Genomic DNA, 72,089 nt, shown 5'->3' with positions numbered 1-72,089 from the left:
ATATCTGCAACAGTCACTGTATGTCACTCAGTTTAAAACTAATCCAGTCAAATATAATATTTTATGCATTTGATGGTGTTCATGTCTTAACATAACATTGATAGTACAAATAGAAATGAGTTCTTAATTAAGACCACCTAAACCTATATATTTCCATGGCAACCATCTACTCCCCTAACCCTCGTTTGTTATCATGTGCATGGAGAACATTGGGTAAGTAATAATCACACTTTCACAGACATGATTGTTTAAAAATGCATCTTTTTCCTAGGTGACGAAGCCTGACTCTATTGTCAGGTATTTTTCATTCCTGTACCTTTACAAAATTTAAAGTATAATTTATTTTCTTGTTATTGTAATTTAGGATATGGCACTTGAAGTTTCAAAAATTCGTCACACACCTCAACCTCACTATATACCTGGGTGAGTACTTTTTCTGCCAGTAGTCATTTGTTATTTTAATCTTGATAACCAAATTTGAACGAAATTGGAAAAGCAACATTTACTTCTTTTATCATTTTACATTTTTCAACACAATTAAAAAATAATTGTTTTCTTTCATTCCTCGCAAATTCCTACCTTGCCTCTTTAATAAATTATGATGCGCATACGAGGTGTGGCTAGGAAAAAACCGGACTGCTGCTACAAAATCTTTTATTGGTTATTTTGTACAATACGAACATTATCCCCTTCAACATACTCCCCTGCACTATCGATACACCGGTCCATACAAATCTTCCATTGCTGGAAATAATTTTCTGAAACCATGCTCATGACCTCCCGTCGCTTTTGTTTTCACAGATTCTATGGTTGTAAATCTGGTTCCTTTCAGTGCTGATTTGACCTTTGGGAATAAAAAAAGTCGCATGGAGCAAGATCCGGCGAATAGGATGATATTCTAACACTGGGATTCTACACTTGGCCAAAAAAGCCTTGACTGACAATGCCGTGTGGACAGGAGCATTGTCCTGATGAAGAATCCATGACTTGCTTTTCCACAAATCAGGTCATCATCTTCTAACTCACTCACGAAGGCTCGTCAGCACAGTAACAATGTTGGTTGACAGTTTGACCTTCGGGTACCCAATTCGAGTCAATTCACCAACATTTGCAATGTTGGATTCCGTTTTTGACGTGCAAGGCCGTCTAGAACACAAGTCGCCCGCGATCACTTCTCGTCCACCTTTAAACCTTTGAAACCACTGAAACACTTGTATGCATGATAAACACTCATCTTCGTACACTTCCTTCAACAAACCATAAGTCTCTGTGGCGGATTTTCCAAGTTTCATAAGAAACTTCACATTGATATGCTGTTCCACTTTCACACTTAACTTTTTTCCGACGGAGCACAGATGTACGGTTTACTTCATCCACAAGCTACAGCGGAACTGAGCACCGTGCACCTTGGGCAATCACACAGTTGATAGGCAGGATATCACGTTATACAGTCATGCACCGCTTGACCTTGATGTGCTTGCCATTTGTCGAGAGCAACATCAATCCAGTTTCTTTCTAGTCACACCTCGTATTTTGAAATCCGATAATTCAAGTATAACTCACCATAGTTTTCGTGGTGTGCTTGTGTGCCTTGTTTTGGATGTTTGTGTGGGGTAAACTGCATCCCTGTAAGCCCTTAGAAGAATTAGATTGCAACAAAGAAAAATGCTGAATTTGATGTTCAGAGTCTGCAAGTCAGTTCTCCCCTTCAGGTTGTATTCACAGTGGGAATTTTATGTTTCCTGTTGATATGCTATTCTAAGGAAAGGACATTTGGCACATAAAAGTGCAGAACAATACTGCAAAATATAGTGTAATAATTAGGGCTGAGCCGATACTGATGTATCGGTATCAGCATCGGTGAGTATCGGTTGATTTTCTTTTACCGATACCATTGGATACCAAAGATTTTCAGTAGCTAGAAGAGCGGGCAAAGGCAACAGCTCGTCTCAACAATTGTCCTTTTCAAAAGTTCGTTCACCCTTCCTTGTGACAGATTGGGAGACCAGCACAGGAAGTTCCATAGATTTTCCTAGAAACACTGGATAAAACCCCACCCTCCTGGAAAGCAGATGTCAAGATCAAAGCCATGGGTAAGTGAAAGCTGAACCCAAATGTGACTATGAAGGCATGTAACTGCTTAGTTAATGCTGTGGGAATAAACCATTCATTGCCAATTCTTGCTTGAAGCTCGTGGTCGTAAGATAGGTGGATGTTTTTAACCCCCCGCCACACTAATGCCAGGTCAGGTAGTTGTGGAGTTCTTGAAAAAGAGGAATGAAGGTCACTGTGAAATTAGCTTTGTTTTATCTACGTTGAGAAGGAGAATCAGCAATTTATATTTCTTCTCTTCACTTCTGTCTTTCGTGTGACTGCCGGTATCAGCCAATGATGGCTATTTATTTCCACCGAAAGCCGGCTCCCGTAGCGGAGTTGTTAGCATATTGTTTTACTACGCCAGGGTTCGAATTCCGGCCTGGGCATGAATATTTGTGAGTGTCCATTCATCAATTTCATCACATCATCACTCATCCCCATCTTCGTAAATTAGCCGAAAGTGGCACAAAAAGCAAAGTAAAATAAAGCAAATCAATCCATCAATAATTTCCACGGAGATTAGATTGAGAACATATGGCTTTGAATGACAGTACTAAGAAGGATAAGCTAATCGGGACTGGACGTACATTTTAAAGTGAGACCCGAACCACTATGTGCCTCCACTGAGTATCGAACCCACGATCTATTGATTAAAAGGCGACGGCGACACCATCGGAGGGGGCCCGTGTACATAAAATATTTATCAGGAACTTCACTTTTCATCAAATGGACGTACCATCATTCTTTTTGTTATTCAACAAATATTCAATTTTTGAACTTCTTTGACATAAATTTCCTTGCCATGACTGTTGTTTTTACACAAATTTTAGCGGTCTTAACTACACATAAGCTAGATGATGAATATTTGCTGTTTTATCTCTGATAGTATAGCATCTCTTTACTATTTATATAATAACAATATTTTTTAGTCAAGATAGAAAGAACAAAATAAGTATTAACGTTGTCTTTCCTCCATTTCTTAATCTGTGGTTACATACAACACTACTCCATATGCATTGGAGAAATTAAGTACTAATTAATTAATTTTCATATTATTACAAATAATTATATTAACGTATCAAATAGAAACAATTTTATTATTATATTGCTGGGACACTTGGCTCGGATTGGTTCCCCAAATTATATATTTCTGAATACGTGCCTAGTGATGTGACGAGTTAGTATGTCTCAGTAACTAGCCTTTGTTATTTTGATTGATTGATTGATTTGGTGTTTTAATTCCACTTTATGCACAGTAAGGCTAATTGGGACTGAACCTACAGTTTAAAGTGGGATCTGAACCACTTGTGCCTCCACCGGTTATCAAACCTAGAACCCCTTGATTACAAGACGACGACGCTACTACTGCGCCATTGGGGAGGCACCTTTGTTATTTTGTACTGGAATTATACAAGTATCGGTATCGGTGGGTATCGGCAAATGGTGGTATCGGCTCAGCTCTAGTAATAATATAGCACTTCATAGTCAAATATAATTTAATGAAGTTTCATAACTATCTACACAAATGCAATTCAATTTATGTTCTAAATTATGTGAATATTAGATTTTGTATGAATAATAATTTGATGTATTTCATACATTTAAAGTACTTTTCAAAATCTCTGTACAGTGCTTTTAATGTATGTGTGTGTTTGTAAGTTACCACAAGATCTATTGTGTTGTGAAGTATGATTGCAAGTATACTATTAAATCACATTGCAACACTAAAAGCTAGCAACCATCAATTGATAGAAATGATGAAAATACTGTAACCTCTATTGTTTTAAAGTTCTCAAGTTAGTAAAGTTACAAAATATGAGGGTGAATCAAATGAAAACTGAACAGTGGATGTATTGGTTTATATTTATGTAAGTGTGGTGACAACCCTGTGTAGAGGTAGAACGGGAGCTAAGGAAGGAAACCCTTACTGCATAATGGACTCGCCCTAGATAGTCACACGTGAGCACGTGATATGTGTAGGTGGTCGGGCAGCCACCACTTCCAACTCGAAAGCCAACAGTGGAGACATCCGAGCTCTCCATCACCGAAGAAGTCCAAGATTGTGCAGAGTAGTGGCAAGGTGATGCTGACATGTTTTTCGACCAGGAAGGACACCTTTTCCTTGAGTTCCTGGACCATGGTCAAACAATGAACGCTGCTTCTTACTGCAGTACCCTCCACCGTTTGTGCGTAGCAATCAAGGCCAAAAGGCCTGGTCTGTTGTCCTCTGGAGTGCTTTTGCTGCATGACAACACATGGCCACATACGTCAGCTGTTACAAAGAACATGTTGGCGATGTTTGGGTGGACAGTGTTGGAACACCCACCATATATTCCTGATCTATCACCATGCAACTTCCATATCTTTGGTTCATTGAAAAAGGCATTGAAGGATCGGAGCTTCCACTCGGACAATGAAGTCACGGACAATGATCGCAACTGGTTCCGATCTCAGCCAAAGGAGTTCTAAGAACAGGGTATTCACTGCTTGGTGAAACAGTGGGACAAGTGCTTGTGTAACTTTGGAGATTGCGTTTGAAATAAACCTCCATCAATTTATGTATACAACAGCACTTATCGGATATGAAAAATCCAAACCCACTACCAGACTAGCAAAGCACCTCAAGTTTAACAAGCACAGGATTCAAAATGTTTCAGTTATTCATACAGCGCACGCAATGATTGACACAAAGATCGAAGAGACACACGCAATCGTGCACTTTCTGCACGAGCTGAATATCGACGACATCATGTTTGACTCCAGCTTTTGCAACAACTGAAACCTATCACAGGCAGCAGATGAACTGGTCACACAGCGCCCCTAGCGGTAAGTGAGGAAACAACAGGAACCGGAATTCAACCCAACAGTGAAGCATTGAGTTTCCCAAGTGGATGATGGTAGAGATCACTGAAATTAATCGAACATTTACAAGTAAGTTTCGCAGAAATCATTTTAGTACTCACGCACGCATTCTAATTGACATTGTGTTTATATTATGTTTATACTAATGAAATGTACAGAAAAGTAACTGAGTAATACATTACTTGCAAGCACTGAGGAACATGTATTAAAAGTTGAGTATTAAGTAAGATATTTTTGTCTTTATAAAGCTTTAATCTAAACCCAGTATTGTATTTCAGGTACACTGGCTTTGTTCCTGATATACAATTTAGATGTGGAGACACATATGGAAATGCAACACATAAAATTCTTGTGGATCCGAGCGTAAACCTTGGGAAATCAGTATTATCAAATTCTCACCACAAGAGGGTAAGAATCAAACAGTGAACCATTGAGATTGTTAAGTTAAAAAGTAACAACTATGTTCCTTTTATAGCTTAACTTTGAAACTAGTTTTCAAGTCCCTACACACATTTTTTTGCTTTTGATGAAAGTTCATGTTTGTTGAACTGAAATGGCTATATGCAAAATAATCTAACACAGTTATTTTTAGTGTTTTTTATTTGATTTTATCTGTGATGTTTTGTTCTGGTTTCCCAGAACTTTTTCAAGCTACAGCTAGATACACATACAACAACACAACCTCACATGGCTAGTCATTCTACACTTCTAAGGAATGAATAACTTGTGTCCTTATTTTCTCCTAGGTAAACTGGTTTTTCCACCTTGCAGGTGTCATAGCTGGCTGTTTGTCCCCTCCCCTCCATCCTGTAACCCCACTCTTCTTGGCTTCCCTCCCCTCCTGCTTCTGGTCGCACTGACCTTCCCTTTCTCCTTTAACTCATCTGGCAAGTTGAAATCTTCCATTTCTTTGCAGAAAATTGAAGGTGGCTCAGGAAACTTAACCAACTTACTTTCCACATGCTTTTTTATCAGTTCCACCCATTTCATTCCAATTTCCTCTTCGTTTTTGTTCATTTTCTTTTTCCTGTTTATACATATGTGCTTTGTTTATGCCACTTTTCTCTCTATTTCATTTTCCTCTTCTCCTTCATCTGTACTTTCTTAATATTGTGTCCATATGTCAACATATGCTCACTCAATGCTGTTCTTGGATCCTTCTCTTTAATGTCTCTCCTATGTTCTTTAATTTTCTCGTTGATGCTTCTCCCTGTCTCTCCTATGTATTTGTTTCTACATCCACCACAGTCTACTTCATATACCCCTGCTGTTGCCAATTAATCACTCTCCTTCTCTCCTTTGTATTCATTAAACCATTTCTTGATGTTCTTTGGTGGTCTGAAGGCTGCTCTTAGTCCATACATTGCATAGATGTTTCTTATCTTTTTCTTCGTCTTTCTTCTGAATGGCACATTCACATACTTCTTCTCTTCCTGTGCATTCTTATTTTCTTCTTCTTTTTCCTTATTGTTTCTCTCTTTTTCATTTTCTTTTCTGTTCTTCTTATGATGTGAATTATATCCACTTCTTTGTATCCATTTTCTTGTGCGGTCTCTATTATCCACTTCATTTCTCTGTCATAGGTTTCTGTCGTCCTAGTTGGTAAAATGCTAATAATGTGTGTGAATGTGTGGTTAGAAGCCGTCACTGATTGAATTTTGTAAACACCGAGTGCTTTACTCCTTGCACGTTCCGAGGCGTGCTCTTTGTTTACAAAACAGAACATTTCCGAGAGGTGGTGTTGTAATCAAACAGGATGTATACAATCAGTACACAGTCTAATCATACTGTGGGAGTCACATCAGTTGTGCTGTACTGCGTAGTGAAAATGGAACTTTACAGCAATGAAGCGTATGCGGATATGCATTTAATTTCATTGGCTAACGGCAATGCATGGGAGGCTGCACGCTTGTACCAATTATTGTCACAATTATCTTGAAAACTGCTCGTTTGCAGATCCATGTTTACTAAGACTTTTTTTGCTTCTATTATCGTGTACTTTCAACTGTATCAGTTTGCGCTATTACTTATGATACACCCTGTATATTAAGATATGTACAAATATACATGAAAAGAAAAGTACAATGGAACCAGAACATCAGAAATGATGAAAATAGAAAACACCAGACAAAATGAAAATGTTGATGTTTTGTGTCACATTATTCAGTGGCAGCCATCATGACTCCCATTCCTTAACAACACTCTTCATCTGACTACACTGCAGTCTGACAATACTTATACAGGGTGCTTCATAATGTTCTTTGAGATTACAAAGATGCATTACACATGGACTGCAGGGTTTAATTTATGACACAAGTGTAGGACACAAGAAGAGCTCATAAAGTGTATTAGTTTCATGACTATCAATGGTAAATTTGTGACATGGCACACATTCATGTGATTTTCTAATTCTAAAACTGATTTTATGGCAAAGAAATGTGATTTTTACGATTCTTCTCGAATTTTGCACACTTGTAGCAACAATTTTCACAGGAAGTATTCTAACATAACCTAACAGCATATCTGTGAATCACAGTTGAATGAAATGTACGTACAGGAAAGTGTTTTATTTCTTCTGCCATCCTGCATTTGTATCAACAAGTTAAGTCTAGTAGCCCATATGTAATATAACTTTGTATCCTGGAAGAACATTGTGAAACACCCTATATATTAGTTGGCATTGTCAGACTACAGTGTACTCAGATGAAGAGTGTTGTTAGGGAACAGGGATTACGTGACTTTGCTGTCAAGCAATTGCAAAATTTGCTAGGATGTACTCACACCTTTTGAATACTCAAAAAATACATTACAGTGTGTAAAGTATGATTTGAAGCTTTCCTGGCAGTGAATGAAGAAGGTGTTTTTTTCCCTAGATAGCATTAGTTTAACTTGTTAAGAGAGTACCTACAGTATCTGATATTTTAGATCAGACATTCAATGAGTTCTATCCTTATTTTCCAGACACAAAGTTGTTTCTTCCATGAAGACCCAAAGAAGGAATCGAATATGGAAAAAGATAGTAGACCACATACAGCAGGTAATGTATAAGTTTAAAGTTTTAAAAAGAATAAAACACTATGATAAGTTAGTATTTTTTAAAACAAATTTCACACAAGCCACATTGTTGATTCAGCAATATTTGAGCATCTATAAAATACATTTTTTTTTTACAATAGAAGTTCAATGTTTTGTTTATGAACGCTATCAGTATCCATGCATTTTTTAATGTTGTAATGATTTGAGAAAAGGTAGTTCCAAATTTGCCCACCTCAATACTAGTAATCTTGCCACAGTTCCTGACAACAACAAAGTGCTACTGTTTACTATGAACTTTATTATTCTTTATTTTTATCACTTTCAAGCAGTGTGGTTTCTTTAGGAGGGGGGCTGACAGAGTCCTTCTCAGCTGTATCCTACAATAGAGGTCCCTCCTTCCCTCATCTATCCCCTGCAGTGAATAAAACAGCACCTGTTTCTTTTCATTCTGGTTTCAGCCATCTTCAAGATTTCACCAGTGGCAAAGACTGCTGTTGCTTGTGTGAAGTTAGTAGAGCAAGACAGAGCCTTCAGAATTACATTTCCATTGGTTAAATCTTGTTGATTAGAGTTTCAACAACAATAATATTGATATTTATTGATTGAGAGTAAAGATTATCAATTGACAGTAATTAGGACTAGTGATTACAAATTGAAAGTAATGGGAAGGTAGGGTTTAACTGACCGTATAAATGAACCATTCAAAAGCACCACATACACGCTGTGACCTGATGACAAAACGAAGAAAAACATTGCTAATCTCCCATGCTCAAAAGTGTCTGCGCCCATAGAATTTTTTTCTCAAGGGAGCAGAGTAAGATTTCATATCTTGCCCCTCAGTCATAATTATATTTTAATTTTTGTTATAATTATTTATTATTATTATTATTTTACAAATCATAAAATTGAAATTAGGTGATAAAACTTTGGCACTGATGACTGTTTATATTTATTTATTTATTTAACAAGTATTCCAAATATAGCGTTAACCATTTTACATTGGAATATATAACAGTAGAAAAAGAGCAATAAAAATAACAACAAAAATAATAACATAAACAAAAATTACATCATATAAAGCCCGTTACACGTTTTTGTACAACAGCCTTTTGGAACGTGCCTGATTATCAAAAATGTCTATTTGACCTGTTAACATGTGAAATCGACTGGGCATTCTGTTGAGCAAGGAACGCTGGATGAGGATTAACCTTGGCTTCTGAGAAGCGAAAAGTTGAGTGCTTCTTGTTTTGTGAAATGGCACTCGAAAGTTAATTTCCTGAAGAAGGCAGTCTCTTCTGATGGTTCCATTAACGATTTTACGAAGGAATACATGGTCTGCCAATTTATGTCTCTCATGAGGTGGTTGGATATTTAAAATTTTCAGAAGAATAGACTTTTGTAGGCGTTTAGTGGATGGAATTCAGTAACGAACAATGACCAGGAAGAAATTTAAAACAGAATTTCGTCTATCTAAATTTGAAGGGCATGCCATAGACAAGACCGGAGAACAGTATTCAATTTTAGGTGAAACGAAAGATTTGTAAAAAGTGCTGAGAGCAGACAGGTTATTCATTTCGGTAAAATGATAGAGTAGACCAAGCATGCGCATGGACTTTGTGACTGCGGAGATGTGTTCAGAAAAGGATAGTTTCTCATCAAATATGACTCCCAGGTCCTTCTGTGTTACAACTCTTTGTACACAATTATTATGTATGAAGTATTTTGTGTTTAATGAAACTGGAAATGCCTTGCTACCTTTCCATAACACTTTGGTGGTGAACAATTCTTTAGCTGTTTGTACTTTTTTACGATGCATAGATTTCAGAGACCACTTAATCAACGTCATGGCATCTATGATCCATGTTTTTATGCGTCAAATGCTACTGTATATAAAAAAAAGTAATTCAAAACGACAGCACGTGAATTATTGTACTCGAATGCGGACTGGGGAAAATGATTTCCAACTTTTCAGGATTCCGAGCAGATGAGAAATCCCAAAGGATCATATTGGGAAGTGGTTAATTATTGGTATTTTTTGTGCTAAAAGGCTCAAGAGTTTTTTTTAATTAATTGATTCCAGAAGTGCAAAAAATTAAGTGGGGAGAGAATGGTGTGTAGAATTCTAGATTTTCACAGTGTCCGTAAATTTATAAAGTTTGCATCCCAAAACTGGTCCGAAAATAACGATTTTTTTTCAGTCCCGAAATGATGCGATTAAAAAATGTATTTTCCCAATCCCATCCCGACCAAAAACTTTCATCGTACACACTCCTGGTGAAACTCTTCTTTCCTTATTTTGTTCAAAATAGCAGTAAATGCTATAACTCACAGTCTGTGTTTCACAGAAAACAGTATTCTTTATAATAAAATATCACCACTTCAGATATCTCAGGGGCCCCACTTGCCCCCCCCCCCCCCCCGCCTTTTCAGGTGCCCATGAAATGGTGATTGATGCTGACATGATTTACATAAATGATAGAAAAGTCACAGGAACACCTCACACACTTTTCAAACCCAACGATTGGTTGGAATGATTTGAGTATATATTTTATATATTTTTAAAGTATTGCAATGCGAGGAAAAACATCTTAACGTAGGATATGGGGTCATTCATTCCATGTGAAATCAACCAATCAAGAGACACTTTTCAACCTTACATTTTTTGATTCACTTGAAATTTGGCATACTGAGGTAGGAAAATACGCAAAATTGTAGATCCATATCTTTTGTATTTCCGAAATTAAAGGTGTGCAAAATGTGCGATTTTGAAACTTTTTCTCATTTGTTAACTTTAAGTTGCAACATTTCGGCAATTAGAAGGTCTTGAAGGGCTCTTTCACATGAGATATTGCACGCCTATGTTCAGGTAAAAAAACAATTGAAGGTGGTATAAAGAAAACTTTGGTAGCCATTTTCTCGCATCTTTTAATTTTTTTTTCAAAAAAATATATGTCATACATATACACCATTACTCAATAACTGAATAAAATTAATAATTTAACTACCTACCTCTACATTACTTACACTACCATCTCTCTCCTTTCAATTACTGATTGCTATTTCCTCATAACTTTCAATTACTAATCCCTATTCTCTCGCTATTTTCAATTACTGACCATACCTCCCCATTATTTATCTTTACTAATCCTCAATTTCCCATAACTTTCAGTTACTAATCCCTACCTCTTGATTACTTTCAATGGATGGTATTCAGTGAACAACTTTCCCCAAAATTCATTGCGCTATATTTTGGGCAAACAGTTCAATCAGATCCTGCGTTGAAAACATGCCAGGCAAGCATTGTGCATATAGTCTTCGCTGAAGTGATTCAAGGTATGATTATTGTGATCATATGAGGAATATGTTCTTTTTTTTTTTTCCTTTTCCGAAGTCCTACAGACACTGTGTAAATTGAAATGCAAATTTTCTTGCTGTAATAAGGCTTCTCAATATGCTTTCCTTAACACACGCAAATCTATTTGCCTGATTTCTTCCCAGAGTACAATGTGTGATGACGTCAAGTTGAGTATCATCCATTACTAATCACTATCTATGAGCCATGGTCGTCTAGTCAGTAGGGCATCTGAGTGCCATGCTGGAGACTGGGTTCACTTTCTGGGGGTGGGTGATCTATCTAAGGTCCAAATTTTTCCAGCCTTGTCCCTGCATAGAGTGCTCTGGGGCTCATCCAGCCTCAAATCAGGAACCTTGGGGGGTAAAGGTGGCTGGAGCATGATGCTGATCACATCACCTCCAAAATGACCGAGATCAAGACTGTGTGGGGTCCTACCCTCACATCCCTAAGTGTGCCTTCATGGCATTGTGCTATATGCACAGGGAACTTTACCTTTTTTATCTATATGCAAAAGTTTGCTATTGTCCCCCCTAACTTTAATTGAATCTAACCCCTTAATTACAAGGTGACAATATGCCATCAGGGAGGCCTTAATTTTACAAAATAAATGTAAATGTGCTCTTTCAAAGCAAAATCCATTTAAGTCACTTGGTTACATACATTAATTAAGGATGTTAATGAACCATTTATGTTCTTTGAAGAATATTTAAGATTCTTACATCAGATTGGTAGAATACTGAATATCAATAAATTTTATATTGGGTAGCTCAGTCATTAGGGCATCTGACTACCATGCGAGGGACCTGGGCTCAATCTCCAGCATGGGAGAACCAGGACTTTTTCCACCTGTTTAAGCGGCTCCGGGACCCACCCAGTGGGTACATACCTGGAGGAAAAACTGGAGAATGAAGCTGGCCAGGGGCATGGCTGATCATATCACTCCCACCTTTGACCGTGATCAAGAAAGTGTGGGGCCATAACTCCACACCCCCTATACGCCTCTGGCCTGGTGCAAAGCACAAGCACTTTATCAGTACCAGTAATAAAATAAAATTGGCACCCATCACAGTACACCAAATTACATACTTTAATTGAATAAGTGATTGCCCATTCAGGTTCATGGAACATTTCTAGTTTATATAAGATCAAAAGTCATATTATATTTTACATCGATGCCTTATTGGTATCAGCAAAAAATTAATAATGGCCCATCTTCCTAATGTACAATTATTCATATTTGTAAGAATGCATATTTTTTTCGTCTTCTAAATGCATGTTACTTTACAACCATATCCTGACTGATTGAATGTTGTAATGTTCTTGTGATTGTGCAGGGAAAGTGTTGAATAAGCCCTCTTATTGTTGCCGTGGAAAGCCATGTGAATGTTTGCAACAGCAGCATAACAAGCAAAGTCAAGATGGTGTTAAGGATGGTAAAAATATGTCATACATTCCCTGTGTAAGTCATTTGTAATATATTTTTATTGTATTTAAAGATATCTGATTGGCGGTTATGCAGAGATAAATAATTCATTCTAATGAGTTCACGTTTAATTTTTCCACATGCTTTTTGTTTGGGATCTATTTTGCCATCTGTCTTGTGGCTTCGTCAGGCATGTACTGGCTTTCTGTGGGTGGTATGGTTCCTCTTTCTCCTAGTTGAGCGGTGGTGCTAGTTGATCTGTGCCTTTTTCTTTTTTGCTCTTTTAGTGTGTGTGTATGGCCTAAGAAAGCACAGATCAACTAGCGCCACCATGCGTATGAACAGGAGAAAGAGGAACCATACCACCCACAGGAAGCCAGTACATGCCTGACGAAGCCACCAGACAGATGGCAAAATAGGTCCCAAACAAAAAGCACGTGGAAAAATGAAACGTGAACTCATCAGAATGAATTATCTATTTTTATGTTAAGAGAAGAACTATTGCACAAAGGCCTGTTAAAATGTAGAACTGAAACTGGCATCTCTTTCCAGAAAAAGTTTATATTTATGTAAGGGCTGTAATATGTAATGATGCAATCATTACTTGATCCTTTTTATTTTATATGTTTAATTAATTAATTTAATTGAATCGGCCGGGTTTTAGTGTCATGTATTTTGGTAATGTTGTGGATGTCTATGTATTCCTGTATCACTGCACTGCATTAGCACCTGTTCTAGCAGGGGCATTTCCAGAGATGTGACTCACCTGCGAACAAAGATAACAAATAGATCTTGACTATGAAGAACACCTGATAAATGAATCATGTTTCTGAATTGCTCCAAAGAAAAGGAAACTACAAATGTTCAGACAGGAACAGCAGAATATGCATTTGTAAGAAAAAATCGGTAAAATATGCAATATATCCTGAAGACACTGAAAATATGCATTTGCATATGCTATTTGCAAAATGCATAACTATCCGAAGCCTAGTAATCATTATGTTACTTTTGAAAATGGAATTGCGAAGTTAGATATAAAACCAACAATATGTATTTTTGGCTGATATCAATATAGTACTGATTAATCTCTTCCACTTGTAGCTTTCATTGTATAAATAATTCATGCTGTATTTCTTGATGGGAAGTTGACATACATTTATTGGCCTATAATTGAGTTCAAAATAAATTTATGTGCGTCACAATTCCCTTGTAGCCATGTGTAACAACTCAACCTCCAAATAAAATATTGTTGAGTTTGAAACACTGAAGTGAATACAATAGGAAATCTCTCTTAGTGTATGATATAGTGCATTGTGTTAACCATGGAAAGCTAACGTGTCCTGTGCCAAACGTTAAAGCTAACGATTCGTCTACTGGACTTTCAACATACATGAATAGCATGGCAGGAATGCAAAATTACATTTTTAAAAGTCTTGTGTGCACTAAAAACTACACTTTAACTGGAGTTCACCACACGTGGCTTTGAAGCAACGGCAGCAGAAGAATTTGGTCATCTTCTGCTTGCTTGAGGGTCAGAATGCACAAATTTTCCTTCCTTGTTGTTGTTGAGCATCTGCATTAGTTTTTGTTTTTTTTGTGGAAGTTTTGGTGTACGTAGACACTAACGTTTCATCTGCCAGACAATGCAAAATTAAAGACACACTGAAGGAACGCTTGTAAAAGGACACCGATACTTCCCTGTCGATCTCTCTGATCCAAATGAAGGTAGATTGGAAGACATGGAGTGGAGTTAGTGGAAGGGGTTGAAACAGAGGCCCCACATGTGTAGTTTGCCAGACAAACAATATGTTAGCTTTCTAGGGTTAATCTGGTAATTTAAACTGTTTTAACATGCACGATTGGAACAAATTTAAGTATTTTTTTAGTTAGTAAATTTTTTATGGTAATTACCTAGTGGTATCATAAATACTGACACAAAGTTTGAGGCAGTGTGTACAACCAGCTTTCAAGGTCGCGGCCAACCGTCCTGTGCAAGAGGCTGGAGTGGGCCATTGTGAGTTGAGCTGTCATGGAGGAAGTGTGTTCGTAAAAGTGTAGCTATGGAGTGGGGCGATTACGAAAATCGTGAGACAGTAATAGCGCTTCATAAAGTGGGTCAAACAGCCCCCATGATATTCAGAACACTTAAAAAGTTGAATATCAGCAAATCTTTCGTGTATCGGACCATCAAGCGATTCACAGAGACTGGGACAGTTGATGATCGCCCAAGGCAAGGCTGCCCATGCAGCGTACGAACCAAAAAGTTAGTGCAAGCAGTGGCAGCCCGTATTCGGAGAAATCCTGTACGAAAGCAGGCAGTGCTTGCTCGTGAGCTGTACATTCCCAAAATGTCAGTGTCTCGTGTGTTAACAAGTGACTTGGGGTTGAAGGCTTACCGGCGAAGTACAGGTCACTTCCTCAATGCACGTCTGAAAAAGCAGAGGGTGGTAAATGCAAAACGCCTCCTGCAGCGTTACGCCAACAATGGCCACAGGAAAATTCTTTTCACAGATGAAAAGATATTCAACATTGAGGAAACTTTCAATCGCCAAAATGACCGGGTGTATGCGTCAACATCCCACGAAGCTCGGGAGAAAGCCCCGAAGATCCAGAGGGGTCATCATCCGGCCTCAGTCATGGTTTGGTGGGGCGCGGCGTATGATGACACCACCAAGCTGCATTTTTGTGAAAAAGGGGTGAAAACATCAGCCAGAGTGTACGAAAATACTGTGTTGAACTCTGTTGTGAAGCCTTTGAGTGACACTTTGTTCAGGAACCAACATTGGACCTTCCAACAGGATTCCGCACCAGCCCATAAGGCACACACTACCCAGGAGTGGCTCAAGAGCAATGACCCGGACTTCATTGCTCCAGCTGATTGGCCTGCTAGCAGCCCTGACCTCAACCCGTTAGACTACAAATTGTGGTCAGTGCTTGAGGGCATGGTCTGTACGAGGAGGCATGCCAATATTGACAGTCTGAAACGGTCCCTGGTGAAGGCAGTGGCGACTTTCCATACGGAGACAGTGCGTAATGCTGTAGATGAGTGGCCGCAGAGACTTCAGGCCTGTGTGAAGGCCAAAGGTGGCCATTTTGAAAAATGATTGGTGTTATGTGTTCGTTAGACCTGTAAGTAACCTATACAATCAGGACATTAAAGTATCTTTAACACTTTCGTCATAATTCACTTTCAATGTTGTGTCAGTATTTATGATATGACTAGGTAGTAAATACGTTCCATTTCAGTTTTACATTATTATGCATTATTCTTGTGTAAATTAATATTTTACTAGGGTACAAGAATGTAAAGTTTGATTCTGTCAATTTTTCACTTTTTTGGCTAAAGCAAGCATGAAATAAATAATGTATTTCTCAAAATTGAATTCACTTACACATGTGACTGTGATGATGTAAAACTGTAAATGTATTAATGAAATATTCCATAATGTGTAGCTATTCACAATGAACTTTTTTTCTGTTTTTGCAGCCTTATGTAGAAAACAAATTGAAAATTCCACTGCATCCTGAGGAATGCCAAAGAAAACAGGTTGAGGGTGTGTATTTTGAAATGCAATTTCTTAACTTTAAAACTGCCAGTAAAATTGTTCTTTCGTGGATTTCATTAAAAAGCCATTGATCTTCATAATCATTACAATTAACCCACTCATCTCTTTTGACATCTCACCTGCACTATTCAGTATAACTGGAATCATATTGCATGCACATAAATCACTCCATGTGTTTGAAAGATGAAAGAGAAACAGCCCAAACATATCAGGACAACAGGTTATTCTGCAACAGGGGAACAGGATTTCTGGTTAATGGATAACATCCTAGCATTCATACAGAAATATCGAACCAATATATATACAAAGTGAATCAGAAATATGGCTACAAATTTGAAGTAAATGTAGTGTGTTACTGTACATTGTAGAGGGAAATGGTGAATGTTATATTAAACTTGAAACTTCATTTTTTCATGTTAGGTAAGAGCCATGTGCTCGAGCTTACATCATTAGCCAAGATGGCACTGAACATGCAGCATAAATTTACAGTTGCAGCGTGGGCAATTGTCGTTAGACTGGCGAGACGTGATTTTAAAGTAACATTGTTGCCGTCAACTGTGGGAAAGCGGAGAAAACGGCTGCTTTCAACGGGAAACATCCAGAAAAGCAAAGAAAATATCCAGAAAAGTCCTGGAAGAACTCATAGTAGCACCGATGCAGCAACTGTTAATGCTGGTTGGTACTGTAAAATCCTTCATGAACTTGTGGTGCTAGTGATTCAAAGTGATGAACACGAACATTGCTTATTCCAACAGGATGGTGCACCCCTTCACTGTGCTATTACGATGAGGGAAATTTTGGATCGCAAATTGCTAAACGGGTGGTTGGGAAGGAGAGGACTGACAGAATGGTCATCCAGCTCTCACGATCCCACAGCATTTGACTGTTGCCTGTGAGGTTATTTGAAGAATAAGGTTTATGCCAAGAAACCACAAGACATGCCACACTGAGAAAAGCAATTGGGGAATAAATTTGTACCTTTCCATTGGTCATGTATTGTAAAGCAATGAGTAACTTTCCAAAGCATTGTCGATTATGCTTGCATGTAAATAGCGAGCAGTTGAGGCAATAAAGTGAGTCTGGTTAGTATTGTTGTGCATCGTTCTTCAATCTGAAGAATTGATTTTCCAACTGCACTATTTCACTTCCTGTAGTCTCAATAATGTCACTACACAATGCGATCAAACATGTAGTAATATTTGTGACACCCTGTATAATACACATATATACAGAATGTATATAGGCATTTTACCCACATAAATGCTTCTGTTTTGTCTGGAGTTTATAAATTTGCAAAAGTAAGAAAAGAAGAACCATGACAGCAGCATCTTCATAATGGTTCCTTTCAACGATATTGGCAGGATTGTACTAGCTGGCAGGTTCTCTGCAGATGAAGGCACACCATGAATTACTTTGCAGACTAAACTTGACTTGTCTGAAAAGAAAACACAGCCACATTGTTCCTGTGCCCAAAGACTATGTTCCATGCTTCAGGGTAAACAGTCTCCTCTGTTGTCAGCAGCCATCGGAATGCATGTTGCAGGCTTACTGGCATACAACCTTTGCTCAAGTAATCATCTGCAGAGTTTGCCTAGAAACATTGTCCTGTGGCTGCTGCAAGAAACCCTTCCATTGTCATTTGGCAGTTAGAGCCAAAGATCAGTCTTGTGTCATTGATAACCCAAGTAACCAAAAGTGGCTGGCCCAATGTTGGCCCAACCATACTGAAAATTGTTGCCCAAACGTAAGAACATACCATTGGGCAATGGTAATTTTGGCCATGGTTAACGTTGGCCCAACGTGTGGCTCCATGGTTGGGCAAACATTGGCAACAACCGTTGGCCCAACATAAGACCAACTTGAATTTGCCAACCAATCTTTCCCACATAAAACTGCAGTTGGGCCAATGGTTGTGGTCACTTGCTAAGTGTCAACCACTGCCCTCTGTCAAACAGGACACGTGAAATGCTTGTATACTCTGGCCCAGTTAACTCTGAAGCAAGCAAATGAAAACAAGTCTCTGTGCAAGTAGTGATGCAAGACGACTCCACCAATGAACACATGAGATGGAAGTGGATTGAGTGGAGGGGGGAAGCAACTTCACAACAGTGTGTACTGCTTCACTCTGCACACTTGATTTATCTCACTTGTCTACCACTATGTGCAGCATTGCTCCAGAGATAGCCAGAAGAGTATAATACTAAGGCTTAATCATTGGCAGGTGTAGCACTTATCTCATATCAGGAATTATCCTCAATACATGTTTCCTCTAAAAAAAAAAAACATTCTGAGTGATTTTTTTTGAAATTACACTGTATGAGGATGTGATATGTGTACTTTTATCTCTCTCTCACTCACTCTCTCTTTCTCTGTCTCACACACATTCATACAAACACAGGGTGATTCATACGTGATGGTCCAAACTTTGAGGAGGTAAAAAGTAGCAGGAAAAAAGTCTTTATAAAAACCTGCTAATCTTTTACAATTTGTAAAGATTATTTCTATTATCCTTATTTTCCCCATATCTCTCTGCCTTATTTCATATTGTTTTCTTGTGATCATGTGACAAATAGAAAGCACATCATTGTAATATCATTTACCTTGATAAAATATTTGTGAATACAGCTGAAACATTGCTAAATAAACCTTTTCTGCTTGTTTAATTTCTATTGAAATGATAGTGTTAGTAATGGTTACAAGCACTGTGTGCCCCCCCCTTCCCCACACACTCAAAATAAATAAAAAGAGAGAGGGAACCGTATAAATTCAGTGGAACTGACGTCCTGGTTCATTTAAAGGTACCAGGATTTTAAGCACATACTCGAAAGTACGCAGGTTATTATTCCACGGTCCCCCTACCCCCCACAGACAGACAGATAGGGGGAGGGGCAGTAATGGTTTAACTTTGAATGTGTATTTATATTTTTTTTTTCTTGACAGACAACTCTGATGTTCACCAAAGTCCATTCCTTGAGCTGAAATTGAACATAAGGCCTGAAGTTGTGTACAGAGTTCAACCAAAGCAAAACTGTACTTCAGCTGGAAAGACTCAGAAGACTGGATCAACGCCATTCTGTGCAACTGGACCTGAAACTTCACATGCGAAAAGAGAAGAAGGCTCCGCACACATAAGTAGGTGCTCGGGGGAAAATAAAGAACTAAAAGACCATGAAGGCAAACAGAAATTAAATTGTGAACAACGCCCAAAGTCACTGACCCACAATGACAAGAATCCAAACTCAGATGTGTGTCCCAACTGTGATGCATGGAAGATGTCAAAATGTGCTGAACATATGCGACAAGTCACAGAAAGATGCAAGAATTTAGTCAAGCAGAATGAGAAAGAACAGAAGGAAGAAAATGTTAGGAAGGGATGGGAAGAAAGAACAAAGAAAGCAAACAAACCGCCTCCTGGTCAATTATTTGACAAACAATTAGGTAGGCTGAGGCGTGAATCAGTAACTAATGTTAAACGGGGTCCACAATCATTTTTTCACAATGAACAATTTGAAACACAACACCGTGGTGCGCCACTAGGAACAGCACGGCTGTACTATGAATAACTAAACATTAACACTGTTTCATGTAATAATGTCCATTATATTTTCTGTATTTAATTGTTCTTTGGCTAATAAATAATTTTAATAAAATCAATACCACTTATTTGCTTTAAATTAGGAATAGGCCAATACCAATAAAGTACCGATATAAAATTTACTGTTGTGATATAAAATTCCAAATGGTCTTTGAAGAACCTGAATAGTTCCTTGACCTCCTTAACAAATGTTTGTTTCCAGTTCACTGCAGTGCAGAAGAAGTTGCATATTTAGACATATACTTCTTAAGAAAGTAGGGCATGGAGATTATCCATAAAAATTATAGCAAAATGGCAGAATTTTGCATGGAATTGTAAGATATTTATAGATATATCAGATTGGTAACATAATCGGCAATTTTACCAATATACCTGTATCGGCTGGGGCACCGATTAATCTGTCATCACGCCCCTACCATAAATATAAAAATACAAATGTAAACTAGCATTTGGTCAGTTCACATGACATTCATATCATATGCAATCTGAAGTGGAAGGGAATAAAATTTAATTTCAATTCCCCAGGGTATCTCGGCTGCTAAGTGCTAGACTCTGCCTGTGTAATGCTAGCATATTTTGAGAGGTTGAAATTCGCACTTTTTTTTGTGAACGCTGTAAGCCCATAGCGTACGATAGCTCATTGGTGACATATTGACAACTCAATATACATGTGACTAAGGTAGGGTATGCCATTGGCTAAGCTTCTGCGCTGGTTGAGTGAGCAGTTTGGCGTGACAGATCCTTGCCGACTGGGGGAGACGTAGGACTAACTGGACACAGGCTGAGTATATTGTATTTCCGTGTATCACCCTTTTGGGCCTGGATGGGCTGGTGTAATTTGCCTAACGTTAATATAGTTATTTCGACTGCTTAAAAGTGCTAGAGAAGGATTTTTTTTTTGTTTCTTTAAAGGTAGATTGCTCCGGGTCATGTTGGCTGTGGGGGTTTTGGGCGGGGCTGCAGTTGACTCGGACTCGTATAGCCGTTACGTACTGACTTTTGACAATCTAATTGGACGGACTGTTATAATTTAATTGGGAGATAATACATAGTTATTTTTGTTGAGTTAACTAAAATGTGGTTCTTAGGTGTTTTGATTTGGTATGAATGAACCATGTGATGCATATATAAATTTGGAAAGTATATTTAATGATATGATTTGTTAATAAAGATTATGAATGAAAGAATATTAAGTTTACATTAAATAGTTTAAATACCTACTGAAAGATAATTAACTTCCACTGCGCAGATAATATAATCCTCGTCTCACTTCTTTATTATTTATAAAGGGGAAATAAGAGACGTACAGGATTATAACGCACAACTGTAAAATAATGAATCTAAAGGGAGGATAGTGGAATGAAGGGAAGTAATATTGCCTTCATGCACTATTCTACTTCACGGTTGTAATCTATTCCATTCCAGAGTAACATGGTTGATGTACGTGTGGGTATGGCACTCATACAGGGTGACACATATTATATCTACCAACTTCAAATCACAACGGAAAGACGGCAAGTGGTTGTAGTAACTTTATGTGGATATGAAATAAAAATATACACATAGGCATTTAATACACTGTATAATATGGACAATATAGACATCAGCACACTTTGAAAATAACATCCTCTAAATGACCTCATTCTGCTTTGATGCACTGTTCGAGGTGATGCCCGTCTCAACATGTCCTGTGGAACAGCACATATTTCACAGCGACTAACGGTTAACAACATTACCCGTGGGCCTCTACACTGTCTAACCCACCTCAAAATGCTGTGTGTGTCTGGAACAGTTGCATGGTGATCTTCATTGTTTCACCAGAGTGCCCGGTAACTATCTCAATGAAGCCTTCTACCACCGCAATCCGTGAATGCACCGGCCAATGCTCCTTAGTATACTAATTGCCTGACTCGTAAGTCTCCGTGGAAGTAGGTATGCTGTGCATGCGCACGTTCATTCTGACAGGATTGTCAACTCAAATTAGTAGATACAAAATGCACCACCCGGTATATCAATTTCATTCCTTTTTTTGTTATTTTTTAAAATACATTATTTAATTTACTATTTTTACAGTTTTTCAAATGATAATTCACTGCTTCATGAAATTTCCAAGACCCAAAATCTGCAATGGAACTGCACCAACTTACAAACTGAACCATTTATTAGAGGAAAGTATGAAGATGAAAGATTTGCATTCGCTCACATCTCATGAAGATGAAAAATACACGAGGGCTATCTAGAAAGTAATTTCCATTTGGTTGCTAAGAAACATCAGTACTGTCCAAGGACTTTTATGATATATAACTTAAGGCTACAAATCTGCAGCTCTGTAATTGAACACACGAGCACAAGACTTCAGATAGTACAATGTTTTGGCCATCACTTCGTGAAAATTGTGCAGGAGATCTGTGGGAACTTATCAGAAAGCTCTGAAATTGTGAATCTTCTGAAGAAGTGCATGGTTCACTACAGTTGGATGGGCACTTATTCTTTATAATGCACATCTGCCTTACCCCACCTTCACTCATTAACAGGGAATGGATTTATATGTAAATACATATTATGAAGCTGAAATCAGTTATATTTTGTATAATCTTTGTGCATCATGGCATGTAGACTTGAAAAATTCAGTTTTTATTTTCCATATTTGTACATATATTAGGTTTTGGCTCATATTTTACATATTTTCGTTATTTTTACATATTATTTCCATATTTCAGAGCATTTCTCAACATATACTCCATATTCGCGCAATAACTACATGTCCCCGTGTGACTGAAAAAATTGGGTGAATTTCTTGTGAATAACTGACAAATTTGAAATTCACTCCCATTACTTCTTGCTATATTGCACGAATTCGAACACAGACAGCAAAATTTTGTTATTTATTGCTTTGGAAACAGAAAATGAAAACGCATTTTGTGTAGTTTCACTATTAATGTCAATGTAAGTGTACTGTATTTTATGTAGCTCGTGTAGTGTCTTATATTATTAAAAATTCAATTTTTTATGAAAAACTAAGTATGCTGACCAAGGCAGTAATTTATTTTATTAAAAACATAAACTAAACGTAACGTTTCAACCTTCTAGCAAGGTCTTCATCAGACTCTGTATCAAGTACAGAAGTAACAAGATGCACAAAAAGGGCATTATATACGAGGGCCACTATTTATATTTTGAGCCTTGGCAACACTGATTGAAGTTAGGCGCAATTTGACGTTTGCACGGAATCATCTGGCATTATTAACCATAACGTACTTCAAATGTTTTGTCAATAGCTTGATTTGTGTTGTTTATGTTGCCTTGGAGATTGCGCGACAACAATAAAATGGAATTAACTCGTGAACATTTTCGTGCGATGATTTTTTACGATTTTCGACGTGGATTATCAAGACAAGAGTGCATCGATCAACTTACTTCCACATTTGGCGATGAAGCCCCCATCCTTTGCCACTGTGAAACGCTGGTATAACGAATTTAATCGTGGCCGCCATTCGCTCACCGACGAGATTCGCGAAGGTCGTCCAAAATCAGTTGTTGTTCAAGGAAACATTGATGCTGTGCAAAACCTAATACTGCAAGATCGTCATGTGACATACTGTGAGATTGAGGCAACCATAGGCATTAGTTCCACCAGCATATATAAAATATTACATGATCATTTAGCTGTGAGAAAGGTATGTTCTCGTTGGATCCCACACAATTTGACAAAAACTCAAAAAGATGCTTGCGTCAATTGGTGCAAACAAATGCTCAATAAATACAATTGTGGTGCTTCAAAAGACGTATATAAGATTGCAACAGGTGACGAATCATGGATATATGCATATCAGCTGGAACGTAAACAGCAGTCGACTGTATGGGTGTTTCAAGATGAACCCAATCCAACAAAAGTTGTTCGCGCTCGAAGCACATCGAAACAAATGGTCGCCTGTTTTTTCGGGAAAACTGGTCATGTGGTAACTGTGCCTTTAGAGGAACGTAGAACGGTCAACTCTGAATGGTACACAACAATTTGTTTGCCAGAGGTCTTCGGTCAAATATGGAAAACAAACAAACGCCGTCGGATCATTCTTCATCAAGACAATGCCAGCTGTCACACATCTCGTCTAACAACCAACTTTATGAACAGTCAAAAAATCGAATTGATGGGTCATCCGCCATACAGTTCTGATTTGGCACCCAATGACTTCTTCTTGTTCCCGAATGTCAAGAATAAATTGCGTGGACAACGATTTTCATCGGCGCAAGATGCCGTTGATGCGTTCAAAAACCATATTATGGAGGTGTGTCAAGAAGATTGAAAAAACTGCTTTGACAAATGGTTCGAACGAATGCAAAAGTGTATTGACCATAAAGGAGAATACTTCGAAGAACAATAAAGCAGTTTTCAATGCCAAATTCCTGTTTTTTCATTGTTAGGCTCAAAATATAAATAGTGACCCTCATATACACAAACATTACTCCCTCCAGACTATTAGAAAGTTGTTAGGAACTTTCTAGCAGGTGGCTTTCACTGGCCAACTGTACTTTCACCTAAAAGGCTAAACATAATTACTTTCATATAGAATGTGGTTGGACTTTTTATCTCACGCTCTTTTTCCTTCATAGGCATAGTTCATTCTACAAAACAATGTGTTCGCAACTCTGAAGGATGAAAATTAGAGGAAATCGATCTGCGCGTCATCTGTAGGCATAGGGAGAAAAATGAAGGAAAAAGAGCATGAGATAAAAAGTCCAACCACATTCTATATGAAAGTAATTATGTTTAGCCTTTTAGGTGAAAGTACAGTTGGCAAGTGAAAGCCACCTGCTAGAAAGTTCCTAACAACTTTCTAATAGTCTGGAGGGAGTAATGTTTGTGTATATATAATGCCCTTTTTGTGTATCTTGTTACTTTTGTATTTGATACAGAGTCTGATGAAGACCTTGCTAGAAGGTTGAAACGTTACGTTTAGTTTATGTTTTTAATAAAATAAATTACTGCCTTGGTCAGTATACTTAGTTTTTCATAATCATGAAAACAAGGCTTAATGGTGTTATCAATTTTTTATAATTGTAAGTCCATATTTTACTCCATATTTTGGTGAAAATAACAAAATATGTATTTAGCACATTTTCACTACATATAAATCCATTCTCTGCTCATTAGATTGTCTCCATAAACTTTGTACAGTTGGCATTGGAGTTCAACAGCTTTACGGTTGTTTCACTAAGACAAATATCACTGAGCGTATCTCACAGCTGGCAGGATTCTCCATTGCACCACATTCTTTGAACTGCATTTGTTGACTAAGGGCCGGGCCGGTTTTTCAATGTTCAGTTAAGGTTCATGTTAGCACGTAACTGGAAGTTTGTGAAAATTTCGGTTTTTCAATGTACAGTTAGCTCGTAACAGGAACTCTGGTGGCGATTATCTTTACTGCTACTCCTTCTTGTAGTTACCAGCCTAATTGGAAGTTGCAAAGCAACATGGCTGCCTCATGCAGCTATCGAAGTTCCACACTCGCAAACTTCACTGTCAGATTATACAAAATATGATTCATAAAAATGTTAAATTGGTACAGAAGAAGACTTCTTTTGTTTGGCAGAGTTTGCCAATGTCCATGCAAATATGGAATTAAGCAGCGTACTTGCTAGAATTTGCTTGGTGAGGTTGTGTTGGAGAATTTGTGACCAGGATATCTGGTCTACCAGGCAGTGGTTAGCGGCACCACCTTGGGGAGCATGTTGTGCTTTGTAATACGAGTTTGAGTCCTGGTTGCGGATCTTTTTTTTTCCTTGTTAATTATTTATTACGTGTGTTGCATTCAATTCAAGCTTTATTGTCGTAAAAATATTACAGTAAATTTTAAAATTATTTTTACTCGCACTTTCATATTTTTAGAACTTGACCTAAAAAGCATGCTTACTTGTATGAACTTGTTGTTTTTTCGCTCAAGAAACATGCACAGAGAGGTACAAAGCATGCAGTCAAATGTACAATATTTACATATTAATACTGTATCAACAGACAGGTATTATTAACGTTTCGACTTTCTAGTTCTTTATGCTTCTTCTACAAGAAAGTATCTGCACTTGCACCTCATAACAGCATTTCGCCCATGCAGTGCTGGCTTTCGTTAATTTATTTTGTAAGCAGAATGGATACGCAGCCATTGTTCCAATCGTTTCCAATGCAATAACGTGCTTTCGAGCGTGGCACGCTTGTAGTTCTATATTTAAATGCCAGGCTGCACCAGTAGATGCAGTTTGAAACTATACTAACAGATGGCATGCAGATCGATTTCCTCTAATTTTCATCCTTCAGAGTTGCCAACACACTGTTTTGGAGAACGAGCTATGGTTTGGTTAACTGGCAGTTACTATCACATTGAAAAACCTGGTGCTGGTTAAGACTGACCCAGTTAGTTAACAGAAAGATTAACAGCACATTAAAAAACCGGCCGTAAGAGTAACATGACTGGGTGCGTGCTGACTCATGCTATAGTGTTACCAAATGTGCTGCAATTACCCCACTATAGTGCAACCACAGGCAAAAGATTGATTGATTGAGTTGCTGTTTTAAGTCCACTTTATGCACAGTAAGGCTAATTGGGACTGGACCTACAGTGTAAAGTCTGTTCCAACCTCTATGTGCCTCCATTGGGTATCGAACCTGGGACCATTTGATTACAAGGTGGCAATGCTACCAGTATGCCATTGGGGAGGCTCACACATGCTAAATAGTGTGCACATGCCCGTGATTCCTGTGAATCGTACTCCGAGGTGCAGATGAGGGGCAGAGTGGAATGCTTCCTTACGGCCCAAGTTGAACCGATGGAGGGGAAGGTGCATGGAGAATTTCGGGCCGAAGGTTCTTTGGTTTGTGGTCACTCTGTACTTCATATGGCAAATAAAAATGATAGTCTTCATATGACAGCATTCCAGTACAGTACACTCTGTTCCGGAAGTCTCTGGAACAAGTGAACGAAAACAAGTCCAATGCGTAAAGTAGAGATTCAAGAGGGCTCAACTATTGAATGCATGGAGAAGAAAACGTGGCTGTAACTACCAGCCGTTTGCAGCAGCACACACACTGCCTTGCTCCCTCCACTTGTTTTCTCCCTTTCTCTACTGTTATGCATGGCTTTGCTTCACAATTTCCTGAGACAGTGTGCACTAGGCAATTTAAGCTAGGTGTAAAAATCAGTAAAATGAAGAAAATGCAGATGGAGGTATGCCATGATTTGATTGACAATCAGCAGTAAGCACAGTGTGATACTTGCACCATTCAATATGACTCTTTTCTTGATCATGTAATTACTACTGATAAAAATTAGCATTTCTATGTAACCAAAAATGTGATTTTTGGGGGGTCAATAACTTGCATATGTGAGTGCTTCTATACCCCTTCCCCTATTCCTGTCAAAAGCACAGACTCAATTGAATAAGTAGTTGTCATGTCTGTTTCTAAATACTTTTACTCAAAGTGTATGCTAATCAGGGAGAGCATATACAAATAATGTAATGAGGAAATTTTTGCACTGTTTCAGTACTCTTTAAATCCTTCAATCTTTCCTTCATTCAAGAAGAGAATAATCAGCATACATCTCGTTGGTACTGGATTAGATAATCCTAGTTATAGGGTTTTGCATTGGAATTAATGCTCTTTATTATTAATTTCTGCAAGTAACTGCAAATAGAAAATTGCTGTACATGTACACACAGCTTCTTAAAAACAGTTATAACAGACAAATTACTTTTTCTTAACAATCATGCATTTCACCACTTCTAGACACAATATTTGTTTATGCTTTAAATTATCTGAATAATTGCTACAGTTACCAGTCAGTGAGACCTCAAGATGTAAGTTTGAACATGTTGTAATATAAATATGTCAAACTGAAAAGTTACTGACCAACTAATATGCACAATATTTATCTTTTACTTACTATTAATTATATTCCATAATAATAGTTAACAATGCCAAACATGTTGCTAAGAGATCATTACTTCTGGTTCTTCATAATGCAAAATTGACATCAGCTTTGCCTTTAGGCGTTAAATTCAGGTCTTTTGCCTAAATTTTCCTAAATTTTAAGTTTGTTTTGGCATCAAAATCATCAACAACAAAAATGTCTCTGAAATCCATTACCACACCTGAACCTTTTCGGATTCCAGGGTAAGTATAAATTTAGTTAATACATGAAAATACTGTAGTGTCAACAAGACATGAGATTTATTTAGAAATTTGATTTGCAATTTTGTAACTTAGAAGTTAGAACAGAATAAAGGTGGACATGGAAGAGTTGAGGGTAGTGGAGAGTTTCAGTATCTAGGAAGTTTAATTGAAAGAAGTGGAAGAATATATGAGGAGGTAAACAGCAGTGGCGGCTGGCCAAGTGCAACAAGTGCAGATGTTTTCACCTAATTTTCAAATTAATATTGACATTTTTCATTTGCTTGTTAAATTTAACTATTTCCCAGCAGAACGCACACGATAATACTCAAATAACACGCCGCTCGGCGCTACGCACGTATTGAGTTCGTCCCAACCCAAGAGCAAACACCGCTAGGTTGCGGAAAACTTAGCCGGTTGTCATGGCAACGGTGACGTCACCTAGCGTTGGCCTTGAACGGGTGTCGCCTTCTAGATGAAGCAGTTCTCTCGTCGGAGAAAACATCGCATCCAGTGCTTGTGGCAAAATCTTCGCGTTCTCGCGAGATCTTGTTCCGCGTGTGTGTTTCGCGTTTCCTATCGTGTGTTGTGTTCATGTGTTGAGCTGTGGTTTCTACAATGAACCCAGTAAATGACTTAGTGTGTAATTTGTTGCAGACACCATTTTCCAGATGGATGGATGAAGACAAAAAAGACGTTTTAAATGGGGGGAGGGGGCACTGGCACTTACTATTTGTTTTCATTGCCTATAAATATACTTCTTCACCTGTTATTTTAGGCACGAGCTGCTACTGGTAAACAGAAGAGGACAAATGGGAGGTGGACTCTATCAAAGCATTCAAAGTTTAATATGGAACAGGGATGTACCTATGAAATGCAAGAAGGTAATATACAACACATACTATGTGCCAATAATTACGTACGGAGCAGAGACTTGGACAATGACAGAGAGAGACAAAAGAAAGATGCAGGCAGTGGAGATGAAATTATTAAGTATATTGGGGAAGACTAGAAGGGATAGAATAAGGAACGAAGAGATATGACAGACAGATGAGATGGTTCAGACATATGAAGAGAATGGCTGCAGAAAAACTACTACTAAGAGCTTACAATGAACAAGGAGTGGGAATAAGGTCAAAGGGGAGACCAGGATGTCGGTGGAAAGAGCAGATACTGGAGAATGTTTGGAAATGAGGACAAGATTGGTAAACCCTGGAAAGAGAGCAGAGGGGGAACACCAGGAAAAAATGGAGAGGCTTGACTTCTATGCTGATCCAGCCAGAGGCAGGAAACGGCGAAGGATGATGATGAAGTTATTACAGGTAAGATGAAAATAAACTCTATGGTGGAACAGCCCTCTGAGGGGCAGGCTCTGCTAAGCAGCTTTTCATTGGATGACGCTTGGCCAGTGCATGAAGTCCCATTGCTACTGTTGTCTCGCTTTCGTGACCAAAGCCTGATACTTCCTTTTCAAATAACCCCAATTGTCCCCATGATGCTGGATAAGACTGATATTTTTTGGGACCACCACCAGGAATTGAACCTGGGTCCACTTGCACCAAAGTTGAGAGCACTAACCATTTGACTATGTAGGAGATAAGTTTAAAAATTTCTGTTTTAAAATTTTATGTTAAAGGGAGAAAAAAATTAGTACATTTTCAGTTTAATGTTGTTTTTTTTCAGTTTCAGTTCAATGTAATTCTTTCCATTACTGATAAGAAACATTCCATGAAATTTCACTTACGAGATATGAAATGTAAGATATTTGACTTAATACGACGTGCCATACTCACGCATGCTAAACTATCTGCAGCACAGCTGCTTTGGGTGTGGGGAGAAAACATTCTGGACAATATTGCCACCAAGCGTGATTATTATTGGAAATGGTTTTCCAATAAGAGTGATATGATTTTTAAATGAACTGGCAACTATGCTTCAAATGTTATGACTGTCACTAGTTGTCATCTGTGTTTAGTATCCTGTGACAATTCATTATGGCTAAATACACGCTTCAAGAACGTTTGGTTATTATCAAAAAAATTTATAAAAATATTGTTCTATTGAACTTGAAATGGATCATAATTTTGGGTAAAAAATTATCTACTCAGATGAAGCTCATTTCTGGTTAAGTGTATATGTTAACAAACAAAATTATCGTTTTTGGTGTGATAACAGTCCACAAGAGATTCAGGAGAAGCCCTTTCATCCGCAAAAGGTCACTGTATGGTGTGGTTTATGGCATGGTAGCATCATCGGACCATTTTTTTCCAAAACGAGGTAGGAGATGCAGTTACAGTGACTGGTGAGTGGTACCGATTGATGTTAACAGATTTTTTTGTGGCCAAATTTAGAAGAAATTGATTTCCAATAAGACGGTGCTATATGTCACACTGCTAATGCCACTATCGATGTATTGCAAGAACAGTTTGGTGAAAGGATAATTTCAAGAAATGCAACTGTTAGTTGGCCTCCAAGAAGTTGTGATTTAAATCCTTTAGATTGTTTTTTGTGGGATTATTTGAAATCTATAGTCTATGTAAACAGACCACGAACCCTTGATGCATTAAGATTGAACATCGAACACTGCATTCATGACATTAGGCTCGAGTTATTGCACAAAGTCATCGAAAATTGGGTTCATCGAATTCACTCGTGCGCACGAAGTCAAGGTGGACACTTATATGATGTGTTATTCAAAACATAATGTAATAAACTATGCTTCAAAATAATATAAAATGTTTGGTTGTATCTGAAATAGTTTCTATTTTGTTTCATTGTAAAATCATATCGTTCTTATTGTAAAACCCTATATATATCTTTCAGTACAGGAACACGGCTCAGGAGTAACTTAATTTGTGATTTTCCCATGTATAAGCATGGGGAGCTTTACCTTACCACTTGTCTGAACCTTTATACTTATTAATTCCCTAATATTTGCAGATATACAGGGCATTGCCCTCAATTCAAGTACAGATGTGGCGACACCTATGGACACACAACACATCAGGTCTTGGTGGATCCTTCTGTTATGAAGAAGGACAAACTGATAGTCTCGGACAGAACAGCTGATGAATATACGGTAATTTTTAAATCGGCGATAATTTATTTGTATCTAAGTAAAATAAGACCATTATTCTTCTGCAGTATATAGTACTATAATTTATAACGTTTCTTATGTAATATGAGAGACTATTTCCCCTTATTTATACCTTTAAAATAAGGTTTCATGTTATGTAATACTCATTGCATTAATAAAAGTAAAATATTTTGCATAAAAGTACATTCTTGTTTGTATTTGCATTTTTATTAATTTCAAAATTCAGTTTTGAATTTCAAGTCTCGCCTTCAAGTGACAAACAGTATTTGTGGCATCTTAGACTGCCATGCAGCCATTTTTACTGTGGAAATTAATTCTAAAGTAATTCTTGGATAGTAAGCATACATAGTGTGAAATCTTTGCTGTTGGTTGCATGGATCATCTTGCAAGTAGTTTTTCTGCAGTGATTTCTGCCACATTTAATTAGGTAGAGAAGTGGCTGGCCTATCTACCTGAGGAACTAAGACTATAGTTTAGTCATGACATTATTATGGAAGTTCACATATTTAAAAAAATATATATATTATTTGATGTGTGAGCAGAATCAAATTCAAATAATTCTTCTAAACTGAAGATTATATGAAACTAACTAGGCCTTGGTATCACTCCAATGATTCATATAACATGTTGCAACATCAGACATTGGCAGGTCCATGTTGTCTGATACTCAGACTTTCTTCTTTCTATGGGGAAAGAAAGCTTCTTAGGACTGCAATCAATTTGTAACACAATTGGAGATTCAATGAAGAGACTATTGTGTAAATGCTTACGTCATAATAGCTTCAAAATTCATTTTAACAGTGTGCATTGTTATTGAATCTCATTGTAATAAGAACAGAGATTATGCTGAATGTTAAATATAAGCATTTGGCCAAAATAAAACGTCTTGGGAAAGTGCAGGAAAATTGTCACAAAAGAAATGTAGTGCTTGTTTAAGTCAGTTTGTTCTTCTGTGCTAAGAAGAGAGAGCACTTAGCAGATGATGTCAGGTAGCACCTTGATCACATCATACAGTCAAAGAACATTTCTTTCCTTGAGCAATATGTCAAACTTGGGAAAATAAAAATATTGTTGGAATGCAACTGCTATAATTATTAGTAAATTGGCAATTTGACTCTGCACCAATTTATTCATAAATACATTCAGGGAAGAAAATATAGATAGTTGAAGCAATACATAATCCCACAAAAATAATATGTATTTCAATAGGTACATTGCCAAGGAGGCACATGGGAGAATGTGGGAGGTAGGGTTTCACACCTTCACAATATTGGCCATGTGTGGAGGTGATGTGATCACCACCATGCTGACAGCCTTTACCTGCCCCCCCCCTCTTGCTGATTTGTCCCCACGTAGCCATTTATTAGAGGCTGGGTAAACTCCAGAGCTGCTCCATGCAGAGACATGGCTGGAAAAATTCCCTCTTGAAATCACTTGCTCCAAAAATCAAAGCTGGGCCACTTCCATGTCAATCAGATGTCATACAGTCAACCTCCGTGGCAGAGTTGTTATCACAGTGCACTACCAAGGGTCCAGGGTTTGAATCCCATGCTAGACATGCATGTTTTGTGAATGTCCCTTCGTCAAATTCATAACTCATCCTCATCTTTGCCATTAGCCAAAAGTAGCAGAAAAGTGAAGTAGAATAAACAAAATCAATCGGATACCATACAGACTGGATCACACTGGCTCTATGTATTTGAATAAATTTCATAAATAAAGAAGTGTCAATACTTTACAGTAACGGATCCAGAAACAAAGAGGTTGGTTATAACTACAGGGTGATCGAAAAGTCCCCGAACCCAAACTTCAAATTTTTTTTTCGCCAGTCGTTATTATGATAATGTCAAAATTTCTGTGGAAGCTGGTTTGCGAGGGTCTTGGCTGTACACGACACAAGAGATGGCGCTGGGGAGTGGCACTAGCAGTCGTGGCGAGGAAATGAACTACGAGCAATGCTGGTAACAAAATAATGAGGTAAACCAAACCAACAGTTAACCTAAACTGTGACCCCACAAGAAAAAATCGGGTGTTGTTAAATCAGGTGATCTTGCCGGCCAAAGCCCTGATGAAATCAGGCGGTCATCAAAAAATTCACGCAGAACTGCCATGGTGGCATTGGACGTATGGCATGTTGCCCCGTCTTGTTGCAACCACACATCTCGTTCATCGGCATACAAAAGCGCGATAAACTGCTGTATAATGTCCTGGTACACAATAGAATTCACTCGGTTTTCGAAAAAAAATCCTCCTCCACCGACAAAGTCATCCTTGCAACTGGCGTGATTATTGTGTTACCAGCACTGCTCGTAGTTCATTTCCTCGCCACGACTGCTAGCGCCACTCCCCAGCGCCATCTCTTGTGTCGTGTACAGCCAAGACCCTCGCAAACCAGCTTCCACAGAAATTTTGACATTATCATAATAACGACCGGCGAAAAAAATAATTGAAGTTTGGGTTCGGGGACTTTTCGATCACCCTGTATAATAGGTGGTGGTGATGGCTTACAATTGAATATCTTTATTACAATATGCCATACACCTGTATAGGCATCATAATGGAAAATAACCAAAATCAACATAAAATATATACAGGGTGATTCAAAAGTCCCAGTACACCTTTTTCCCTGAAACGAATGTGGTGGATGGCAGATCCAACTTCACCTGGGCACATTGGAGTAAGGGGCCCATGTGTGGGGTGTTTCTGGGACATGACCGCCATATTGAATCGAGGTCAATGATGCAGTTGTCCGCATGATGCAGTTGCGAAGGTCGTGTGTGTCATGAATTTTCTTAGAGTACACAAGCTGATTCAAGTAATCCCATAGAAAAAAGTCCAGGGATGTTGGGAGATCTTGGTGGCCATGCAATGGGACCATTCTGGCCAACAAACAGCACTTTCAGTGTCAATAACTTTTGTACCATTACAGCTATCACAAAACTAATTACAGCATTGCATTTCTTGGAAAATTCTAATGTGTTTTGATACTCTACATGGAGTACTTGACCTTGATCCAATATGGCAAACTTCAAGAAGGTGGCCATGTCCCAGAAGTACCCTCACACATGGGTCCCTTGCCCTGATGTTCCCAGGTGAAGTTAGATCTGCCATTACCATATTCGTTTCAGAGAAAGAAATGTCCTGGGACTTTTGAATCACCCTGTATTATTCAAACTGGAGATGCGATAGCTTTCTTGATAACTTATCTTTTTCTTACTATTCCACTACATCCTTCATCATACCTGATGATGCAAACACAATATTTATGAGATTTTTCTGTTTTTACATCTGTACAGCTATGAGCATGTGTTTCAAGTTGAATTATGTACTTTCATCAGTACAGTATAATTTATTTTTTAGGTTGTTCGCCCAGCACAAAACGACCTTGACCTCATACAGAGTCGCTACCGCTATGGTGATCCAATTTACATCCATCCTATGATACCAGGATATGAAGGTACATAGTTCTCTAAAACAAGATTTCATTTAATTAAAATGGCTTATGCCAATTGCTCAGTAGAAAAATATCTTACTGGTGGATAACGTGCAGGTAAGCACGCCATATTGAATTTTATAAAATTGTTTCATCAATATACAGCCAGTAGTGGTTCAACCTCACACTGGCCTCCATGGGTGTTCAGCATAACATGCTACAAAGCCACAGATCTGAGGTTGGTCAGTCATGTGTATATTATTGTGTTTGTCCAATCATCCATTTCGTCATTCATCCTCATCAAAACAATTAACACTGTAGTGGTCACGTGGATCACAATAGTGATCCACTCGTATATTTTTATGTGCTTTACAGTTTGGCAACACTCTTGACCTTAGCTCCCAGTCAACCTTTGTAGAAGTCCAGAAACTCTGTTCGTTCAGCTATTATTTGAAATTTATCTATTGGTGACTTTTTATGAGAGCTCATATTTCAATGGACCACAATAGTGATCCACGGCATATGTACAAAGGCTGTCGCAGAGAAGGTGAGACTAATTCCTGTATAGGAAAACAGCGACCCCCATTGGCTAGCAAATGTACTAGGGTAAAAATTTGGTTTATTAGCTGCCGATTGAGACCAAAATGAGCACAATAGGTCAAAAAGTCGTGACTACGTAGCAGTTAAAAGATAAGCATGTACATGGACCCCTCCAAGAATCATTAAAATGAAACAAAAAAAATTACAAACCACAAAATAGGCACCATTGACAGCTAAGCAAGCGTCCATATGCTCCTGCCACTTTGTGAATGTCTTTGAAAATTCGTCGCCAGGTAGCGAACTGAAGAAAACTTGTGCTGCGGTGATCACTTCTTTGTTCGTCATGAAATGACGACCACGTAAAGCAGCCTTTAAAAGTGGAAATAGCCAAAAGTCGCAGGGTGCAAGATCCGGACTGTATGCTGGATGCGGGAACATTTCTATTTTTCTCTTCGTCGGGTAATCCTGAAAAGCCTGCACGGTATGCGGGCATGCGTTATTGTGGTGCAATATGATTCGCCTGATTCGCGCCCATCTTCGAACAACTTGTGCCATCGGTACACTGTGGCTCTACTCAGTCTGTCTTGATCGGCATATGCCTGTTGAAACATTGCATATGTTTCCGCAGCACTTTTCCCTAAATGTCAACAACATTTTATGGCATGTCGCTGTTCATCTTGAATACTCATCGCGAAAAGCAATGTTATACACAAAAAACTGGAGAGGTATATGAAACATGTTTCATGTAAATCAACACAGCTGCTCACTAACGTGGTTTCGCAACATGTGACAACTTGCTACGGAAACAGAATGAGTCATCCTACATGACGCGACTAGTGCCGAAACCATAGGCAGTGTTGCCAAGCCAGGAAAAATCTGTCCCACCTTCTCTGCAACAGCCTTTGTATTTTTGTTTGGTTTCATCATATCCAAATGTAATGCACAAGATTTAGAATTTCCTCCCTACTGTTATGTGTTGAATGAAATGACATGATTTTTTTGTTAAGTGGACCAGAATACTTCAAAAAGGACATTCTCGCTATGAAACCAGAGAAGTGATGACGGGAGTTTTTTCCAAGTGACCACTGCAGTGTTAACCCACGAGGTACACTCTGTCCTGGAATTCTCTGGAGCAAGCGAACAAAAACAATTCTCTGCGCAAGTAGTCACTCGAGAGGATTCGGCCAATGAATGCGTGAGAGGAGAAAATGTGGCTGCAGCTTCCAGTTGTTTGTAGCAGCACATGCTGCTTTGCTCTGCCCACTTGCTTTCTCCCCTTCTCTACTGTTATGCGTGGCCTTGCTCTACAGATTCCTGAGGCAGTGTGTAGAAAAGTAACGCAAAATAACCAAAAGGAAAGAAACATACAATCTCATTTTATCATCTCTCCTCTTTTAATTTCTATGTAGCTATGAAGGAGTACCAAACAATAGATTAATGTCCATCTGTCCGATTGAATCAAGAACCAATATCACAATTCTATTTTGAAAAATACCTGCCAAACAAACCACAGTGATTTAGTCGGTAGGGCATCTAACTGCCATGTGGGAGACCCGGCTTCGATTCCCAGGGTGGGTGATCTAAGGTTGGATTTTTTTTTATGGCCTTGTCCCCGCATAAAGCATCTCTGGAGCTTATGTGGGGACTTTAAAGAACTTTACCTATACCAAACAGTACCTTATTACAGCAAAAATCATAGATCTGTATTCTATGAATGATTGATAAGAGTATACTGATTAGTAAGGTAAGGTTCACCGTGCTTAAATAGCACCATGCCATGAGGGCACATTTAGGGGACGTGGGGGTAGGGCCACACACATTCTCAACCTCGGTCATTTTGGAGGTGATGTGATCACCATCATTGATTTGGGACTGGGTGTTCCCACTTTATGTGGGAACAAAACCAGAAAAATTCTGACCGTTTATCACCCATGCTGGGAATCGAACCCACGTCTCCCACGTGGCAATCAGACACCCTGACTAGACCACCGTGACTCCACATAACTGATTAGTACTAGAGGTTAATCGAGCTTTGACTTATTTTTGCAGGCAGTGAGCGACAGAAATAAATATATGTAATGTTGAGAAAATGGTTAACATGTTCTTGCAATCTAACGAATATATCGGTTCCTGGAAGTAACGAGTTACACAATGCAGTAACAAGTACCAGTTACTTTTTACGAGTAATGATAATTATAATTAGTTACTTTCTGGAACAATAAATTAACTGTAATTCAGTTAGTTTTTCAATTAACAAAATTAACAGCTACTGTTTCTTAATTTTTGAACATGAATTTATGATTTGGTAGACTTCCAAGTTTGTTTATTACCAACAAATGTTTCGAGTGAGTAGAAGGGATCATGTTGAATTTTCTTACCTCTACATTTTCATATTTAAACATACTCTATGTGATCAGAAGTATCCGGACACCCACCTGAAAATAAAGTACAAGTTTGGGCAACCCTCCATTGGGAACACTGGCAGTCAATACAGTGTTGGCCCACCCTTAGCCCCGATGACAGCGTTCACTCTCACAAGCATACTTTCAATCAGGTGTCGGAAGGTTTCCTGAGGAATGGCAGCCCATTCCTCGCAGAGCGTCAAAATGAGAAGAGGTATTGATGTGGATCGGTGTGGTGTAGCACGAATTCGGCATTCCAAAACATCCCAGAGATGTTATATGGGTTTCAAATCAGGACTCTGCACAGGCCAGTCAATTAGTGGCACGTTGTTGTTGTCAAACCACTCCCCCACAAGCCCTGCAGTATGGATGGGTGCTCGGTCGTGTTGAAAGACACAATGGTCATCCCCGAACTGGTCTTCGACGGTAGGCAGCATGAAAGCTGTTAAAATGTCGACGTAAGCTTGTGCTGTGATATTGCCATGTAAAGCAACAAGGGATCCAAGCCCCCTCCAGGAGAAACATGACCACACTGTAACCCTGCCACCTCCAAATTTCACTGTAGCACTATACAGGCTGGTAGATGTTGTTCACAAGGCATTCACCACATTCACACCCTACCATCGAATCGCCACATTGTGTACTGTGATTCATCACTCCACACAATGGTTTTCCACTGTTCTATGGTCCAGTTTCAACGCTCCTTGCACCACACGAGGCGGCGTTTGGCATTTGTCTGTGTGATGTTTGACTTATGGGCAGCTGCTCGGCCATTGAAACCAAGTTGCCGCAACTTGCACCAAACAGTAATGGTGCTTGGAGTAGATCCTGATGCAGTTCGGAATTCCTGTGTGATGGTGGCTATGAATGATTGACGATAATGCTGTACGACCCTCTTCAACACTTGATGGTCTCTGGAGGTCAACATGGGAGGTTGGCCTGCATGCTTTTGGGTTGTACACATCCCTTCACTATAACATTGGAAACAGTGTACAGAGGGATGTTTAGGAGGGTGGAAATCTCACACACAGACTTCCTACACAAGTGCCACCCAACCAACTGACCACGTTGAAAGTCTGCGAGTTCCTCAGACCATCCCATACTGCTGTCTCATGCTGTCTGCAGACTACTGAGTTCGCTGACTATATGTTCCACGCGGTAGATGGCAGTACTGTGTCGCCCTCTATGATAAACACACGTTTCGCAGTGTGTCCGGATACTTTTGAACACATAGAGTATGTGAAGTTAATTATGAATTATGGAAATTAATGTTAGACAGTTGCCACAACCCACTATGAGTATATGCATGAAAACATGCTATGCCTGTAACTGGAAAAGAAACATATAATTATTTTTTAGTAACTTTAGCTGAATTACCTATCCAAATGAATAACTGTTAATGTAACTGAATCACTTTTTTGTGTGAAGTAACTGCAATAACTTAATTACTTTTTAAAAGTAACTTTCCTAATACTGGTAATTATGAGGAAATGTAATTAGGATTGTGGGTATAAAGTGATTTGCACAATTTCTGTAGTATACCTTGTAATAGTATTTCATCAATAGTTTTTACCTGGAACACTGCAACATAATCATCAAGCCAAAATGCCAAATCATTTTTCTATATATTTTTGTGCTCCAGTGTAAGCTGGTTTGCTCATTTCTGCAAATTAGAACAAACTGTGCTCACAAGAGAGGACTTACAGACTTCTTAAGCTGTTGAAATGAAGACTCGCAGATTGTTACAGAATTTCTAGAACCAATACACAATCTTTGCATTCTTTGTTGTCAGGATCTGTACCCAAAATGAACAACTACTTTGGCCAGAGGTATTCAGCATGTGCAGCTGCAGGAATTTCTGACTTTGAGAAAGAGCAAATCAGAAAACGCGAAGCACTTCATCAAATACAAGAAGAGATGTCCATTCAAGCAGGAGCACTGCCATTGGATATTATGAATCGTCAGGTAAATATTCTCTCAATTCTATCATTGTTCACACACTTGAAAAAAATGGACAACAGAAGCGAAGTGTAGTAATGGTGAGCACATTAGATAAGTAACAATTCAAAGGTCTGGGTATGTCCAATCTCTCTGCTAAAAGAAGAAGAGAGTTCTCCTAAACATGAGAGAAGGTATATTCTCTCATTGCATAGTCAGGACTGTAGTCGAGAGTATATGGCGGTATAAATCATATACCTCTCTGGTTAACCTTACTCGTTAGTGTATACCTTTGGTGTACTTTCATCTTGTTTATACAGTGTGTTCCGCTTAGGAGTATAATAAAAGAAAAATTCATAATATTGTAACAAATAGTTCGAATGATGCTTAGTTGGCAACACTGTGAAGAGTAACTGAAAAAGTTTTAAATGTAACGTGCTGTGGCAGATCGCACAAGCACAAGAGCTATAGGCTCGATCAAACTGCCGCGAAGGCATCATTCGCCACGTGGATGCCACAACAGAAGGTGTTTTGTGTTTTGGCACTTGCAGAATTTTAATCTGTAAAACGTGTGCAGCGAAATGTTTGCACTCATTATAACATTGGTGCAGCGGGTGATGTCCCAACGTACGTGTCGGTTACGAAATGGGACAAGCAGTTCAGAGAAACAGGAACTTTGTTGCCGATGACTGGGAAGCATGCGGAGTGGAAGGTTTCTGAAGAAAACAATGAAAGGATTCGAGAGACATTCACTAGAAGTCCTAGAAAATCAATCCGGCAAGCAAGTATGCAGCTTCAAATCCCACCAACTACAGTACGTAGGGTACTCCATAAAAGGTTGTGTTTGCATGCATACAAAATGCAAATTCATCAGCATCTAAAGTCAAGTGATAAGATAGCAAGAAAAGAATTCGCAGTAACAATGCTGGACAAAATTGATGGAGACTGTGTGCATTCCTGGACAAGGTGTGTTTTTCCGATGAGGTGACATTCCACATGTCTGGATGTGTAAACAGACATAAGTGTAGGATCTGGGGGTCAGAAAATCCATATGTTGTGCACGATGTAGAACGGAATAGTTCAAAATGTAATGTGTGGTGTGGAGTCATGGAGAACAAAATGATCGGTCCTTTTTTTTTTTTTTTTGCACACTAAATGCAGAAATTTACATGGACATGCTACAGCAATATGCTGTGCCTCAACTTCCAGAAGGAACAATTTTCCAGCCACTTTGCCAAAGAAGTTCGCCGTTTCTTAGATGAGCACTTTAATGCACAATGGATTTGTAGAAGATCACGGTTCATAACGTTGCCACCAAGATCACAGGACCTTACTATGTTCGACTTTTTCTTGTGTTTTTTTTTTGAAGGACCAGGTGTATGCTACAGAGGTTCTAGATTTACGAGACTTACAGGAAATAATTTGTGCTGCAATCAACAATGTGACGGCACAAATGCTAGAAAGTATGGGCTGAGGTGGAATTCTGATTAGATATTTTCCGTGCAACCAATGGTGTATTTGTTGTTGAGGTGTACTAGACTTGTAAAAAAAAAACTTTTTGAATTTATGTATGTAAAAAGTTTTGGGAGTAAATAATAATAATAATAATAATAATTAAAGAAAATATGGTATTTTCTTTTATTATACTCCTAAGAGGAACACCTGGTATTTATTTATAAGAGAAGAGCTCAATTTGGATCGATAAATCTCCACTTCTAATCCTTATTAGTAAGGTGTGTAATGGTCTGCTTGACCATCACTGGTTTGTGGTATTGTATTAATTAATTGCTGGCCAGCTACAAGGTGTAGGGTTAATTAGTATGTTTTCATTTGTGTACTTTTATATGTTATTGCTTGTAAGAATATGTGCTTGTGCTTTTTATTGGATATTAGATTCCCCTGTTCTTAGCTTCCCAGTTGGGGGAGCTGTCTTCCAAAAGACCGTTGCTGTGGAATTTTCCAGTGCTACGGGGTAAACGTTCACGGACATCCACCCCGACTATAAAAAAGGCCAGTTGGACTTAAGACAAAAACAGTTTTTTCCCATCTTCGCGATGAGGAGGAACCTTTCCTCTAGTTTAGTCCACTTATGGTGGCTAATCTGATAATAAGAATGTAGCATTTGGTGTAAGCCAACCCCTGTTGCTGTCCCAAAGGGAAACGCAAAGAAAAGAAAGGAATATCATTAAGTTGAGGGTAGGTTCGCAGAGATAGTTTTGCTAACTCTGCGATAAAGGAAGTGCCACTGGTGTAAGCCGTAGGTATGCATCTTATTGATTTAGAGTTATGTTGATTTGGTCAATGCACATATGGAAACAATATGTATATAAAAGAATGTATAATAAACCCATGTAATCCTACAAGAAATGTTGTGATTTAAAAATTAACTCCAAGAACTACAGTACTGCTTTTTACCAGTTGCTTATTCACTTTCTGTACTTGTTAAAGAACCTAGGGACTAAAAATATAAATGTTAGGTAAAACCTCCCTTTCGTAATTCCGGCGTTAATATAATCTGCTCACTAGGCACTCAGGGATAGGGAAAGGATTAAAGAAGGGAAATAATCCAAAGGGCCAGATTTAAATCAGGGAAGCTGGGGCTGTTTTCGCAGGTGGAGTCAAGTACAGACTCTTTTAAATAGTCAGGCATATTCCTAAGAATACATTATTTTCTCTCTCCTGTAAATTTCATAAATTGGAGTTACGTCCCTCTGGTTCTCACATGACGATATATTGTGTAATACAAAGTGTGTGTTTTCTAAGTTCAACATCATTAAATGAACCCATAAATTACTATTGTATTTCAGCTGTCTCGAACGCCATGCAAAATGCCCCTTACCAAAGTTCGCCCCGAAGCAGTTGCAGTGGTCACAGAAACTCCGGAGACAGAAGATGCATTAACTCCTCCTCGGGACTCATCTGTATCTCCCTACTTCACGACTAACGATGACCCTGACAAGTCTTTTGTGTCAGGTATGAACTTTTGCAGGAATTTTCCTATAATTCCAGTTTGAGGTTCAAGTTGTTAATTTTATTTGGAAAGTCTGTTACTTAAAAGAAGTACATAACTGTAATTCGAGTTTGGTTACCTTCTATTTGCTCAGACACACACTATTTATTCCCTCATTTGCAGTGGGCAAAACACAGCATGACAGTTTATTTTTCTCCTCATTTCAAGTTTCCTGGTTTTACTTGGCTCTGGTTTTGTATGATACTTTTTTTCTAACAATAATACAAGCTATTTTATATTTCTGGCTCCTTTTTGATCAATTAATATAGTTTCTATTTTTTAAATCATCAATCATGTCAGTTTTGCTTTCAACTACTACTATCATAGTATTTTTAAACATGATGTTTCATCCCAGAGTTTCAGTGGCGGCGATTAGGGGGGGCAGTTGCCCCCCAAATTTTCGCCACTTTGGACCTGCACTATGCTAAACCTTATATACAAAGGGAAATATACTTTCTACAATCTCTTCCAATCCAATGAGCTGGAAATGTCCTGCCCAGGACATCTCTCACATCCACATAGTCCACATAGGCGTAACTTAGGGGGGTCAGAATCGAACTTGGAGCTTAACTTTGGGAGGGGTGGGGGGCATATTCGAAAAGGTTTCAAGCCATAAAAGTATCATCCAGGGCTACTTTGATCCTTTATATTCACGAAATAATTAAAAAAATTACTCCTTACTTTGCCCCTAAGGTTCCAGGAGGTTAACAAAAGTACTAGGGTTGTGCGGGATTCTGATAAGTTAGTACCGGGTTCAGAAAAAAATATTTCTCTGTCCCAATCTGGAATTCAGGAAATGATTGCCTGACTTTTTGGGATCCAGACCAGTCGGTAAATTCCAAATTATAGCATTTAACTAACTAACTAACTCTCTAGCCTTCTTAAACCCGAAGGTTCATGGCTGCAGCAACACAGGCCTTCCATCTTTCCCTATCTTGAGCAAGATCTATATACTCTTTTCCATCCCTACCGATTTCCTTTAGGTCCATCTCAACGTTGTCCCTCCATCTTTGTCTTGGCCTTCCTGCAGGCCTCTTACCATCAGATTTCCCAACAAGAATCCTGTAAACTCCTCTTTCCTCTCCCATTCGTGCCACATGGCCTGCCCACCTAAGTCTTCTTGATTTAATTATTCTAATAATATCTGGACATGAATACAAATTATGTAGTTCTAAATTATGTAACCTTCTCCACTCACCTGTCTCCTCATCCCTTTTAGGTCCAAATATTTTCCTAAGAATCTTATTTTCAAATACTCTCAATTTATGTTCCTCTTTTAATGTAAGGGACCAAGTTTCACACCCGTATAATACTACAGGCAAAATTACTGTTTTGTATATTTTAACTTTTAGTTTCTTAGATATTAAGCGAGAAGACAAAAGTTTATGAAGAGAGAAGTAACATGCATTTCCTGAATTAAGCCTACTTTTTATTTCCTCTTTAATATAATTTTCATTTGTTAATATTACTCCTAAGTTTTTGAATTTGGAAACTGGATCAAACGAGTTGTTATCAATAATTAGATTTTGATTATTACCTAACACTTGGTTTCGGCCTGTAAGCATATATTTAGTTTTCTCTTTGTTAACTTCCAAACCTATCTCTTTAGCAGTTTTGAAAAATATTTTAGCATTATTCTTAATTGTATTTATATCATCCCCCAGTAAGTCTACATCATCTGCATATGCTAACAACTGAGTCACACCATTTAATTTTAGTCCTTCTTTAGTTTCTTTTACCTTCCGAACAGCATATTCTAAGGCAAAATTAAAGAGCAATGGAGATAATGCATCTCCTTGTTTTAACCCATCATGAATTATAAATTTGTCAGACATATTATTACCCACACGAATTTTACTTTCTGTTTCACTGGTGCATATTTTTATCATACTAACAAGCTTCTTAGGTATTCCAAACTCTACTAATATATTATATAATTTATCTCTTTTGACCGAATCATATGCTTTTTTGAAATCAATGAATAGCTGATGGACATTTTGATTATATTCCCACTTTTTTTCAAGTGTCTGTCTGATGTGAAAAATTTGATCTGTAGTTGATCTGTTACGTTTAAATCCACATTGATAATCACCTATAATTTCATTAGCATATGGGGTTAGTCTTGTTAAAAGAATGTTAGACAATATTTTGTATGTTGTTGAGAGTAGAGAAATTCCACGGTAATTATTGCAGTTCATTTTATCACCTTTTTTAAACACAGGAACAATTATGGATTCTTTCCACTGTTGAGGGATTTCTTCTTTATTCCATATTAAACAAATTAATTTATGAATTTGACATATTAATGAATTTCCACCATATTTAATTAACTCAGCTGGTATTAAATCAATGCCAGGTGCTTTGTTATTCTTAAGCCTTTTAATAGCATCTTTAACTTCAGTCAAGTTAGGTTCTGGAACTAAAGGTTCTGCTGTGTGGACTTCATTTACTTCTGATTTATCTCCTACATGGACATTTAAAAGGTCATTAAAGTAGTTCTTCCATCTATTTAGAATATCGCTTGGGTCAGCTAGAAAATCACCGTCTTTATCTTTTATCAAGTTTACTTTAGGTTGCCACCCCTTTCTAAATTCATTTACACCTTTATATAAATCTCTGATATTTTTATTTTTGCTGTTTGTTTCAATTTCGTTAATTTTGCTTTTCAAGTAATCTCTTTTTTTACTTCTAAACGTGCGGTTAACTTCTCGCTTTATTGTATTATAATTGCTTAGATTTGTATCATCCGAGTTATTTAACCACCTAAGTCTAGCCTGATTTCTTATTTCTATTAGATTATGACATTCATTATCAAACCATGGCTTACTTTTTCTTGGTTTATGGTATCCTATAGTTTCTTTAGCTGCTGATTCTATTGCATTACGTATGTGCTCCCAATTCTTATTTACGTCTGTTTCATTTATATTTTCATCATCATTTAAATCCTGCAAAACCTCAAATCTATTTGACAGTTTAATTTGGTAATCTTTCTTAATTCTTTCATCAGCAAACTTTCCTGTATCAAATTTTATAACTTTTAGATTTTGTTGCTTATGATTTATCACTGAGAGTCTTTCTCTTAATTTAGCAATTACTAAATAATGGTCACTGGCACAGTCAGCACCTCTATGTGTACGAACGTCAATTATACTAGTATGCCTTCTCTTATCAATGAGAATATGATCTATCTGATTATGAGTTTTACCATCTGGAGAAGACCAGGTATATTTATGGATATCTTTATGTTTAAAAGTGGTACTTTTCACAATTAAATTCTTTGAGGTTGCAAAAGTAATCAATCTTATACCATTATCATTACTTAATTCATGAAGACTTTCTTTACCAATTGTGGGTTTAAATGTCTCTTCTTTGCCAATCTGTGCATTACAGTCACCTAACAGAATTTTCATATCATACTGAGAAAATTTATCAAAGACCTGTTCTAACTCTGTATAAAAATCATCTTTAGTATTATCATCTTTATCTTCCGTTGGTGCATGTATGTTTATTAAAATAATTTTACACCACCTACCCTGTAAAACTGCATATGATATCCTATCATTAATAAATTCTATTGTTTTAAGAGCCGAGATAATTATATTATTTATGAAAAAGCCTGTTCCAAAATTATGATTTTCAGTACCACCATAGAAAAAAGTATAATTTTTAGTTTTACAATTCCCTTCTCCTGGCCACCTAACTTCCTGGACAGCTACTACATCTAATTTATACTTCACTATCTCATTAACTGTACACTGAAATGCCCCAGGCCGGTAAAGGCTCAGAACATTCCAGGTGCCTAATTTAATATCCTTATTCCTAACGTAGATCTTATCCTCAGTCCAGGGACCTCCCAAAGTAGTCCCCACCCGGAGATCCGAACGGGGGACTATTTTACCTCCGGAATATTTTACCTTGGGAACATCCATGGCCTTATATTTCTGTTTCTTGACATGTCTTTTTACAGTGCAGAGTTGTCAGCTCTACGCCTAACCCCCGATATGAATGGAGGAACTACTACACAAGACAAACACAAACATATTAGACAGCACAATTACTACACAAGACGAACACAAACACATTAGACAGCATAACTACTACACAAGACACACACAAACACATCACAACTACTACACAAGACACACACAAACACATCCCAACAGGTATGCCCTTAATGTGGGTATACCGCTAAACTGGCTGTTGCACAGTGATGTGCTTATATCAGCCAATACTGAGATAGCCACTAATTTGTGCATCCCTACTAAGCATGAAGGTTGGGTGGATAATAGGGCTGAGCTGATATCACTTTCAACCAATACTCTCACCGATACTGATGCTTGAAAAATTTAACAATTAAAAGTTGCTCAAAATATATTTTAATGTTAGTGATTAAGTATTCCACTAGATAATAATTATATACATCCATTTTACAAGATTTTTGCTTAAAAATATTCTAGAATTACATCAGAATATCAAATTACATGTTATGTTATGACAAAATTAAGTTTTTTGACACAAAACTTGTGAAATTTTTTGAAAAAAAATTGAATTTTGCATTATTTCCAGGATAATTACACTGAGCGAAAGTGTCGCATGGCATTTTGGTCTTTCATGGAGTCCTTAAAAAAATTATAGCATTTAAAAGTGTTTAATTATGATGGTGGTTTATATCCCACGAATGTCCTAAATGTCTTGGAAATGGAGTTTTTTATTATAGAAATGCAAAAATAATGCTTCAATGTTCCGATTTTGTCAGAGAATTGGGAATGTTTCCTTTCCGAAAATCGGGATTTAAAGAAATGCCCATCCCAACCAAAAATTCACAATCCTGCACAACCTTAAAAAGTACCATTAACTTGTAAATTTTGTTTGGGAGGGGGGTAAGTTACTCCTATGGGAGTCCACCATAACTTTAGGCATTGGTGAATAACCAACAACAATATCTTTATGTCAATTGCAAGTTGTGCTGTATGACATCCAAGTTGTAAAGTACTTTTTAGGACACTGTAAGTTTTCTTTTTTCTTGGTAACACTTAATCTAAATCTCTCAATTAGAATCTGTTTGGAAGGCTTTGGCACTCATCCTAATTACTATGTTCTTGGATTTTGTTTACTTCAGGAATGAAGGAAACAATGATTCATACTTGTAATCTTGGAAGAATTACTTCTCCATGAAACTGAAATTTAATTGTTGTATCTACTTTATAGGCCACTGCTACCATTTTCTTGGGAACTTGTTTTACCGCTGCGTCGAATAACATGGGTACCTGGGGGAAACCCTGGGGGGTAAAGGCGGTCAGGGGTGTGATGCTGATCACATCACCCCCATTCACGACCGGATCAAGAAAGTGTGGGGCATTACCCCCACACCCCCTATACGCCTTCATGGCATGGTGCTATGCACAGGGGAGCACTTTACCTTTACCTTTACTTGTTTTACCGCTTGCTGGGCTTTGCAACAATGCAATACCAAGTGAATCCTACCAAGCAGAAAAGTTGATAGTTCCCAAGTGGATGGTGGACAACATACAAATTAGTTTCAGAGCCAGATTTAACTCTTTCGGCGTAGGGAACGTATATTTATGTTTTTCCCCATTGTGCACAAACTGAAGATAATGCACATATATGTATTTTAGTGTTTATGGAAGCGTGGTCATGTTTCTACGTTATTTGCCTTTGTTTTGCTGCAAGCATTTGTCAGCCAATGAGAAAATGCACAGCACAAACTTCAGTTCATAGCTTACCCACTTAATGGCAGCACAAATACCATCTGTAGTGTCACCACTTGATTGCCACCTACACCGGACCCCTCCAACACCAAATACATATAACCTTACCCTGACATATCTCTGATGTTCAATCCCTGAAGATGAGGAGTGACGTTAGCTCTCAAAAGCTCAGAAGCCTATCCAGAAATCAGCTGCTGGCTGATTGCCCAAGAAAATGTATTAATAGATATTGGATAGTAAACACCACATCATCTCTATTATTAATTAATGATAATCCTCCAAATTTGGAGCAGGCATTTTTTTGTTTGAAAGTAGGTTTCAATTTCAACTCGTGCAGCTACCCTTTATTTTTTCAATCATGGGCAATTTAAGAGAACAATACTACTTGAATGCTTACTCCAAATCAATGGTAGGTGAATATAATAAAAATAAAATTGAAGCAAGTTTAAAATAAGTGAAAGGAAGCAAACATATTGAATTATATGATAGAGCAAATTTGCTCCCCAAAATTCATGTGCACCTCATCTTAGCCTAAATCTTGCCCTGAACCTGATCGGTTTGCAGAAAAATTAAGCTAATGATATGTACGAGGGCTAGTCAAAAAAGAATGAGAATTACATTAGGCAGGGTCCAGGTTGATATGATATTTTTCGAAGTAATCCCCATCGAGTTGTATACACTTGGCCCAACGTGTCTGCCTGTTCTGGAAGTCGTGCTGGAACCTGTCTTTTGACATCGTATTCAGAACCACCTTTACCTTCTTCTACAGAACAGCCCTTGATGAGTCGAAATTGGAGCCCTGCAGCTCCAATTTCAGATGAGGGAACAAACAAAAAGTCTCACAGAGCAAGATCCAGGATGTATGGAGGGTGCGGGACACATTCAATGTTTTGTCGAGCCAGATATTGGGCACCAACAACGTTTGAAACGTGAGGGCGTGAATTATCATGGTGTAGGCACCAACAGATGGATGGATGCAGCTCAGGGCATTTTCGACGGATGCATTTTCAGCACCCATCTTGCAAATACGCATCTCATGTGCAAGCAATCATGCAGAATCGTGAACACACTACCATGGGAAATGTGTAACACGTCCGCCAGATCATCTATTGTTATTCGCCAATCTTTCCGAACAATGACGGCAGCTGTGTTAACCATGATTTCGTTCACTGCGGTTTTCGGAGCACCTTGCTTTGTGGTCAAAACACGACCCTCCTTAAACTGTTTGAACCACCGAAATGCGGCAGATTGAAGGACATCTTCGCCATATGCCTGCTGCAACATTTCGTATGCTTCCGTGGCAGATTTCTGCAGACAGACACAAAATTTCAAAGCTGCATACTGCTCCTCACGAACAGACTCCATTTTTCGTATGCAACTTCTGACCATTCGTGTTTTGTATGCACAGTGTTGCCAGATACATGTGCATACGCGCTTGCAATTTTATCTGCCGATTCCACAAGACACTTTCTTCTCGCGCAAATTTGTTTCACCGCTGCATGTTCACTGTGTGATATAAAAAAAATAATTCTCACTCTTTTTTAACTAGCCTTCATATATATTTGGAAGTACTTATGTTGAAACTTTTTTTTTAGGAAGTTGATAAAACAACAATGAATATATTAATAATTCAGTTAAAATTATTTTGTTTTCAGGATATGAAGGTCACATTCCCTTTGGCTACAAGAACTTTGGAAAATCCACAAGACAAAGAACTAATTCTGCTCTATGCGACTTCACAAGCAATTATAGACGAAAGCAAAGCACGGAATGGGCCCCTGTTACCGTCAGTCGCCCTGATCCTCCTCTGATGCTTCAGGCTGGGCAGATTTATCACAAGCACATTGGGCTGGTTCCCAACTATGGTGGCCATGTTCCAGGGGCCCAGTTCCGCCAAGGAAAGACCTACGGAAATGATACTGTGGATGCCAAAAGGTGGCTAAGAGGAGATTTCAGTTACTGAAGAATCGACATTGCTGCATGACCAATTACTACTGATTATCATTTCTTTATACATACTCACTATGTAAATATCAATAAATAATTTCTAGCAGGACTACCGTATGTTGTGAAGTGAAGAGGGCATAGCTTTTTTTAATGAAATTCATTAACACAAACATAAAGCCCGACCAGACAAACAATAAACTTCAGGAAACCCAGACTTCTCGCCTGCAGTTGTGGGAGTTTCAAGGAGCAGGGGTGAAGCGGTGTTGCTACACGCCTGATTTTTGTCCAGGCATACACAACACCTTTTGCTGTTAACATGCACCCTTTTCTCGCATTTCAGGGAGAGAGAATCGGAGACCCATTCGCTTGCTATGCGGCGGCAACCATTAGACTTCGCCGTGCTTGGCCTTGTTGAACGTGCCACCTGTTTCGAAAACGACATTAAACAAAAAAAATTGACAATGCAGAATACCACGGGAATTTCCCCTCATCATGGCAATTGGAAAAAGCAGATTGGTTCAGCAGTTCATGTGATCCTCCCTGGCTTTTGATGAGAAAGACAAAAATAGAATTTTGAAGTTTATTCTTTTGCCGAACAGGCTTTAGACAGACATACATCTACATAATGTACACATTTCTACACCAACCCGTTTGCTTGTGCTTTATTACAACTTTGAAATAGGTTACATTTACAGAATCTTCTGACAGTTTAATAAAACTTAAAAAGATATTAAAGCACAAACCATGTTCAATCAATGTTTTCAGATTCCTGATTTCGACTTATTGGTTGCTATCAACAGCATCTGAGTATTGATTTTAGGAATAATCATATTTGCACTCCAACTAGCATGACCTGTGTCAAGAATGTTGTGACTTGTTATGCCCTTGTATTGTTGCAAGATACAAAATAAAAATATTTAATATGACCAAAAAGTAGATTTGATTGTTCTGAACAGTGGTCAGAAGTAGCGAGCTACTTGTAGCGTCGCTACTGTAGCTAGCTACAAAATTTGTATCTGTAGCTGTAGCGACGCTACATTTTGAAAATTGTAGTTGTAGCGGTAGCGAAGCTACAAAATTCCTGTAGTTGTAGCGAACATTTCGCTACAGCTACATTTTTTCTCGGCATTTTGAGGTGAATTTTGAATGTGGCAACAGTGTCAGAAAAAATCGACAATAACCCTTAATGTTGCAGGAGGTTCATAAAGACAGTCTATTACATGGAGATACAGATTATCTAGATTGTAGATTATAGATATCTGCGTAATTTATTTAATTAGTATCTGAAGAATTCAGATATCCAGATAACTAAGTGACATATATGAATATATTCCTGCTAACAGCTACGTTTTTTTTTAGCTGCATCGCTATTTTGGGGAGAAACATGCCTCGTTTGCTGCACCACTGGAAAAAAGTGCCTCGTTTGCGTCACCCCCGGAACAAATCCTGTGGATATTCATGGTGTAAGACACACCAAAATGTCATTAATTGCTGTGTAAGACACACCTTGCAGTGCAAAAATGAGCGATGGAATTTCCACTGCACTGACAAGGGAATAGTGCCAGCAATAAATGGCTCAGTACGTCAACAGCATTGATCATCGTCAGTATATAAGATCTCACCATCAAGAAATTATTGTTACAAGAATGATAGAGTTTCTGGAATTACAGTTATTTTCGAGATAGTATTTGTTCACAAATTTTAAAATTACAATACGTTTAGAACACTTAGGTTTACATGACAGTTTCCTCAATAATTTTATCATATTGCAAAAAGTATGTACAAGTTATTGACTTTCCTGCAGAAACGACAATTTTCTTTAGTTAATATACATAGTTTTCAAATTTATGTATTTCTCCTACTTTTGCGTCACTTTTCTGTAACTTTTGCTAATCATGACATCATCATCCTTCGCTGTTTCCTGCCTCTGGCTGGGTCGGCATAGAAGTCAAGCCTCTCCATTTTTTTCCTGGTCTTTCACAACTCCTCTCTTTCCAAGGTAATCCAATCTTGTCTCCTAACACACTCTACTATCTGCTCTTTCCACTGACATCTTAGTCTCCCCCTTGGCCTTATTCCCACTCCTTGTGCATTGGAAGCTCTTACTGGTAGTCTTTCTGCATCCATCCTCTTCATTTGTCCGAACCATCTCATCTGTGCCTGATCTATTCTATCCTGAAGCTTCACTACACCCACTGTCTGTCGGATCTCCTGATTTCTTATTCTATCCCTTCTAGTCTTCCTCAAAAAACTCCTTAAAAATGTAATCTCCACTGCCTGCATATTTTCTTTGTCACTCTATGTCATTGTCCAAGTCTCTGCTCCATACGTAATTATTGGCACATAGTATGTGTTACATATTACCTTCTTGCATTTCATAGGTACATCCCTATTCCATATTAATCTTCGAACGCTTTGATATAGTCCACCACCATTCATTTGTCCTCCTTTGTTTACCTCCTCATCTATTCTTCCACTTCTCTCAATCATGACAATGAGGATAAATGGTTTATTTAATTATTCTCTTATCTATAGTTGCTTTCTACCACTTTCCGCTAATTGTGAGAACGAGGAAGAATGATAATGAAATATTTATTCTCAAGAAAAATATGTTGATGTGAACATAACTACTTAATTCTACCAAATTTTATTTGTGTATAATTGTAATAATTATGTAATTTGGGTAACACCCTAATTGCAATATTCATATATCAAATTTGAATTGATATGCCACTTGCATAGGTATGGTATTCTCAAAAACTATAGTAAAAATAAGTAACTCAAGTAACATTGCTATCAAAATTATCAAATGACTGGAATCATTGTAATGAATAACAGAATCTATTTACTAGTAGTAGGGGATTTTTTTTAATACCCATATCGTTGTTTTTAAGTTTTTTTTATGCAGAAGTAGCGCAAAAAGTAGCGATGTAGCGAGTAGTGAACAGGAGTAACGTAGCGAGCTACTTTTTGGTAAATGTAGCTGTAGCTGTAGCGAAGCTACATTTTGGAAGAGTAGCTGTACTTGTAGCGAAGCTACTTTTAAAATGTAGCGTTCTGATCACTGGTTCTGAACATACTAATCATTATGATATAAACAAATGAACGCCAATTGAAATTCAAATTATGTTGAGGTACTAAACTTTTTGCGTGTACCTGACGGCGGTATTTTTAATTCAAAAATATATATGTCAAGACGTTTTAAATAATTTATCCAAACTTACCAATGTACAGTCCAGTCAGGGAAGACAACACCAACTGGAAGGGTCTATTCCAAGCACAAGAGGGGAAGCAGGTAAAAGCACTCGCCAAACTACAGTCTGATATTTTTTCATTCTGAACCTTCCATAACTTGCAAACATATCTGCACTTACTTCTCAGGCGATATTACTTCTGTCCATGGTTTCGGCTAACGCAAGCAGACTATACCCAAGTAACCAAAAGTGGTTGGGCCAACCATACTGAAAATGGTTGGCACAACATAAAAACACACCGTATCATTCTTTTCAAGGCAACCGTTCCTTCAAGTGGTAGCACAAAAACTTTCTAGAGTTACTTAGTTTTCCACCTTTCATGAAATTTAGTCTGCACATAAAATTAAACCACCTTTACAAAAATACCTGTAAAATTGTTCTTGTTCTACTACATCTTTCATCCATGGCATCTGACAAAGGACTGGTGAGTGACTGCAAGTTAAAAATAGCTTCTACTTTCATTTAAAATATATTATATTCCCAGTATGTGCAGTGACTGAAATATTCGAAAAGAAACACTCTAGAATTTACAGCATACTCCTGAAAGTTGTCTCAGCATGAAAAAGTCGTTTTTAAAACTGATTTTGACTCACTTTTCCATGGTTGGACAAACGTTGGCAACCACCGTTGGCCCAACGTAAAGCCAACCTTTCCCACGTAAAAATTGACGTTGGCCCAACGGTTGTGCTTACTTGGGTATATACAACCATTTTTATTGTGACAAAATAAAATATTGTGTCACACAGGGTGGCACACGAACAGTTGACACATTTGAAATCTAAATCTCAAAAAAATAAACTGTGGCTGGAGCTGAATAATACACAAGCGCATTCAGGAGTCCTTGGAAATACCGGTAGGCGGCCTATCGCTGGGTTGTCTGGGCATGGTCTAGCAAACACATTCATTTCCCGGCAGTCAGTGCAGCGCACCAAAACAGTCCTGTTGTATTCAGAACATTACAAGTACGCAACGGAAATTTCGAGCTCATTTCAAAACACGATGGGCTCCAGCAAGAAACACTATTCTTTGTTTGTACCGCTCATTCGAGGAAGAAGCCACCTTGAGAGAAGAAAAATGACCTCGCGTTGCTCCAGTTCGGACCCCTGAAAACATTGAGGCTAATCGAGTTGCCATGACACGTAGACCTCACACCTCACCTCACCCGATTAAAATCTTGTGCAATGGCATACATACTTCTCTCCCTAGATGTCACTTTGATCTGTATGTGTTTCCGATGCACTAAACAAATTTTAAGTCATTTTTCTAACACTTTGAAAAGGAGCAAATTGATACAAGAATTCAGTCATAACTTTTTACTGGTTAAAGATACATAAAAAAAAATAAAAAAAACCTTCACCATTGCATTTCTTGTGAAATTCTAGCCTGATTTGATATATCATATCACTCCCTTCCCATTTAAAATTCTGAAGTTTAATTCAAGATGGCGGACATGAAGATGGCCGCCGACCGTGCGGGTGGCGTCAATGTGGTTCCCCCTTGGCGTGGCAACGATTGGTCATCACCATTTCCATGTTGTGCGCTGCAGTGGCCTTGTACCGGGGGTGTTAAGTAACTTTTTGAGCTACCCTGTATATATATGTATAAATTCACCAGGATTTGGATTAATAAAAGCTGCAATTTTTCACGTCTATGGAGACAAATTCACGCAGAATGCACACATAATTCCCGGGGCCAATAATTCATGCAATTCTCAAAATTCACAGAGTCTGGACAATACTAGGTTGCAAAACAATGGGGGATTATCATGACAACTACTGGATTTTCGAAATTCCCGGTGAGTAGCCACCCGGCAAACATTTTTACTCTGGGAAAAAATCTGCCTGCATGTACTTTTTATTACTTAAAAAAAAAGGACATGTCCAGGAAAAGGGGGATATATGGAAACCCTGATTTCTAGAGATGTCTATTTCACTTACAAAATATATATAAACAGGGTGGGCCAAAAATGTGGAACCATCCCAGTAAGAGACAAACTGACTAACATGCACCAATCCAATATACTGACACATGATGTGGGCGAGGGGGAAACCATCTAGGCAATGTTACCAAGATGATGTCATCTTAGGAGTCAACATCATTCTTTTAAAAGGCTGTCATATGACCTTTGACGAGAAACACACTGGTGTGCTGACGTTGATAGCAACTTTAATCGTAACTAAAGTTCAAATCACAAACCCTGAGACCTTCTGTAAACAAAACCACCTGCATGCAGCAAGCATTGCAAACTCATAGATGTAAAATAATCCACACGAAAATCCAGCGTTGTTACAGGATTCATTACGTAAGGTAAAACAATGGCCAATTTGTAGTATGGGATACGCTGCCGCAAATGACGTCTCACATTAAACCCAATGCTCTTTCTTTTTTTACTTATTGCTTCACCTTTATGGTTAACTCAGGCCCGTTGCACCGGCGGCAAAAAGCCGAACAAGGTAATTTCAGAATTCATTTGTCTGTGCATGAACGAAGTCGCCACCAGTCGGCGCGACCATCGATGTTAAATCCTAAATTTCTCATTGAAAATGTAGTTTTAGTCTCTATTAATCAATAATAATCAATGGTACGTGATTTTATATTTTATTAATCGTCTTTCGCTTCTTAAACATGTATAATATAAATCGTATTTTGTAGTCACTGCTTATTTATACATGACGTGACGAAACATCGTTCCATCATGGACGTCACATACGAATGTGATGTTCATTGATAAATCGACGAACTTGAAATAAAAAGCTTCAAGAATTACTCGAAATAAAAAGTACAACTAAAATGTGCTATACTGTGCGTCGTTCTAATCCAAGAAGGGGAATCCAGAGCTGTTCTTTATAAAGGAAATCTTGAAAGGTTAGTTAGTTATGAATTGTGCTCACTCTTATGTCGGACATGTGTATTTACAGTGTAAAAATGATTTTGTTTATTGGGAAAAGTTGTCAAAGAGAATAATTCGGTGTTAGTATTGTTTCATTTAAGTAAAATGACACATTGGATCATATCATATGTTGATTATTAGTGTATATGTGAAAGGGTAATGGTGCAGATTGTGTAATGTATTGATATTTACAAGTTTCACAGGAGAACGAAGGCATCGTGAATACTGGAAATCACCATTGAAATAATTTGAAAGTTCAGAAAAACAATTTGTCCGTGTTAAAGATGCAGAAAATTGTAATGTGTGAGTACTAATGATGTATTGAAACGTATGTTGTGCGATTACTCGTGCTCCTAATCGCTGTTTTCGATTTTTTGTTTCCACATTGAAAACATTATAAACTTTAACAGATCATGGAAAGTTTGTAAATACTTAGGCGATGAAACCTACCAATATTTAGACGATGAAACCTATCACACTTAAAACGTACGGATTGTTACAACATAATCACATAGGAGCATAATTATAATGCTAAAATCCCTCAAACCTACACCTAGCATATGCATATGCATTAGAGTGATGGAAATACAGTTATCTACATAAAAGTTCATCAATGTGTACTTATATACCTACATGAATAGAATTTGATTCAGCTTTAGTTCAAACGTACAGTTCCCTTATTTCCTTCAGATTCATGTTGCATCTTACTATATTTAACTCTTTGGTGTAGAACGCAAGTTACATTAGCCCCGCTGCAGACACCAAATGTACTACTTGGCATCAAATCGACGAAGTACACGAGTTGGTGTTGCACCGTATAACTAACTAGACGGTTTAGTGCAAGCAGAATGAAAAAGTACAGCAAACTAGATGGGGTTATTGTAAGCCAAAGTTGTTTCTTTTTTGGCACCAGTTAGGTTAGGTGGTAAGGTTCAGTGGGACATAACTGCTGAGTAGGCTCGGAAATTTAGTTCAATGTCCTCTTCTACAATAACAGTAATTTTTGTTTTTGCATTGTCCCACACTTTATGGTTCCAAGCAAAGAATGTAACTTACAATGAGAAATAATGTAACAATTGAGTAAATATGAAGAAATTGAAAATATTACATTAAATAAAATATTTACAAGCAGGTAACATCTCCCCTCAATATAATGGACCTTCTTTAATTTTATACATGGCTATTCTTGTATGGTCTCAATTCAACAGAAACTAACAATGATCCAGTAAATGGATGTTCCTTTAAGTATCTTTTCTTTGTGATGGCAAGCTTTTTCCTCAGATCACAAATGACTATGTAAATCTTGTTGCATTATGTTGTATTATTACATGTTTCTAAAATGATTTATTTTCTCTTACAGCTCTGAAATGCATGGAAAGAAATATGGCAACAAGATATTATTCACAGAACTTAAAGAATAAAGAGTATGTGGAGTGCAAGAAACAAGTTCGTGCATGATGCATTCCCAGATGTAGAACCATTGCAATGTGGATTGTGAATGTCGTCAATGCTGTCTTCACTTTGCTCACTTGCTTCACCAACATTTGTCCCCGTGGGATGCCGCTAGCATATACTGTTTTCTTCTAAATTCTCAAAAGAGGTACTAGTGATATGATCTAAATCATTCAATCTTACAATTTTGGACGTTATTTTCATGCTTTTCATGTGTGAAAAATTTCGTAGGAAATTTAAATGGGATGCTGGAAGTTACTTTTAGATTATTTAAAATATGATTTCAAAATTTTACTGTTCTGTTTAAAGTCTTATATTTTGATAAAGAAGTCTGGAGGACTTCAATGCATTGTCATATGTTAAGCAAATAATATTAATTGCCAATGTTTCAATAAATACATGTACCTGTATAACAATGTGTTTGTTTATTATCCCTTTCATTTCTTATTAGCAATAATATATTATGTTTTACTTTTCTACGGAATCCTTAATAACTCATAAAGTGTAGTGCATTTACTGTGAAAATGTTATTTTCTTCGGGAATGTTTCTGAGAATTCCACGAGAAATAGAACATGTCACCATAGTGAGTTAGTTGTAAATGGTTTATTTGATGGACTTTCATTAACAGTATTACGGTAGCATTGAATATAGTGGAAATTAATTGATCTAGGATTTTTAAGACTTATTTCAGTTTTTTATTCTAGATTCCATGTATATTTAATGTTAACAATATAATTAAAATTTTGGAATAGCAAGTAAGATGTTTGAAATCAATGGATGAATGAATGATATAAAATTTTCGGGTGCATCGGAATGTATGTCCATTTTGTACCCTTCAAAGTATACGAGGAAGAATCCTCTTTATCTCAAACCCTTGCATTAAAGTTAAAGAAGGGATGTAAAGAGTTTCTTGAGAAAGTTTACAAATGCAAGCTTGTAAAGGGACCAGGATTTGCGCAGCATGTTAGAAAGTTACGAAGACATTAAAACTTACACACAGAGAGTGGTTTATTTGTCATCAGCTTGAAATTTCGGTTTCTTGTTTGTCAGTTAACTCTTTCAACTATAAAATTCATTCATGCAATATTTATGCTGAATATATGAATTGCATCATGTTCAATAGCTACTGTATTAAACATGTGCATGTATAAAATACATGTATGTGCAGGATAAGTAATAGGATCTTTCAGTGGTGTATACATAATTAATTTCATTCAGTATGATTCTTGATCCTGCATACTCCATGACTGCATTGGTTTTGTATTCAAATACATTCGTATTTCGAGTCCAGATTTTTGTGTAGGATAACTATGAAATATGTAATGCCATATGATGAAATTGTAGTCAATATGTAGAGTGGTTCCAGTAAGTAACTTCGAACAAAACTAGCTTGTATGACATATCCCTATACTCCCATTCGAGATTACAAATTAGGGATGTTTGACAAATACTACATGAATAAGCATGCAGTGATTAGTTAATAATTTATCTTACAAACATCCACCCGTTTTTAGAAATGGGTTGAAATTACTCTCATGCAAACGAGAAAAGTGAAATTTTATACAACTTCGAGATGAGGTGGTTGCTATATAGGCATTCTAGGTTAACTTGTGTAAGGTGTGACCTTTTCTTACTCTATTTTCCCATAACTATTCATTATCATCATCATAGTAGTTTTTACAGAGAAATAGACTGATAGAATTAAAACAATTACAATTTAATTCCAGAAATTATTCTGTTTGATAACTTCCCCAATGAGCTGTGTCACTCATTGCTATTATTTTGTTCTATTCTCCCACGGCAGATGGCACTGAACTAATTTCCATGTTGTATTTTCCAAAATATTATTTCATCTACAGAACACTGAATGTGTTATGATAGAAATTAACTGTAGTGTAAAATATTACAAAACATTTACTTTTATGTACAGCATAACATAACCCATGGTTCTACAGCATTGTTTCTCAACCTATAGGGTTCGACCCACTCCTGGGTTCTGAGGGGACATTTGGTGGGTCGGGAAGTTGGGCTCGAAACTTTGTTTACTGGGTCATTAAATTAAATTACTTAGATATATTGTTATAACAATTTAAATTCAGGCCGTGTTGTTGTAAAAGAGGACTTCGATGTTAGCAAATATGTGATTATAAACTGGATGCACACCCCTACAAAGTAATTCCGCTGGTGCCAATCTTATGGGTCCCATGAAGTGTAATATCACTCAAGGTGGGTCCCCGACTGAAAAAGGTTGAGATCCACTGCTCTACATCACTGGAAGGACCTTGGCCTATCTCCTGACTGCCAGTCTGCCTCCCACAACCCTATCTAGAGGTGTGGAGATCTTCAACAGCAATGGGATGATGTGGGGTCAGCACATCGAACCCTCAGCTGTTATAGGAGATTTCCCAGACTGGGTTGCGCTACTCATTTGTAGGTCCCCAATTTTCTCAGGATGGTGGGTTGCCACCAGTCCTATACACAGGCTGAAAACACAGAGACTGAACCCAGGTGGACTCAAGCCCGTAAGAAAAAACTGTGCGATGAAAGTCCTGTTAATATATTACATCAAATTTTAAGTTTGGAAAACAAGTACTGGCTATATGTATATATCTTTTATTCCAGTATATTTCATACCTACAAGCCCCCAGCTGATTTGTAATGGTTTCGTTAGATGAATAGCGCTAATGTTCCATTAGTAGTTCTTAATAATACGTTTTATGTTTTATTCTTATTTCCTGAGACAAAACCTTCCAATCCTGTATTTTGTTTCCTTGGCATTTTCAGCATCAAATGGGTACTTCACTGATATTAATTGCAGAGAAAGTGAATGCATTTGTCTTTCGTTTTATGGGTCCATAGACACATGAATGGAATTTTCTACGTTGGTAAATCACAAATGTCTACATCTTGCGATTGAATATGGTACACAAGGGAGAAAATTACAGCCGATCCCCCTATAATACTAGACATTCAGAGACGGCACCAGAAACACTTGCTGATATTAAGTGTGCTGTATCCTGCAGTTTGCCGTCACGTTAAACTGTGCAGCAATTGTTATGAAGAGAAAGAGATAATTTGGGAAATATTGCAAGATCGCTCGAGCACCCTTTAGAACACTTTTGGTAGCGCAATGATCCGCTCACCCCACCTTCCATTCCTGTTTTTATTTTCTGCTAATAATTAGGACATATCTCGTAAGGTCGTATTATTTATTTTATTTAAGTGCATAAAAATGTTCTACAAGGATAAATACCATTGTTCAGTTAATGCAGGGGTCCTGGGTTCGAATCCCTGTTAGAGCTTTCTTTGTCATCAATGTTTCATAGCATCGTCGCGATTAGCCTAAAATTGAAAAAGTGCGATGCTAAATAAAAAAGGACGAGGGAGGGGTAAAATGCATTGACCTACGAACAAAGTAATCGCCGTAGAGTTTACACAAGATAAAATCGCGATTTGCCCAAAATGTCAGAAAAGCAACGCATAATAGGGAGAATACGAAATAAAAATACTTATTGCCACGGATAATACACGGACCATTTTTCTTGCACAACGGAATGATTTACGTGCTGGAATTTCAGGAACTTGAAATTATTTTCCTATGTTGTGCTTCTGGGCTACTAATACTGTATATCTCGTACCTTAGATGTAGAAATCATTTAAACGTAACATGCATTAACTGAACAACGGTATTTATCCTTGTAGAACATTTTTATGCACTTAAATGAAATAAATAATACGACCTTACGAGATATGTCCGAATTATTAGCAGAAAATAAAAGCAGGAATGGAAGGTGGGGTCAGCGGATCATTGCGCTGAGACGCATTCAACTGTCACTGCCAAGAGTAAGACAGGATTGGCGAAGAGGTTGCTATAACAATGCTTTAAGTTTCGAAGGCACCGTAGGGTGGCTCCACGTGCCCTTTTTGGTATACACACAGATTACAAAGGAGAGATAGGAAGTAAGCGATCTTGTTAATCTGTGGTTAACTCTTTGCATCAGTAATCATTTCCCATAAATTTGGCTTCTTTCTTGCATGCGAATTGAATATATTTTACTTGCATTTTTTTTAGACAAAATGATATAACATGGTAATGTATATTTCTAAGGATGATATAGATAGGAGTGTATTTGAAATTTGTTTGTAGATTTTATGTAAATTGTATCTTATGTAAATAAAATATATAATGGGCATAAACAGCCATATGCATTGCTGTAAGTTCAATAAATATATTGATGATCAAAACAAGACAAAGAAAGTTCGTAAATTTATTGCGGTTGGAAACTTTGACAAGCATCCTAATAACGAATTTTGTTCTGCCAAATATAGTGCACTTCGTAAAATAACTTGGTGACATGGCAAGGAAAGATAAGTGTGAACATTTTGTAGTAATATGCATTGTAACTTTCAATGAGCTTAGAGATTTGTGTACATAATGATATTTTATAACATTGGTTATTTTCTAAAAATAATCATGTGAACAGCAAGGAAGTAGTGCAACTTAGTAATATTGCCTGATTTATCCTTAGAAAAATAACATGCCGAGTTCTATGCGTGCGGGAAAGTCTCCGTTTACTCCGAGCTTGTTTTCAAAACACCAGCAAGGACAGCCTTTGAAAAGGGGTGAGAAACAGATTCTACTCAATATTTATGTAACGTTCTGTCAGTGGTATCCTGAGAAATCAGTAAATGAAGTGGTTAAGTTCGTATCCCAGTGCAGTGGTGTGTCAGTGTCTGCAGTTTTAAGGGTTATGAAAGAGAGAATGACCGGGAGAGTAACAATGTATGCGGCTGCATATTCGTCTGATGTTTTGAGAGCGGGTTCTCACATTCAGAGGCTCTTATATAAAATGAATAGGTGCGGCGAACTATGAGTGTAACAGCAGATGATTGCGGTCATGAATTAGCTGACGCGGAGTGATACATCGAATCGGTGAGTCCGTTTGTTTACAGAAGGTCTCAGGGTTGGTGATTTACACTTTAGTGTTAACAACCACTTTCTACAGAAAAACCTGGAGGGCACACAAATGGAAAAGTTTCCTTTAGAGAAGTGTGTCCAATACCAATTCAAATTTTTTTTGTGCATATATATTTAAGGTAAAGATTTTCCAGTTAAAAATCTGTCTTGTGATATTTTACTTTGTGCAATGAAAATATTATTAATTCCAACATTCTATCCAACCCTTGTATCAACTCCATTTTCTAACAGAGTTTAAACCAAATATTTCTATAAATATTTCTATTATTGTAAAAACAATGAAAGTTCATGATCAAAGATATTACCTTAGTAACTACAGTCCTGGTTGTAAAATTTATAGTAAATATCATGTCACAATTTAAAAGTCGTAAGTATTCAATAACTACAACATATAAAAAATATTACAAGTGAATGAATAATAATAAATAATGTAGCAGTTCTAAAACATAATGCAACAAAATGAAAAGTCAAAAAAACTTTTTTTTCAAAAATGTGTGTGTACTTTACGTATTTTGACCTCCTGAATTCAAATATGATTATCAAAACATCGTATCACCTACAGTTTTGCATAAATTTGCATGAATAATATCATATAGGAAAACACCATATGAAGCACAGAAGCGCCGCATCGCTTTCAAAATTTTTTTTCAAAAATGTATGTGTACTTTATGTATTTCGACCTCCTGAGTTCAAATATGATACTCAAAACATCGTATCACCCACAGTTTTGCATAAATTTGCATGAATAATATCATATAGGAAAACACCATATGAAGCACAGAAGCGCCGCATCGCTTTCAACTGTTGTACACTTGTCCCTTTAGCGACACACAGCAAACTATCGAAATGCAAATGGCGTTGCCTGTCCATTCACTGTGTTGTGTTTGTAGCAGGAAGTGTTAGTGGAATATGTCTACCCGAGGCTGTGTAAACTCTCCTAACAATTTTTGTTATATTTGTGGTGAACTTGTGGTGAAAAAAGACCGAAGAAACATATCTGCTTTCGTCAAAAAGGTTTACCATGCCTATTTTCGAGTGAAACTAGGCGACGTAAATAAACCATGGGCTCCACAGGTGGTGTGTAGAAGATTTACGATGGTGTGCTGCAGGAAAGAAGAAGTCATTTCGATTTGACATCCCTATGGTCTGGCGGGAGCAACAGAATCATACCGACGACTGCTACTTCTGCTCTTGTAAGGTAACTGGTTTCAACAGGAAAAACAAGAAGGCTATTGTGTATCCGAGCATTCGCTCCTGTTCCACATGGACTGGACATACCTATACCACAGCCTCCGCAGACATTACATACGGATGACAGTGATGACACAGATACCATGGAGGAGACGAATGATACAGCCTTTGAAGTAGGCATTGATGAGGGCCCTCAACTGTTCACTCAGTCAGATCTCAATTATTAAGTCTGTGATCTAGGGCTGACGAAGGATAAAGCAGAGCTTCTAGGGTCAAGACTGCAGGAAAGAAAATTGTTAGCAGCTGGTACATCTGTTACATTTTATAGAAAAAGGGACTTGATATTCACACAATATTTTGCTGAAGAGGATGTGTTAGTGTACTGCCATGATGTACAAGGTTCAACATTCTGTATGCGGCAGGTGACTTTTCATTGACTCATTGAAAAGAAGCCTTAAGGCAGTTCTGCTGCACAATGGTAACACGTATGCCTCAATACCTGTCGGCCATTCTGTGCACCTCAAGGAAACATATGACAATATTAAGATGCTTCTTACTACCATTCATTATAAAGATATCAATTGGATGGTGTGTGGGGATTTGAAAGTGTTGGGTATGCTTCTAGGCCGACAATCCGCATATACTAAGTTCCCCTGTTTCATCTGTGAATGGGATAGTCGGGCCCGTGACAAACATTGGCCCCGAAGGTTTGAATTGGTTCCAGGGGACAAAAATATCAAGTGTGAGCCTCTAGTGGAAAGAGAAAATACTCTTGCCACCTCTGCACATAAAACTGGGCATTATGAAGCAGTTTGTCAAGGCATTACCAAAGTGTGGCAACTGTTTGAAGTACCTATGCAATAAGTTCCCCAACCTATCAGATGCTAAGTTGAAAGAGGGTGTTTTCATTGGTCCAGATATTTGGAAACTAATGTTAGATGACGATTTCCTCCAATCAATGACTGACGTACAGCAAGAGGCCTGGACTGCCTTTAAGTGTGTGGTTCACAACTTTCTGTGAAACAATCTTAGCCCGAACTATATTGACATAGTTGAGAACATGCTGACGAAATTCAAAATGATGAGATGCTCAATGAGTTTGAAGTTACACTTCCTAAATTCTCACCTGGACTTTTCCCCTACAAACTTGGGTGCTGTAAGTGAGGAACAGGGGGTGCGATTCCACCAGAATATCAAGGAAATGGAACAACGATATCAGGGGCAGTGGGAAGTTCGGATGATGGGTGACTACTGCTGGATGCTTCACCGTGAGCACCCCGACATGTTCCATAACAGGAAAGGCAGGGTCACACCATGACAAGCAAGAAAACACTGAATGAATGAGGTAATTGGTGCTGGTGATGTGTACTTGTATTCTGCTTCTGCATGATGCTTGTGCAATACATATGTACTATATGATATGCAAATTGATGAGATTTGTGCAAAAACTGTGGGTGATATGGTGTTTTGAGTATCCTATTTGAACTCAGGAGGTCGAAATACATGAAGTACACATACATTTTTGAAAGCAATGCGGCGCTTCTGTGCTTCATATGGTGTTTTCCTATATGATATTTTCATGCAAATTTATGAGATTTGTGCAAAAACTGTGAGTGATACGATGTTTTGAGTATCATATTTGAATTCAGGAGGTTGAATTACATAAAGTACACATACATTTTTGAAAAAAGTTTTTTCACTGTTGCCCTGTGTTATTATTACGTATTGTTTTGTAATAGGAACTACCAGATATCTTCTGGTTATGGATTAATATAGGTCCTTCTAATACACTATGCAGATGATTTCTGTGGAAATTCTTCTTGGCGTTTATGAAAGACCCATTCTAGTGTCATGCTGAAGAAGCCTTTCAGCTTAGAACTTCGGCCTATTATTTGGATGCTTTTAACTCCTGAAGAGGATTGCTTAAATCAATTGATTTAACATGTGTTGATAAGCCATTAGATGAAAAGGACCAAGTGATGCAGTGTGTTGCAACATACAAAGTAGAAAAGCTTTGTCACAGGAAAAGGCATGGATGATAGAAAATTCCAACTGCATTTTTTAATTCTCCCTCTTCCATTCCTAAATATTATGTTGACCAGTGTAATTTACTAACTGTTCAACCTAGGCTGAAACCGATTACAGATTTGGGTTTCTGGAGTAATTTGAAGTCACACTGACCACTTTCCACTTCTAAAAAATCAACCCACATCCAAGATGGCAGACATATCTCAGTATCAGGGTCCCCTCACCTGTCCCCTGACTGTGGTGTGGAAATTCATAACCATCCACATTTTGGAACTATAGGCTAACCCCGTGGTGGAGTGGTTAGCACATCACGCTAAGACACCAGGGGTCCCGGGTTCAAATCCTGGCCTGGGCATGGATGTTTGTGAGTGTCCATTCATCAATTTCATCATGTCATCACTCATCCCCTACTTCGTCAATTCACCAAAAGTGGCACAAAGTAAAATAAAGCAAATCTATCAATGAGTTCGGAATTATGAAAAGATTTAAAGTTAAATGGAAACAAAATGTTCTGGTTTTTCGAATTTTATTATTATTATTAGGGTTAAAAAGATGCCGATACTGATCGGTATTGGCTGATAGCATTGGTATCGGCATCGGTTGAATTTTTCTTGCCAATACCATTCGATACCAATGATCTTCAGTGGCTAGAAGAGTAACCAACAGAAACAACGCATTTGTCAAGATTTGTTCTTTTGAAAAGTTCGTTCACCATTCCTTGTGACTTGGAGGTCCAACACAGGAAGTTCCATATAGATTTCCGAGAAATACTGTACCATGCCCTCCTGGGAAGCACATGACAAGATCAAAGGCAGGACTAAAGTGCTGCACCCAAACATGACATTTACTGCCTGGTGGACTACGTTACGTGCAAATAAAAGAAACAATTCTTTGCCAATTCTTGCTCGCAAACTCTTGGGGTAACATCGTGGACATTTTCAAAACCAGCATTATTAGTATTATGCTGGGCTGATCCCAGAGTTCTTGGGAAAGGGATGAATGTCATTGTCAGGAGAGAGGCTTGTGGATTCCTATCCTTTGGCATGTTTTGTGCGACTGCTGACCGATACAGACACTGGAGCAACTTGTTTTTATTGGAAAAGACAGAGAATAACGGGCAGCAGGACATAAACTGAGTCTGCCAAATGATCAATATTATATGCCTGTATTTGTATATATTTTTACGTAGTTTTCCTCCTCTCCAGGTTAACCCACACAACAAGAATGTTTTACACTTGAAATTGAAGCAGGGACACTTGTAATAATCCACCAAAACGCTTGCAACATTTCAAAAACTTCTTCTTTTGCATCCTCTTGGGGTAGAAAGAATTATTTCTCTTGTAGTCTACGATTGTTACAAGCATAAAAAAACAGTTTTTTGTTGTGACGTTTCAGGAGAATACACACTCTCTTCATGAGACTATTATTTTTAGTTTGATTCAAGATACAGTTATAACAATGGTTACAAATCTTTAAAAAAGAATTGATCTCGTCAATGTTGCATTCGTACAGAGAATCAAGTTCTTGAGAAGATGCAAGTTAAACAATGTACAGCCAAATTTTTTGAAGTGGAATGGTAGAGTGGTGGACGAACAGGAAAAATTGGAGAGGTTTGACTTCTATGCTGACCCAGACAGACAGGAAACGGCGAAGGATGATGATGATGATGTTATAACTAGGCTTACCATACGTCCGGGATTAGCCCGGACAGTCCTGGTTTTTTAGTGCTGTCCGGGATTGCAAAATGTCTGGGGTTTTGAGAATCTGAACATGAAAATAGCTACCGGTATTGAATATTCACGACCAATTTTTAAGGTGTTTTAAAAGACTGATATTTCATGTACCAACATTTCTAAAATGGTTGAGTTTGTTATGTCTTTGCCTGGAACATCTGCTCCAGTTGACCGAGTATTTTCAATTATGGGGAATATTTGGTCAGCAGAAAGAGGTAGACTTCTAGTATCCACTGTTAAACATCTGCTGAATGTTAAAAATAATTCAGAACTTTCATGTTGTGAATTTTATGATGTTATTAAAACAAACAAGCCATTTCTGAAAAAAGTCATGTCTAGTGAAAAGTTCAACTGTGTCAACTAACAGAACAGAGAACAGAGAGGCTTCCTAAACATCAGAAAATGTATTATTCAATTAAGCATTTGAAAATTAATTGATTGATTTTAGAAAATAATGTTAATATTTTTTCTTGTACAATTTATAGTTAATGTTCCAATAAAATGTTAAGGCTTTTAAGTAATTTCAATTTATTTCTGTAAAGAAAACTGAAATTCAGCAGTAACGAGTTGATCGCAAATATGTCCTGGGTTGGACCCCAAAAAATATGGTAAGCCTAGTTATAACTGTATCTTTAATCAAACTAAAATAATAGTCCGATCAAGGAAGCGTGTGTTCAAGAGACTACAAGAGAAATAATTCTACAATGAAAGCAATGTGTACGTACAAGAAAACTTATTCATCTATTACAGGCAGAAAGAAGTTAACATAAAATGTCACAAGACAAAGCGGGTCTTTATTCTACATGAGAATAATTTAGTATCATTAATAGAATGTGATGTGATGAGTTGGTATGACTCAGTAACTAGCTTCTGTTACTTTAAACTGGAATTATACAAGTATCGGTATCGGCCCAGCCCTAATTATTATTTCTTTTTTATGAAGTGGTATGTCTAATTACCTGATGGAAGTTATAATAGCCAGTACTTTCAACAGATTTTCCTGGAGACAATCGCTTTGACTACACAAATATCAGCAAGCCTTCACAGCGAATGGCCAACTCCATCACAAATGATTTTAATAGTAACTACAGACAGAGGCAGTCTAATGTGTGGACACCTGTTTATGTCCCTCCAGTTGATCCACCGCGTGTGTGTCGTGTGAGGGATGTTTATTACAAAGATTCTGGGCTAATTCCCCACTACAGTGGCCACGTTCCAGGATTTATGTTCCGATATGGAAAAACATTTGGAAGCGATACAGTTGATTGCAAACGATGGCTTCGAGGAGACCACAGACTTTGAAAGATGGAAATTTCGAAAAATCACAATCAAACTTGTGAATTAAAAGGTGAAGGAACATTGTATATTTTGTACTGGGTACATAATCATTGGACTAAAATGATGTATCATGTGTACTATTTCTGTGAATAAACCTAGAAGAGAGATAATTTGTTCAGTTTCACTATATGTAATATCTTGATAGAACTAGGAATCATGAAACCTATGCAGCATACTCGCCATTAGAGTGCGCGTCAAATCTCCTGCATATGGCGATAGCCAATAGCAGTGCACCGCAGCGGTGCCATGAAGAAATCTCACACGGAAAAGAGACAGCATGGTTGAGCGAAACGCCTTGTCAAGGAGAGCACGGCAACACCGCACATCTGTGATTCGCTGGTGCTGTTCAGCCGTTCAAGGCCATATGCAGGAGATTTGACGTGCACTCTAGTGGGGTATCAGCAAATATTGGTAGCCTGCTATAAGATTAAATATAATTATGTAATATGTACAAATATATTATATTGCAATAAAAACAATGTTGTCCTTTGAGGGCCATGACCTGTCAAGCAGTTCTCACTCAGCGATATTGGTCAGCACAAGTTCTAGATCAGTTAATTGAAGTGAAGAACACATTAAATCTCAATTCTTTCCCAAAATATTTATTATGAAAGTCTTTTTGTCTGAAAATATTGAATATATATACTTCAACAAGAAGTTAACAATTTTTCTGTGTGCATTGTATATGCTTAAATACAAAAAACAGCAATCAACAAAAACACTCATAAAAATATGGTTCAAATATATCAATCATATCAGTCATTACACAGAAAAAAAAAAATTGAAAAATTTCTAGCAAATCACTTTACACATCATTCCACATATAAAATTGAAAATATATAGGATACGCAAAATGTACATATACCTCTACCATGAACATAGAATAAAGACTGTCTCTGTCTCTTATGGACCCAAACAGATGATAATGTGTTGTTATCGCTCAAATCATCATGTAACTTATTTGGATTATGTACACATACCTTAAAACTGGAAACAAAAAAATAAACATTCTGGTTCTTTTGTCCACTCTCTTTGGGAACTTGGCTCCAGAATATATCCACAACTGATAGATTGGTTCACAAGCCAAATCCTTTAGTTTTCGTATGTGGTCTCTCATTGTTGAGCAGGAGATCTACAATTCTGCATACACTTGTGGGTCGAAATGTTTTCACTCCTTACAAGGAACATTAAAATCCATGTTTATGGCAGAGGGTATAGGCACTTTTTTGGTTCACCCTGTAGTTCCTTAGTGCCACTGCTAATAAAAGCTGGAGTTTTCTGTGTTTCAATGTCACTTTGCTTTGAAATTTTTACTATCCACATGAGTTTATGTTTCTTAAATTGGAACATGTGTTTAGTATCTTAATGTTTAAATGTACACTTGTCAGGTAATATATTATCATACATGTATAATGTTTTGCCATGCTTGTTCTCAATCTCAGGGTTCCCAATAATTTTGCCACATTCTATGACTTATTTAATAAAATAAATTTCCTGTTGTTGCTTTAACATACTAATCCAAGGGAATCAAGTTTTTTCCACAGTCTTCAACATATACAAGGGTTGTTCCGAAAGTTCGTGATTCTGTGATTGTTGCACGTGAAGATAGCCTGTGGTGTGCTTTGTTAATGTACGAGTGAACCAGCGTGCAGCTGTTGTTTGTTTGCTCACTACAAAAGTCAAACTGCAGAGTGTATTACAATGGTGGATGAGAATGATATATCGATAATAACCAGACAAAGGATCGCTATTGAATTTTGTGTGAAGTTACGCAAAAGTGGCCAGGAAATGTTTGAGATTATCAAAGAAGCTTAAGGTGATGAAGCAATGAGCAGATCAGTCGTATTCAAGTGGTGGAAGCATTTTAAGGAATGTAAACGCAATGTGCAGGATAAGGTGAGAAGTGGGTGTCCATCAACATCAGTGAAGGATGAGAACATTGTGAAAGCAGAGACATTGTTAAAAGAAGATAGACGTTTATCGATTCGTTAATTGGCAGCTAAACTGAATGTTGGTGTAGCAAGATGTCACAAAACATCTGAAAATGTCTCATGTTTGTGCAGGATGGGTGCTACGTTCACTGAAATGCTTCATGAAGAATGGTTTCTCTTGAAGGATAACACTAAGCCACATGTGGCACGGCAAGCTATGGCAGCTTTGGAGAAAATTGGTGGGCAGTCTAGACCATCCTCCATACAGCCCAGACCTAGCACCCTGCGATTTCTGGGCGTTTCCAACACTTAAGAAAGAAGGTGGAAGGAAGTTTAGCACGGACCAGGAAGTGAAAGCTGTCACATCCACTACCTTACACTGACTCTCAGAAAATGGTCTGCAACATGTGTTTGAGAAGATATATGCATAGCTGGAATCAGTGTATAGAGAGTGAAGGGCGCTATTTCGAAAAAGAAACTCACACCAACCCTCGTATGACTCTGACTCCTAATAGTGATCTCAGTCCATGAACTTTTGGAACAACCCTCGTATTAACAAAAATAGTCTATAACATTTTTACATAGAGTATCTCCCATCAAGAAGAAAGTTGAATTTATTTTCATTCCAAAGTTCCGGAAAGTAGAGAGAAAAACACTTCATTTTCCCTGACTTTCCAGTTGTTTCGATGTATTTTCAAAATTACTCGGATTTATTTCCCTGGCTTTTCCAAGTTTTCGATATGTGCAAGAGCCCTGCATCTCTGTTTATCTACAAATGCCATATATCCTTGCCACACAACTTTTCCAATTGTGTTATGGCAGGTCATAAAAATTCAATAGCATAAATACGTGGTAGGACCCAATCAGCTGAACAACGAGAGGAGAACTATCCATTACAAGGGGCAAGTGATGCAACACAACAACAAAATGCAATGATGTTAGCTCAGGGGATCTGGTTCAAGTTCTTACGGACCTTGCTTTTTTTCTTTATGTACAGTGGAACCTTGATTGCATATTTTTTGAGGAACTAAGGTGAATTAATGAACTCAGAAATGACCAAAATGTGACTTACCATGTTTTACACCCCGAGCCCTTCATCTGT

The 72,089-nt window shown here is 37.8% G+C and overlaps 2 protein-coding genes across 2 annotated transcripts; both read left to right on the top strand.

Moving 5' to 3' along the window:
• Window positions 1-285: 285 nt before the first annotated feature.
• Window positions 286-19,960, top strand: LOC146005406 (uncharacterized). The gene is made up of 6 exons (XM_083144644.1): window positions 286-423; window positions 5,238-5,367; window positions 7,921-7,996; window positions 12,685-12,809; window positions 16,261-16,327; window positions 19,280-19,960. Exons 1-6 carry the CDS (start codon window positions 368-370, stop codon window positions 19,900-19,902), a joined length of 1,077 nt encoding a protein of 358 aa, XP_083000770.1. The 5' UTR covers window positions 286-367; the 3' UTR covers window positions 19,903-19,960.
• Window positions 19,961-27,934: 7,974 nt separating this feature from the next.
• Window positions 27,935-50,300, top strand: LOC146005303 (CIMIP2 protein CG18335-like). Its single transcript, XM_083144435.1, has 6 exons — window positions 27,935-28,098; window positions 31,036-31,174; window positions 34,553-34,649; window positions 39,360-39,532; window positions 42,313-42,478; window positions 49,900-50,300. Exons 1-6 carry the CDS (start codon window positions 28,052-28,054, stop codon window positions 50,205-50,207), a joined length of 930 nt encoding a protein of 309 aa, XP_083000561.1. The 5' UTR covers window positions 27,935-28,051; the 3' UTR covers window positions 50,208-50,300.
• Window positions 50,301-72,089: the final 21,789 nt, after the last annotated feature.

The sequence above is a fragment of the Lepisma saccharinum genome, chromosome 23 (genome assembly GCF_977018435.1).
Source record: "Lepisma saccharinum chromosome 23, izLepSacc3.1, whole genome shotgun sequence".
Taxonomy (NCBI): domain Eukaryota; kingdom Metazoa; phylum Arthropoda; class Insecta; order Zygentoma; family Lepismatidae; genus Lepisma; species Lepisma saccharinum.
The sequence above is the reverse complement of the archived record's forward strand: the minus strand, read 5'-3'. Positions and strand labels throughout refer to the sequence as shown.

Coding starts and splice junctions, on each gene's coding strand:
- LOC146005406 (XM_083144644.1), top strand. CDS start 368: ATGGCACTTGAAGTTTCAAAAATTCGTCACACACCTCAACCTCACTAT. Junction 7,997..12,684: donor TAGTAGACCACATACAGCAG/GTAATGTATAAG, acceptor GTGATTGTGCAG/GGAAAGTGTTGAATAAGCCC. Junction 16,328..19,279: donor CCAAAGAAAACAGGTTGAGG/GTGTGTATTTTG, acceptor TTTTCTTGACAG/ACAACTCTGATGTTCACCAA.
- LOC146005303 (XM_083144435.1), top strand. CDS start 28,052: ATGTCTCTGAAATCCATTACCACACCTGAACCTTTTCGGATTCCAGG. Junction 28,099..31,035: donor GAACCTTTTCGGATTCCAGG/GTAAGTATAAAT, acceptor TAATATTTGCAG/ATATACAGGGCATTGCCCTC. Junction 31,175..34,552: donor GAACAGCTGATGAATATACG/GTAATTTTTAAA, acceptor TTTATTTTTTAG/GTTGTTCGCCCAGCACAAAA.